Here is a 72,089-nt window from a genome sequence, read left to right as displayed (position 1 = left end):
GTGGCCATCATCATTATTTCTTACATCATTAAACTAAATCTTAACATTAACCATCAATTCTTGGGTTGTATAGCTTCTTACAATTCATATTTGAGCATACATTTCATTAGGCCTTCCTCCCAGGATGTTAGGCAGAAACTATTTAGGTACTGTCGAAAAAAATTGTGATTAATATTACTCACTTAAGATTTTAATTTACCATTGATCAATAAAATTGTAATAAAACTCTGATATACTTTACTCACCTAAGATTATTTACCATTGACCTTTCTAAAACAAGTAAGTGGAATAAAGTATAATATTGTATATGTAAACAATAGCTGTTAGTCATAGTACGGTGATCGCGCTTAAAACGAATCTTCGGCGAGTTAAATTCAATGTCTGAGATATGCCACCTGGCGGTTAGGGTTGGCACTTAGCACTTTTAGTCGAATATATGTTAAAAAGACATGAATATACATTTGAGTGAATAGGTAGAGAGAATATAATACTCTGTACTTACAGAGTCACATAAAGTATTAGTAAAGTGGTTAATTTTTGTTATAGGCACCATGCTACTGAACCAGATTCCAATGTGACTGGTTTTTATGAATTGTTAGAGTTACTTTGTCTATAGAGGCATAAAAATATACCTATATACAAAAAGGACGAGTTCCTTTTTCGAGTTGCAGATTTTCATGAAAACACCGTGGGAGAAAGCGAGCATGTAAGCATTTTAATCTCTAACACGTATTGCATGTTATTCAGTATCTACAATAAATTTATCACATTATTCCTAAGTGTCAGCCCTACATAATCCTATTTGAGGCAATGCGTCTCTACTGCTTCGGAAGCCCGTGTATAATGGAACTGTTCTGCCATTACGACTGACAGATAATTTACCGCCACACCAGTCCACTGCCGGACATGTATCTTAAAAAAATAGATTTACCATAAGCATTATGGCTCGCTCGGCAGTAATTTTTTTTGTTTGTTAATAGGATAATAAAGTATATGCGCATTTGTCCATCTCACCTGATGGAAAGTGGCGATAAGGTCGATGATGGAGCATGCATACCTAAATAATACCTATTCACTCTCGCCTTGAAAAGGCCCATGTTATACCGTATATGAAACATTTTGTTAATCAAGATTTCTACGTCAATTGATAGTTGACCTCCTAGATTATTCCTTCCTAGGGCATAATCAATTTTAGATCATATTTGAAATTACATCGCAAACAGTTAGTAAAAGTAACACAACTACTAATTAACAGAGAACATCATGTAATTTTACCTAATGAAAGAAATATATACAGATATGTTCTAAGAAAGATGTTTTTACTTAAGTATAGTCGGCAAAATTCGCAAACCTCGTACCTACCTCCATTAACATGAAGTTTTGAGTAAGCACAAGAAACAGAATTTCTAGAAATAATTATTTATTTATTTATTGGCAAACCAACATTATTACAGATATATGATTATTCTGAATATTATATGCAGTATAATTGTTCTTATGTGTATTCCAGTTATAGGTAAGCTCGTATTTGGTTCAAAATGCTGACTATTATTATGACAATCTATGATTCTAGAAATGGTATTTATTTTGAGCTTTATTCGCCCGATATTGCGCTTGAAGAGTATTTTTTTATTAAGAGTTTTGGCTTGGATACAAGTCCTTTGAGCCATGTCTTCGTTTAATAATCGGGATCCTCAATAAATATTTTCCATTGTAGTTCTAGTACATTATGTTTTCACTTTCTCCTAAATAACTTAGTTCTCTTGTTAGGATTTTCTAAATAGTCTTTTAACCGTCGGGAGTCAATATTTATGTTTTCACTTAACTGCCTCCGTGGCCGAACGGTTACCATACCGGACTGCCACGCAGAGGTCCCCGGGTTCGATTCCCGGACTGGGAGAAATATTTGTATGGCCTACATTTATTTCTCTCGTGAGTTTGGGTGTAATTCGTGGTTGTCTATGTGTGTGTGTCCATGGCACCTGCGACACAGGGTTTCCCTAGTGCGGGGGGCTATGTTGAGTGTGTGCGTTATTATTAATTCACTAATTCACTTTAGACTTTCACTTAAATGACAATAATGTTACTTTGAACAAAAACTTTGAATTCGTAATTAGTAGAATTTTCAGGATAAAATCTTTTGTAGTTTTATTTAAAATAAGGACTATAGTTCTAACTTTCTTCATCACTATTTCTTTCTTCGTATTTTCTTCATAATATACTTAAAATAAAAATATTTTTTGTGAAAACATAGTGAAAAATGTACTTATCAAAAGAAACTTGAAGAGTAAAAAGGGATTTCGTTCAAAAACGTGAGTTACGAGGTTTTGAACTTTAGACGACGGTATGTAATATTGGAAATTATCTTTTGAAGAATTTATGTAACAAAATACTCAACAAACGAGTACTACTCTCAACGAGTATGTACGTACCTGCTTCAGCAGTAATATAGTAACGATTTTAATGTGATTATATTACAGCTTATGTTTTATGGTTATTACCAATTACCAAAAAAGTTTCATTTCCTGTTTCCTATACTAAATATAGTTTATTATGTCAATGATATGAAATGAAATTTATTTGGATGTAAATCGCGTATTTATTATTCCCTTTACGGGTGCCATGGTCCCAGCTGACTAAGATGGTAAAATAATTAATAAGTTATGTCAAATATTAATGCAAATTACCAAATTTTTCACTATAGTTACACAAGTTATTAATATAGATACATTGACTTACAAATAAATGAACGAGGGGTCTAATACAAAAACCACGAAAAAAATGTCCCAAGTCAACCTATTTAAACGTAGTGACATGTAAAGGAATATGAAAAAGCTAAAACGTAGTATTTAAATTGTAATGTCATTGCAGTACTGTCTAATTTTGCTTGCTTCGCTGTCAGTCAAACAAACGAAGACTAAAGCGTGAATGACGGTCTGTGTACGATTTTAACGCCCTATAAGTTCGGACACTTTTTAGCGCGGACCCGACGTCCATATAATTGTAAGTCAATGTATAGATACATTATTTTTAATTATCTAAAAGACCTTCCAATTTATGGTACACACGTTTTGCAAAATATTTTATATTAACATATGAATATTATTTTCATTAAATATATGAATTTTTACTAAATACTTTACTAAATTAAATTTATTAATTTAAATGACTGACTTGCTTTATTTTTTTTATACATTTTAACGTACTTTTTATTCCCAGCTGTTGTTTTTTTTTTAATTTACTAAGGCTTTGGTAAAGCCATCAGCCTAAACATGAGGTTTAATTATGTTTCTGTGAATATGGCCGCCACAAAGAGGATGGGCAATTTGAGGCGGCGCGCGGCGTGCTTGGATTGACTCGGGATTCCTTAAAACGGGCCGATACGGGTATTTTAGTTCGAGATTCGTATAATTTCGCGTTTTAATCTTCGATTAAGGTACAATAGCACTATCCTATTCCACTTTAAACTAGATTTCACAAAATAATTGAAAATCAAAATAAAAACGACACTTTTCCCTCCAAAAGGTCCAGAGCGAATCCCCATAATAATACCATAGACTCCGAATCCGAAGAGAGTTATAAGCCGAAGTCCAATGACCCAGCTATGGGCGAAGAATTGATAACCTGTTGAAGAATTTGCAATATCTGATTTTCCAATTGTCTGGTAGAACAAATATTTCTTCGTAAGAAACGTTCTAGCTCTTAAATCTTGAAGTTCAAAGGTTACCGCTGCCGTGAGACGGGGCGCATCAGAAGGATCGCACGTGTTAATGGTAGTAAAGTATTAGATGTCACGGAAGCGTGGCCCCGAGACTCTACGTCAATCTTTTTGTGCCACTTTTGACAGCGCTAATTGCTTTACACTTCCAACAACAATTCCAAGATTTAAATAAAAAATAGAGCGAGGTAATTGTTAAATTTCATTTCAAATTATTTGTTTTACTTTATTATTTATTTTCGTCTTTTTAAATATAGTACTCAATCGGCTCACACCCATTTAAAACCTTTTCTCTGAGTAAAATTTTTGGAAAAACTTAACTTAATCAGCTGAGTGCTTATTTTTACAGTGACAACTTAATTCATGGAAAATTTTGTGTTAGGAAATGGTTAGGAAGGACTGTGACCTCGACCTTCTTAAATGCTATTTGAGTGAAATGGTCCCGAGGGTGTACGAGAGTGAGATCATTTGGGTCTGTAATTAATTAGTATTTGGTAGAGTTCCTCAATATTTTGTTGTAGGTATATTTCTGTTTTTAATTCATATTAATGGCTCATGAGGAGAGTATAAACATGACATAGAATTATCTAATCAAATCAAGTATCTTTATTCCGTAGGTAATAAATTACACTTGAAATCGCCACATTAAACAAAAAAACCACTGGTTCTTAGCATGTCCTATTTCTGCCGCCAAGCAGTAATGTCAGCATTACGGTGTTCCGGTTGTGAAGGGTAAGGGTGCAATTGACAGTGCCTCTGAGTGGCACTGCAACTGTTACGGGCAGGCGTGTAGCTTACCATCAGGAGCACGACAGAATGATTTTTTTATATCATCACAAAACATTCAATAGTTGGAAGTAGGTACACCATACGTTCGTATATCATCTATGTACTGAATCATTGATTTTATAATAAGCTTTTCTAATTAGTACACTGTTAATGGTAAGAGGATGATACTTACTTATTATTTAACGTCAAAAGTATTTATAAAGACATGCTTGCCAAAGAGCAAAACTTACCTAATATTAAACCATAATCATCCTCATGATCATTTCTGTCAGGTAACTTCGTTCCGTACTTTGTCCTTCAAAGAAACTCCGAACATAGCTCGTTCCATAGCTCGCTTAGCGACCTTGAATTAGTGAAAAAACCGTATCGTGAATGTCCACCGTCCACAATCCGTCCGAACGTCCACCGTCCAATGTCCACCGTATGTCATAAGGTGGGCGTTTAAACGAAAATCACTTTAAAAAGTTTTTTTTTTAAATAAGCACTTCAGCACGCTTTTTATTTTAAGCGTAAGAGTCGATCAGTTCTATACTCAACGATTTATTTTTGTACAAAAGTGTCAAGTCCCATTTATGTTTCCTAAACAAATTAATTTGTCAATCTGAATAATAATTTTGTAAATAAAAATAAAACTCATCATCTGCTTACATCCACTGCTGGAAATAAACCTCCCCTTGAGCACGCCAACTCTCCCGGTCTTGTGCCGCACGCATCCAGCCACTGCCTGGCTACCTTGCTCAGGTCGTCTGTTCATCTTGCCGCAAGGCGTGGTGTGGGACACTGGACACTACGTTTTCCTTGACGTGGTCGCCATTCCAGAACAAGTTTGCTCCATCAGCGATCAACCCTACTGCAGACATACCCGGGCCACTGCCACTTAAACTTAGTGATTTTGCGAGCTATGTCGGTCACTTTAGTTCTCTGACGTAATCAGTAATCAGTAATCAGTAATTTCAGTAATCAGTAATTTATTGCATTCCACAATGTAAAAATACGTATGACCTCGTTAGGTATTCAAACTCGTGAAAATTAAAAACCCTTGTTTTACAAAGAAACTTAAAACCTTTAGTAGTCTACTCTAGCCTTTGGCTATCAACACAACATTTCAAGCTTTTTTTAACAAAAATGTCTATGCGCTTAATCGTTTTTCTAAACGATTTTTTAAGCTTCAAGCTAAAAAGCGTAGTGAAAAGCGTATTATAAGACACGCTTTTTTTAAAAAGCTACAACGTTTCAAAGTTTAAAAAAATAAGCAGTTTTTCCCATCTCTAGTCATAACAGGTAAAACGCACTGATCGAAAACTATTGTTTTCTAACTTTGCGGTGTGGGTGATGAGAAGAATCGACGTAGTTTTGCAAACGCTGTCCAACCAAGCTGGATCTTCCTGTTCTCCTTCTCGCTGGGCGCTGAAGAGGTCTAAGGTGTAGGTGGGATATGGGCCTCGAAAGCAATTGGGGGCGGGCAATTGATCCAGGGGACGCTATCGTATTTGAAAAAAAATCTGTTAGATTAATCTGTATATTTTTGTGTTAAATTAATGTAAAAAATTATTATTTTTGTGGTGGTGGGCGTTGTTTCTTATCTAGTATAATAATTTTCTTTTCTTGCTTAAGTGGGTACATGAAAAAGTTTGGGAACCTGTGTGTCCACCAACATTATAGTTAGAAATGAACAATTTACCCTTGTAGATGCCATCCTTTTTGAAATTGCTTCCGTGGCCGAACGGTTAACATCCTGGTCTGCCATGTCTCTACATGCCTCCATGTCCCGGCCCGACGGGAGAAATATTTGCATAGCCTATATTTAGTTCTCTCGTGAGTTTGGGTGTAATTTGTGGTTGTCTACGTATGTGTCCATGGCACCCGCCTCACAGGGTTTCCCTAGTGCGGGCTTACACAAAAAAAATATTATAGTGCCCTCCCTACCCAACAAGGTAACTATTACCTGTACAAGCAAGCCTGCACAGGGACCTTATCAGTCAGGTTCTGTTCCCAGATCAGCTCGTTAACACCTTGTATATATACAGTTGTATTTTTAAGTAAACTTTAGGTACTTTATATGCCAAATTTCATTAGTGCCCACGAATAACTAATAACTTGGCGAAATGGCTCTGTTTTGCTGTCCGCGCAATTAAAATTCTACGCAGACAAAGTCGCGGGCACCAGCTAGTAGAATACATATCTTGTATTAACAAGGAACTAAAATAAATCGGTTGTTCTTGACAGTCGTGTACAAAGTAACACATTCATCGGAAGGGCAAGGAAGCGAATGATTCTGAAATATATTAATAATTATAATATAATAATAACGCACACACTCAACATAGCCCCGCACTAGGGAAACCCTGTGTTGCGGGTCACATAAGATCCTTATATCGGAAATTTCTATTCGAGGTTCAAAATTTTATATGAAATGTAAATTTATTATACAGAACAGTATAATAAGTAGTATTTGCTTATTTGGATGATACAATTTCATGGAGTTCTTAATTTTTTTAAATAAGTTAATTCCTAAGACTGTTTCTACCTATATTTCAAAATAAATATTGTAAATATTTTGTGAATAAATATCTTAATTACAAAGAGCAACCCCCAACAATTTCGTATTGGTTTCGTCAGGAAGATGGCCTTACGAATCAATAGTAATATTTAATTATCGAGTTCTTAGGTTTTCGTGATTGTTACACATAGGAAATGAAACTAAATTTCCGGATTTAAATCGCGTATATTTGTTTTTTCAAACAAACCGTCGTTTCGGGCCCTTTACAGGTCTCATGGTCACGGTTGACTGAGGTGGTACAGTCTTCAACCAGTTATGTCTAATATTGATGCAACCGCCCTATTTTTTCACTATAGTTATGAATTAAATACCTTATTTTTAATTTTACAAAGAAAACATTCCAATTTACGCTACATTAAGTTTTACAAATTATTTTATTGAATGAATTTTTGTTAAGTTCAATTTATTATTAATTATTAATAGAAATTAGAATAAACTAAAACATATTAATTAGTACTGCAGTCTTATGTCTGTTTGGGATTTTTCATTAGAGGAAATACTGGATCCCAAACTGGTGGTACGGAGAAACTATCTTCCCTGTTGAAATTTGGATGTTTTTTAATTTCAATGGCCTCTCGCAGCATCCTAGGTAGATAACCGACTTCTTTTGCAAGGACCTGGGGTTTGTCAAACTTCATTGAATGTTTTAATGTTTATCCATGACACGCTCGCAGACTGCAGACTTGTTTACGCGACGGTGTTTGACATCAGCTATATGTTCTTTGACGCGGGTACAAATACTTCGCTTTGTTTAGCCAATATAAGAGAGACCGCACTCACAATCGAACTTGTAAACTCCTGCATCCTGTAAGGTGATGTTACATTTCACGGGTCTCAGGAACTGAGAAATCTTCCGATCTTGTCTGTAACACCTCTCACGTAAGGTAAGATGGCAGGTCTTTGCTCGACTATAATATTTAATTAATTTTGTGATTTCATGTAAAATTTGCTTACACATCTAATGAAGATACTCTGCACTTGATTGGAACCTTTAATTTGAAAATGTAAGGCTGCGTGATTTTGTCTGAAAAATGAAAATGAAAACTAATAACTCATAAATTCCAAATTTTGTGGTTTGTGTAGCCACCTTTCGCCATACGAAATGCATTATCTAAAATGTTGTATTTCATATAGTAATGCAATTAAGTTAAAAATATTAGCAAAATAAAATTCACTGAAGAAGAACAATGTTGAAATTATCTTCCTTCCTGTTCCATAGTGTTAAGTTGTTTTTATTGCTGTATGTTTTTAGGTTAAATTTTCTAAGGATATTCATTCTCACTTACTTAAAAATTAACATTCAATATTTCTCTATAACGTGAACAAATGTTAAAACATAACTCAAATTCTGCATCACGAGAAAATATTAATACTTAGTCTCCTTATTTACACTCTCAACAAACGATCACTTGCTGTCTGCAAATTTTCCTCTGTACCACGGTATCTCGCAACTGTATTTTCTGAACCGAAATGGTATTATATCTCTTAACAAACCCAAGAAACCAAGAAAGCGCTACGTAAATTAATGTTATGGTTTGAGAGTTAAGGATATCATAGTACGGGACTGAAATTTTCGGGTGGGGCTTTTACAAGCGCCGCCCAAATGCGCTTTCGGCCGCCCGCCTTGCGCAGACGCACTCAAATCATAAGCGTCCCGCATGATAGAGAATACACACCCCTGGAGTTGGCTTTCAGATAATAATTATTTTCAAAAATGTATCTATCATAGTGAAGTGTAAATTGTAACCTTTTATAAATGTGTTTGGTGCAATATTTTTTATAATAAAATGCCTAGAAAAAAAGTGAGATTGTCGTCCGTAGATAAACGGATGGAAGAAGTGGACGATGACGACTTTATGTTCGATGATAGTCAATCGAGTTCAGGTAAGGTAATATATATAATAATAAAATTTCAAATAATACTTATTTATATTTCATTGTTTTAGTCATAAAAATATGACACTATTTTTTTCGGAGCGAATCTGTTCTATTTTTTTTCGAACAAAACAAAGTTTCGGATTTTCACAAATATTATGGTCAGGGTTGACTCTATCCGAAAAGCCCGAAACGTTGGTTTGCATGACAAAACAAATATACGCAAATAATCAGTACAGAGTACCTACTAAAAAACTGACCTCAAAATTTCGTGAAATTACATCTATTTGCCTAGTTTTATTGAAATCGGTTACCGGAAGGTGCGTGAAGCCGGATTCATCCCTTAGTTTGCCACCCTTAGAGGACGAATATTTTCTTTAAGTTTAAATGGGACCACTTCCGAGGTATCCTATTTTCAACAAAAAAGAATTCGATCTTTGTATTAATATTTATAACAAACTAGTGGACTAATTTCACAAAAATAATTGAATATCAATTCAATAAAAATTTAAAAAAGAATTATCAGAATCGGTCCACAAATAACCAAATATGAGTTATCTCGTAACATACATACAAAAAATACAGTCGTATTTAGAACCTCCTCCTTTTTAACAATCGCGAGAACCTACGAATTCTACTTTGTTTTTGCTTACAAATTACTTAGTCTTCATTTTGTCTATTTCTTTGTGATCCTAACCCGACTGATAACCGGCAGCTCATGTTTTTATACTGTGTCGTATCGATGTAGGTATAAAGTGTGTATCTGTCGATCAAACATTTATTTTATGGGTTCCACTTACAAATCTGCTTAGAATGTGCAATTGGTTGCGTAAAGGATTAAAAATGTATTTTTTACGGTTGTAAAAGTCGTCTCAACCAAAAGTTGTTACTTTTAATATCATAAATGTCTTCTCCTCTCGGATGAATTAAAATTAACCTTGTATATTGTTTTGACCAGGTCGTAGCGGCCATGAGCCGCAGCATAGAAATGCGGCAAATGCTCGGGAGCGGGCCAGAATGAGGGTGCTTTCTAAAGCTTTTTGCAGGTAAGTTTTTAACAATCTCTATTCGTTTTTCAGTTTAGCGTACTGAGCGATCTGAATAGATCGCTAATCGGTATATCTTCGCTTAGAAAACCTGTCCATAGCAGCTGCAGAGCTTCAAATCGCAAAGATTTGAGTGGCACTACCACTGCGCTCGGTATCCTGAGAAATAACTTGACAAGTTCATATTTTTTTCAGACAAATTGGTAATTTCACCAACACCCTTACTTACCCTTCAAAACCGACATGCAGTAATGCTCACATTACCGCTTGGTGGCAGAAATACGTAATTTGGCAATATTTCCCTGTACGAACTCTTTGACAAGGAGCTCTACTGCTACTCAAGTCGAAAATAGACGGTTTTTTCCTTTAAACGTTACTTAAATCAAAATAAAACAGGAATATAAAAAAAAATTACCAACACAATGTAATTATTTGTAAATAAATAAATATTATAAATAAAATACCTGTTCCAACACCTCTAAGACCAAACTACTAATAATAAAATCGCCTTACATTAAATCCACAGAGATAAAAAGCATCGTGGCACGTAATCATAATTGTCTTCACTACCCAAAAACTGGTAGCTGCGAGTGCCCTTGTATAGATGTTGTAAATGGCCAGACTTATCTCGGTTTACAAATAGGTCATAACTTTAATTGGAGTAGCCATATAGAATATATTTGTAATAAACTGAGGCAATTTTTGGCTAATATGATAATATTAAAGAAAAGAATCCCCTTTAAAGTCAAACTAATGCTTTACAACTCGTTAGCAGAATCGTATATTCAGTATGGTTTATGTAGCTACGGTCGTACCTTTAACTCATACTTAAATAAAATATATAACCTACAAGTTAATATTCTAAGACACATTGTATCAAATAAAATCCGACTTCAAATGAAGGATAATGATATTGGTCTTTTCAAACATTGTAGAATCTTACCTGTTTATACCCAATTAAAGTATGTTTTTAAAATCTATGTTTTTTAACAACGATCTTAAACAAGTAATACATCACCCCGTGTGTACGCGAGCGATGGCTGGGGACCAGTTGCTAACGAGTCGCGCGAATAATGTGTACGGCGAAAGAACATCTACCTACCTTCTTCCCCGACTTATTAATAAGTTACCACTGGAACTACGAAATACCTTAACAACCATTAATATAAAACATAAACTTAAAGATTACTTTGTACAAAACTTAAAAAAATGTGATGAACATTTAATATAATAGGATGAATGTATTTACCCAATCTTATTAATTTTAATAACATATATATTATAGATTATTTATACAAATTACTTAAATATTTACACTTAAATATAAGCTTCTGCTAGCATGTTCAAATTTGTATTGTGTAGATACAGGTCGCATTATGACAAACCTTAGTGGTTTAAAATGCGATTAGAAACATATTTGTGTATTTTGTCCTTTGTACAATAAATAAATAAAAAAAAATAAAAAAATAATAGCTTGAAAAACCTTGTGTAATACCTAAACGATGTTTTTTACTCTCATTCAAAATTATTCTAAATGACTTGAACTGTGTTGTTTGCTAAGCGACCGTAGACGCATGGTTCATTTTCTAGTTTTAACAGAAATTTAATCAACCATTGTACACTTAAAACAATGTGATTGATATAAACAAGATGTTATTTAATGTAATCGTATATAACTTGTTTCCTAGAAACATGTTTTGAGCGTACCAAGTGCATGACCGCAGCCACAATTTCAATGATTGCGGCAACCATTTTAAGGAATGAAGTGAACCATGTTGTGATTTAGTCCAGCAAGTATTTTGATAGGCTATGATTAAAGTCAATATAATTTGAGTGTAAAAATAAAATTGAAAATGTGTACAACCTTTTCGTACTTTTTCAGTCAATACGATATCTATATATAAATAGCTTCTATTTATATTTATAATACCTTATTGAAAGAAATTAATATTAATAGTACATTATGATACAAGTGTGCTAAGTTGGTCATTACACACGAGGCGTTATTACTCGCGCGGGCCGCAGGCGAGCGCGATAAGAAAGCCGAGAGTGTAATGATCAAAGCACACGTGTTTCATACGACGTTTTTCAACACATTTGCGAGGAAAATGAAACAAACTTGAGTAAAATGGAAATGAAAAATAGCTTTATTTGGCATTAATTATACAGATACACTGAATACTATATTAAGCTCACGTTAATGTAAATAATATTATTCTATTCTATACTATATCTATCAATAGCAATTAATTAAGAGTCTCCAAAGCCTATCAAAGTCATTGTATCTTGATTTTATCAAAAATGTAGTTATTTAAATTTAATTATTAAAACAATTGTTAAATGTACAATTTTCAAAATGGTAACGTGCAGTTTTGTTAGGCATTTGAACCGTCTGTGTGATATTATTTGTTACTATTTCATTATTGTCTTCTTGCGTAAAAGTCGGTGATACGGGTTCATTGTGTACAAATATGGATGAAAGTGGTGGTGGTTCATTTAAAGACTCAGAAATAGACAACCTAGGTAACAAATAACTTGTATCACGGGAGGTGGATGGCTGCGGTTCAGGACACATCTTCTTAACCTGGGGCTCCAGATTTATAGCGTGGGTTATTTGAGTACATATGTTGGACTTATTTCGAACTGAATCTTCAACATAAGACTCAGCAACTGTGCTAGATCGCCAGCCACCATGACGCTTTAAAGTAAGCAAATCAGCTCCCGAGTCAGCTAGCAATGTAGCTGATGTTCTTCGGAAACTATGCCCAGTGTATAAATCCGGGTCGGGTAGATTTAAAAACTTGGCAATTTCTTTAGGCATTGCACCAAATTTATTAATGCCTATTGGCTGAGCCACGCATCTACCCTATCGGATTTTGCCTTATCTGTCCTAAGCGCTTCGTACTTTTTTACTATGTCGTAAAATGGACCGTGAATGGCAAACGATCTCGGTACCTTATTTTTAGTGTTGTTAATTTTAATCAAAAGCATTTGGCCATGAGTTTCTACGTCTTTTGCCGTTACTTCGCTTAGTTCTTGGCGTCTACACGCGCCAGTGACACCAAATATCATTGCAACCTGTAAAGAAATTAAAAATATAGGTATTTTCGCAAATATAATACAAGAAAAATGAAAACATAAAAAAATTAAGGTTTAATACGATCAACTGACCTTTGTTGCTAAATACTGATAATCGGGGGCTTCTTTTAAAAACTTTTCGACGTCAGTTGGCGAAAGTACCTTCGATTTTCTTGCAACATACCCATCAGAGCGTCTCTTTAAAAATGCCGTCAGATTTGAATAGCTTTTTATGTCTATGTTATTCTTGTTCTTTACTGTGGTCTTTAACATAGAATAAATGCACCAGAGCGAGCTGGGCTTAAACCTATTCGCCAGTTCATTAAAATAGGCAAGAAAAACATTTTCTGAAAACGAAGACGCTTTTTTGTTGGTTTTCCATTGTATAAAAGTTTCATATGCAGCCATGTATTTTTCTCTGGATTTCGAAGGTAATAAACTGTCACTTGCGTTTTGTGCCTCTGTGAGGATTTCGGGCGGTGTTAAATCCATCAAAATGTTTTCTTCCGTGCTTGAGCAGGACATTTTAAACACCTAGGTAATTATCTAACACACAGCGTATATAAATGTTTCGAACGTATCAATGGAAATTGGCGCGCAGAGTTATTTTTTCTGCGCCTGGCGCCGCGGCGCGGATATGCGCGCGCAGGTGCTTCGGCAATAATGAGACTTAGGTGAAATTCCTAAACAGCCAATGCGAAATAATATAAATATGTCCTTATTTCACTCAAATTCGTGTAAAATATTATCCAAAATAAGTAATTTTATTCAATTAAAGTTTTATAGGTGTATATTGTGTATGTTTTTCTATATTTATCACATCAAATAAGAAATATAAATTTATTAATAAAAATATTATTTGTAAGGTAAGACTACACAACCGTATTAAACAGAAATAAAAAAAAAACTGTGACCCTGTTTGTTTGGGATTACTGTCATTGTAATTTGAATCTTATAATATGTAGGTTAGAGCTGTTTTTTTAATAGACCAAGTTAATTTCAAAGACATAACCCGGATAATTTAAGAATGCATAGTTTTAAAACATAGGCCTTGTTGTGAGATACATCTTAATCCGGTTAAGCCTATACTTATTACACACACGTTTTGTAATATAATTACAAACGCGTGTTCAATAGCTAGGTTTATGAGCCTAAAAGCGATACAATAAGAAGCCCGTTACGAGCAAATGTGTTGAAAAAGTTATTATAATACAAACTACATTTAAGTACAATTTGCTATACCCTATGATACTATTATTTACATGTAACATCTGTACTTATAGCATGGTTACAATAAATTATATTATATCTGTCTTAATACTATTGCTATTTCTTTAGAAGTCGCTATTTAGATGAATTTAAATTGGCGTTTTAATTTTGATGAAATAAACACTGTCTCACTATATAAGAATACTCGAAGAATATAAAACAAATAAAAATCAATCGTTAAAGATTTTAATGTCAACTATCTAAGAGTAACGAGAAGTCTATTTGACAAGATACCTAAGTATAAGTATGAGCGGTTACACACAGCGACTTTACACTTGGGATTTATAGACGATTGCATCGATGCAATCGTGAGTTTGCATCGATGCAATCGTCTATAAATCGCAAGTTTTCAAGTTTGCGTTTCAAGGACGCGCGTTTGCATCGCTACCAAAAGTCGTCGTGTGTAACCACTGTTAATATGAATTATAAGATTTTTTCACCGATGTCTTTTTTAAGGTTAGAAAGATTTGCTTTATTTTTTTTTTTTTTTAACTTTTGACATGCTGAGATATATTCGATGGTCTTAAATCTTACCTTTATGTAAAAACTTGCACTTTTCTATGTCACAGGCTAAAAACAACCTTACCGTGGGTACCGGCGGATACTAAGCTATCAAAGCTGGATACATTACGACTCGCTGCTTCCTACATAGCGCATTTACGAGCTCTACTACACGAGCCTAGGTCAGCGCACACGCCGCCGCATCCTTTAAGCCTCGTAAGTCTTTTTCTTAGAGTACCTATTTGACGGCATGATTGACCACGTTTTGTTGTTTTAAGTGTGTATTCTACTTACCTTTTACCTCCTTCTGTTATTTCTTGTTTATTATTATTTTTTTATTTTATAATAATATAATTGTTCAATATAAACTTTATAAGATAAATAAATAAATAAAAAGCCACATGTGATCTTCAAAAGTGCATTTATGACGTGAAAATCATAAAAATAATAGGAAACAAATACCTGAAATACGTGAAACAAATCATGAAATTGTGCAATACATAATGAAAGTGAAATTGTATGATTTCTGTGTTTAAGCATATAGTATTATGCAATTGTTGCATAATGAGGGTTGGTTAAAGTCGAGTATCGTGTTTTTGTTGGTTACTCGGCAAAGCCTCGTGGCCTAAGTAATGGGTACGAGATTTTAAGTCCTAATTATGTAATCATTGCATACAATACTTTTTCTCTTAGTTAATAAAATAATGAATCACAACCAGTATTGAATGTAGGTATATTTTGTTAACAAACCATGATAACGAAAACCAAGTAAACCCTACAAAACAAATAAACAAAAGAGGTAGAATAGAAGTGGCCAAATACCACTTATATTTTAATCTTAATTTTTTTTTAATGAAGGTTTAAGGCATGGTTGCAAAGTCTTTACGCCAATTTAATAAATCAGGAGGCAGTAGAGCGTTTGTGTAGCGCCATATTTGATATTTTAATTAGCAAAAGTACCACGTTTTTTAAAACTTTTGTGTACAGAACTACAATACTCATTATAGCATTGTGTATATTGGTTATATAATGAAATTTTTCAGGTCAGTAGCCAGTACGATGGACAATCGAATTCTGATTCAGAACTAAAAAGAGGGTCTTTGTGATATGGTTTATAAAATTATGAGTGACAGATTAAAGTGCAGTAATCGACTAATTATTAGTACATTCTTTAAACCTCTTTTTGGAAAAGTTGTCATTATGCCGATGTGGCCTTATTACACCAAGGGTGCTGCTATATCTTACGCAACACCTAAACTTTATTATGAAGAAGTAAGGATATTTCTCAAAGTTAATAACGTGAATAACATAATCCATGACAATGGAATAATATATTAGCATCAAATAAAAACGGTTTAGTATACCTGAATCCAATAAAAAATAGCAATAACAAGCAAGTCGTGACTATAAGAAATTGTGTCCCATTTGTCACAAAATTGTAAAGTCAATCACGCGATTGTTCACAATCTTTCTCCGTCACATTTGTCTCTTAGTTAGATAATTTATCAGGAAGCACGTAGAGAAGTCTGCCTTCATGAATCAATGACAAAATTACCGAAAACACGTGCATTTTCGAAATGGCACCCTTGTTGTTAATAAGGCCACATCAGCAAAACTACAACTTATCAGGAGAGAGTTTTAAGATTATACGGACGAAATTAATCGTTAACTTTTTTATGCTTAAACAGGACAAAGAGAGAAAATTTCACATATATATAGTTTATTTCATGTAGGTAGTTTTAATTGTCACAACTTTCATGTGATAAAAGCACTTTTGTCGTATGAACGCCTATGAGTTTGTTATATGCCAAGGTTACGAAGTATCTGTATTAATAATAATAAGTTCTTCCGTTACTCTAAGAATTTGAAAACAGTACCTACTAATTGAAACATGGATTTTGACAAGCACTTTGAAAATCAGGCTTACTTTCAACAACTTCAAGTCATCGGGGTGGGTTACTGACATTTTATCCTTTCCTTCTTCTTCTTATCATATCGATGGCAATATTATATTAATATGACACAGAAGTGACTGCCGCTACTCGCGTCACTAGTAGTAGCTACCATGCTGAAGTGTGGGACATGTTTCCCATCGTGATGAAACGATTTGTCAATTGGCGTAATGTACCGATTGCTGGCCAAGGTGTCCCAGACGTAGAGCGGACACGAACAGTACGCTATTGCGAGGAGGCTCTTTTCATGCACCCCATTATTATCCTTTCCTGAAACGAGACTGGTGGGTATAGAAATATAATAAAAAGAAGATAAATACGTTACTTTAATTCACCGTCAAACGAAAGTGCCAAAATTTCACAAACAATTTACGGCTAAAAAAGCTGTAACACATTAATAGCCGCGGCTGAAATGATCACACATTTACTGATAATTTATTCCCTGTCACACTTGTCATCTCGGTAATTCGTCGGAACCGCCACGGGACATGCCTATTGATGCCGCTATGAATCAGGGCCCGGATTTGGAGCTGTTGACGGGTATTGTATTCGTGATCAATTGGAGTTAAACTTTTCTTATTTATTTATTTCATTAGGGAGAATAACAGCTTATTATTGCTAGGTTACATCTAAATGTATAAAACAGAACAAAGCTAAGTAAGTTATCCTCAAATCACACTAACGAGTGAGATGTGTACATCAACTACATTATATCGTACACCATATATAATATATAAATAATATAATGATACCTACACTAATATTAAAATCTTAATTTATTTAAAGGTGATTTGGCTTAAAATGTTAGTTTATGAATTTGATCTAGGTACGTGCAATACGCATTGAATTTTCGTATGTGTTAAAGGACAAAAAGAAATACGTACAATATTATGTTTATCTATTTGATTAACCAAAGTAGTTATGTCTATGAATATGATAGAGCCAGTCCATCAATCACTGATAATAGGCCTTCAATGAAATCATCATTAATAATGACAAGTACAATAAAAAGAAAGAAAAACTCAGTGATTTTTTTTTTAATAGACAGATGATATTCGCACCCTTCTTGGTATTATAATAAGGCCACACGTGCAAAATGACAACTTTTCAGGAGAGATGTTTCAAGATTCTACGAATGAAATAAATCGATAACTTTCTGATGTTGAAATAGTAGAGTTATAAAATATCGATTTCAAGATCGAGATTGGAAATGAAACTATATTTTTGGACCTAAACCAAGTACCTATATTTATTTTCTGCATCTGTCATTTTTACGTCAGTCAACCGTGACCATGAGACCAGTAAAGAGTCCAAAATATTTCTTTCTCAGAAAAAGCAAATATAAAATAAGCAATTTAGATCCGAAAAAAATAATTTTAATTTGTAAAGAGTTATTAAATTTCACATTTTCATAATTTGTTTCGTGTAGTTCGTATTATTATTATGACTTGCACGTGATAATAGCATTTTTGACGTATGATCGCATGTGGCTTTACTTGAGCAACATAGCTTACCTACCTACCTATCATAAAACAAATCTTCTATCTACTAAATCCAACCCTGAAAGTACGGTACGCGTGGCAAGCATTTGCTAAACGCCACTGCGTCGTCGCGGATTAGCGGACACGTTCCGCGAAGGCCCTATGCCTGATTGATGGCGGTATTAAGTCAGATTGCTTGCAACTGCATGAACAATGGCGAATACAAAAAGTTAACTGATGGTACTAGAATACAAGATTTTATTTTTATAGCAAATGTAGGAACGAACAAGTCGTGCACCTCGTGGTAAGTGACACGCCTATCCATAACAGTTGCAGTGCTATTCAGAGCTTTAAATCGCAAAGATGTGAGGTGCAAGGGAATGCAGTGTGCATTGCGCCCATCCTATATCTATGATTGCGCCATTGCGCCCGTCACCCTGAGAAATAAGTTGACAAGTTCACATGCCTGTACCTTTCACCATCACTCTTACCCTTAAAAATCGGAATGCGGTAATGCTCACGTTACAGCTTGGCGGTTAGGTGGCAGTATTTCTCTGGACGAACTCATTAACAACAAACTCTACTGCTACTACAGGTCCCTTGGTCAAGGCTTTTATGTTCTCTCTGCCTTTTATCTGGTCTTAATTAGTTCATTAATAATAATAATAAAATTTCTTTATGAGGGTCACTACCGCTGCGTCCGTCCTAAGACAAAAGTGACAAGTCCCATGTGCCTGTAATTTCATTAGTACCCTTATTCTTCAGAACCGATACGACTTAAAAGTCGCGTATAAGCTTGACTTTTACTAATGTAAAATAGACACAAGTTTGACCAGGACCTCTTATTTATCAGGAATCGACCTCAGGAATTTTATTTATTATTCATTACCACGTATAAATAATAAAAAAGATTCCTAATTATAACTTTATTTATTGTTAAAAAAGACCGACATGAAAAGCTCGTGGAATTACATCTATTTGCCAAGTTTTATTGAAATCTGTTACCGGAAATTTGTGAAACCGGATTCATCCCCTAGTTTGCCACCCTTATAATTGGAATAATTTCTTCAAGTTTAAATGGGACCTGTACTGAGGTACCCTTTTTCCAACAAAAAAAGAGTCATCAAATCGGTTAACAAATTCCTGTGCAATCGAGTAACATACAAAAACAATACAGTCGAATTGAGAACCTCCTCCTTTTTTGACATCAGTTAACAAATTAATATTTATTTGTCTAATGACAACATCACATACATTGCTCTGATCCGAAAGTAAGTGGCTAAACTTGTGTTATGAAAATCGGAAACAACGATGACGGTACCACAAACACCCAAACAAGACAATATGGAAAAGTTTTTTCTTCATAGACCAGGTCGGAGCCGAACCCGGGACCCGGGATACTTTGAAAACCGGGGCGCAAGCCACTCGACCACTGAGGTCGTCCATGTAATGTTAAGCATTTATTTAGCAAATGTCAATTCACTCTCGATTTTTCCTTTCTTTTTAAAGTCAGGAAAATCTCGTGATACCTTCCATCCAAAACGAATGTAGAACTAAAACTTGACGGTGTTCCGTCTCTAAAAATAAATATATTTGTTTAAATACATCGTATTTATTTAAGATTAATTTGTTCAAAATGCTTATTATAGATATAAAGTAATCATTAACGCTCAGCAAATATGGTCAGATATTTTTTAAGGTAACAGAGTTTGAGCATAGACACTACCTACTACCACTATCCAGGACAAGTTTTGGTCTTTGTCATAAAAGACTGAAGAAGAAGAATGAAAATCATAACAAGTGGTCAACCTACATATAAAAGTCCTTTCAACTTAAACTCAAATATTTACAGGAAGAGTTTAAAACAAAAAAGGTTACAAAAACAAACGAAAAGCGTTTAACGGGTTGTGCGCGCGCTGACCAAAAGTTTGCAGCTGTTGAGCGTATAAATAAAATTTATCTCCGGACGTTAAGAGCTAACGTTTATTGTTTTCTTCTTTGTCTTGTTTACTTGACTGTGTTTCAAATAAGGGTTGGTTAGTCCGTAATGTGAACTCTTCAAAGTTTAGTAAGCTTTAATATAACATTAAATAGGTACCAAAGTGTGTACATAATACGACTTAAGTTACTTGTTACTGTACTGTACTTATTACGACTCTACATTATTATAAATTATATCAATGAACTTGCCTTAAGTGGACGTATATTATATCAGTTTTACACGTGAATAATAGAATTGAATTTAGATTTCGACTTGAGATATTTTTTTATAAGATTGCCCAACAATATTCCTCAGAAGTAAGCGTGCTGGCTTCCGTAGACACCGTTTTACAACCTGCCGCATGCCATCGCGAACTTAAAAGTTTTGGAGGCACATTTCTCTGTCACACAATCGACAATAGGACCTCCCTTTCCCTTATATGATTTAGGGTCCTTCAAACGAGCGTGAAGAGGCATCTTATACACATGCAGGATGGAGGTGACTAGAGCGATAATTGTATCAACACGGCACTAGGCTCCTTCATGGTCAGGCGTAGTAGAGTCATCTGTCTCTCACATATAAAAGATAAAAACCAACATTCACTGGCGTTTACCGCGTATACAGCCAAAGAGTGGAAGTAGCAGTAGAGCTCCTTGTGAAAGAGTTTGTCCAGAGAAGTACTGCCACCTTACCTATTTCTGCCACCAAGTAATGTGAACAAACAGTGTTTCGATTTTAAGGAAAGGGTGCAGGTAAAATTACACTCGCATGAGACTTGTCAACTTGTCTTAGGATGACGGGCGCAGTGGCAGTGCCTCTCAGATCTTTGTGATTTAAAGCTCTGATTGACACAGGAACTGTTACCAATAGACGTGTCGCTTACCACCAGACGCACGACTTGTACTTTCCTCACTTTGTGTCATAAAAAGAAATTGCTGATATCCGTATTTTCTGAACGATACAAAACTCAATTAGTTTACGGTCAAAGTCAAACAGACATTACATCATTAGACGATTTGTGTGAGTGCGGCGAAGTTGGCAATTTGAATCACATCTTTATAAATTGCTCTAGAAATCTTTTCCAATCCTTCTATCTTTTGTTATTGTCCAATAACTCGTCTGCAACTTATCCCTCTAGATTTATTTTAGAAAGAAATATAAACATTTATCTGTTGTAATGGTACTATATATAAAGTAATTGTAATATTAAGTTAATAATTACAATAATAACGCGCACACACACATAGTGGGTATCATGAACACACACATAGACAACCATAAATTACACTCAAACTCACGAGAGAAATAAATATAGGCCATACTAATATTTCTCTCGGAACGAGAATCTAACCTGAGACCTCTGCGTGGCAGTCCGGCATGATAACCGTTCGGTCACAGAGGCAGTTACAGTTTATTGAATATCACGATGTTGCACTATCATGATATGCAATTATTTTACTACTTCATTGTAATTACTAATATAAAAATAATAATGAACGAACGAAAAATAATAATAAAAAAAATATTACGAACACTGTGAAACATTCCATTAATCCGGCTAGATTCACACCAGCGCCTTCAGCATACCGTGTCTGGCGCTCTCCCAACTGAGCTACGGAACCACGGATATGTAATGTTCTGTGTACGAAACAAACCCAGCACTTTACGAATTTTTGTATGTGCTTGTTGCAGATCTTTGTTTTTGGTTTTTTTAACGAGTTTTTGCCATAGCGCCGTCTATGAGAAATCTATGAAATTATAGTTGATTTGTATATTTGTTCTTCGCCTGATCCCTTTTTTTTCACTCTTTCTCCTTCCAAATCCTTAATTATTAACTTAATTATTATTAATCTATTTTAGACTCTCGCCTCTCCCAAGGCCTAAAAGATTAATTTTGAATTTTTAAATGGGAGACGCGGTTTTTCCCGGCACTGGCATAGTCGGTCGGGGTCAGTGACTCAGGTTCAAGAACCGGCGAACAATATGTGCCGTATCGAGCAGGACCAACCGCCTCAAGCTGTTAGAAAGGCTGACTGGAATTAACCCATTTGCGGACAAAACAAATTATTATTATTATAAGTTTGCCCGTTATAAAAACAAGTCATAAAGCTTATAAGAGGCTGACACTCTAATAGGGAAAAGCCAAGAAAAAAGACTGTCTTTAATAAAAATTTCAAAAAACATGCTAAAAATCTCCACTGTTTAAAATTTTAATTTAACCCAAATATTCATTTTCTCCGCATCGACCTTTTGGATTTCTCCGAACCGGAACACGTGTTCGCCAGAGCTAGATACAACCGAAAGTGTTTGTTTGTTTGCATAAAAAGTGCGGTCAAGTGTGTGTCGCAATAAAATCCGCTTCGTCCTCAATACGATGTTTATGTTACTGGGGGGTCTCCCAAGGGAGGTATATGGGTCCGAAATATTTTATAATACATATAATAATTTAAAAAACAACACACTAAGGCATTAATATGATTACAGCATATTTGCACAGATTTTGATGAAATGGCCTCTCTGAATAAAATTGGTCCTACATTTCTATGTAGCATGGCAGTGGGAACTGCCCTTGTATAAATAAATGTATGTAATTAATAACTCACAGTTGTAATATCGTTCCGTACCACTTGTACCATCGTTCAATACCACCAACGTTTATAAGTATTTCGCGAAGGAAAAATATTCAGATTTCAGACTTCGTTTTACGTCTTTACCCGTAGTAAAAAAAACGAATTACCTTTGTAACGAACGCAATTCCTAGATTTTGCCGTCGCGGTTTCGTATTTAGGTTTCAAGATTTTATTTCTTACTAAGAATCTTCTTTCTTACAAAGAAATCCATTCACTTAACAACTTAACACGAGAAAAAAATAACAAAATACGAGCACAATTGAAATAAAAAGCGACACAGATTAAGCATAAAAATTATTCTACAATTTAAATAGTTACTTATTTAAAGTTTTTTTTACAATACCAAGTGACGGGACGAACAAGTTGTCCGCCTGGCATGTTGTCTTACAGGCACTGCCACTGCGCCCGCCACCCTGAGACATAAGTTGAACTCCCTTAATCATTTTAAACCGGAACGCAGTAATGCTCATATTATTGCTTGACGGCAGAAATAGGTAAGGTGGCACTTCCCTGTTCTTCGTATTTACCTGGACGAACTCTTTCACAAGGAACTCTACTGGTTTTAAAAAAGTTGAGTTGGTTCCTATTTGAAGGTAGTTCTCTCTGACTTTCATTATTATGAATGAATACACCAGATAAAAGCGAAAGAGAACAGAACCGTGTCCAAGGGACCTGTAAGGAGACCCAAAAAATTGGCTGCTTTGAAAAAATATATATATACGATTTAGATCCGAAAAAAAAGGTTTCATTTAAAATGTGTAAAAATCGGGTAAACCTAATAACTCAATATTAAAACATTTTGGTTAATTTGCAAATTGAACTACGGAGCAGGTGCATAACTACTGAATCAACGAGACCATCACCTATCTGCTCTTATCAGGTATTGTGTAAGTTATTAATTAGCAATTTTTTGTTTCCAGGCGTGGCCGTTCGCCTTTCAGCACGGTGGATCGTTAGGTTGCACGATTTCTCAAAGGTGGAACGTAAATTCGCAATCTATAGATTCCTCAAACAGAAATACCCAAAACAGAGAACCTATTCAAAACAGAATGAGCTGTGAATATGGACAAGAATATGAAAACGACTACGAGGATAGAGCGTACGAAGAAACGAATGAATCGTGCGCACAATATTGCAATTACGGTTACAAAGAGAATTATTACGAAATGAGATCTTATTCTTCTGAGAATTTGGTGAATAATGTTTAATGTGAGTGATTTTGAATATATGAATTTCTTATCAGAAATATACGTACATTGTCTTTGTTTCATTTCACGATAAAAAAAATTCAGAAATAGTTTCGCGAAGATACGCTATCTCACTGTCTATAGGTATCGCAAAATTACAAGTTTTCAGGAGAGAAGTTTACAGATTTCACGAATTTAAATAGAAGATATATTTATTAATACAAATCCTAAATATTTCTTTTATGACATCAAATGACAGGACGAACAAGTCGTGCGCCTGATGGAAAGCTAACAGTTACAGTGCCACTCAGAGCTTTAAATTGCAAAGATCTGAAGGGCACTACCACTGGGCCCGTCACCCTGAGACATAAGTTGACAAGTCCCATGTGCCTGTAATTTCACCAGCCTCCTTACCCTTCAAAACCGGAACACAGCAATGCTGACATTACTGCTTGGCGGCAGAAATGGGTAACGTGGCAGTACTACCCTGGGCGAACTCTTTCACAAGGAGCTCTACTGCTACGAAATAGGAGATATAGTTATTATTATAAATCCCTTCAGGCATACTAGGCACCTTTCATCATCTTCTATTATGCGCACAGCCCAGGAATGGAATACTCTGCCTGGGACTGTATTTCCGAGCTCATACACCCCGAGTATGTATATGGTGCGACTAAATAGGCAACGTCTGGACGCGCTCGTTCCATCGTAGATCCTTACTCCAGAGCTAGGTAGTGATCAAGAGCAAATATCTTTAATTAAAAAGACAAAAAATACAAAGATCCAGTACAAGTACCATTCTTTCAATCTGATAGAACTCGAACATCGGTATGCCAATCTAGAGCTACTAACACAAATTTCTCACGGTGGCGCTACGGTAAAAAAGCCGTAAAAAAAAAACTGTAACAAACGCATTGAGAAATTCGTCAGGTCTGTCGAATCGATACGTAGCTCAGTTGGTAGAGCGGTTTCCCTTTTTTAGTCCTGTCATGTCGAAGGAATTTTTCTTTAAGTTCGATCTTTGTATTAATAATTATACCAAATTAGTGTAGTAATTTCACAGAAATAATTGAAAATCTTAGTAACAAACCAAAAGTAATATTCTATAATAATTTATTAATTTGTTTAATATTTTAAACAGGAGTCATAAAATTGGACATATTATGTATATACATAAGTTCGTATAATTTTTATAACTTTCGTATGATAAAAGCAACATTGACGTGTGTTCATGTGTGACTTTATTATACCGAGGGCACGATATATATATGTAATACAGAGTCGCGGGCAGGCGTTAGTATTTCTATTAAACATTTCTATTAAAAGTTCAAAGCGAATTCAATACGGTAATGGTACCACAAGCATATTGGTTTACAAATCAAGGGGACGTATTTTGAGAGCCGGCCTTTGTCAGTTTGTAAGTGGGTGGGGATAAAACTTTGAAGTGTAGGGATATCTAGCGTAAGCTTGAAAACTTTGAAATAATTAAAATATTTACTTATTATATTTTGTTTCGTTTGAATTAAGGTTAGTAACTTTATTAAATTTGATTTCTTTATGTGTGATGATATTTTTTCGTATTTCGTATTTTATTAAACAAATTATAATAATAATAACTAAATCAGTTTGCGGACCTCGGTGACCCAATGGTTTGCACATGAGAGTTGGATGTGGAGAACCCGGGTTCGACTCCCAGGAGGACCAATTTGAGAAATGAACTTTTCTAAATTAATTCTGGTCTGGGAGTTCTGGGAAGTGCCTCGTAGTGAATTCCTTTGCTCCGGTGCTCAAAGTATAGGGAATATCCTAGTTTGAGAAAAGGTAGTTGGTGTGGATGTTTGTCACATTATTATTATTATTTTGAATATCTATTGTAGACTCTCGCCTCTCCCATGACTCAAAAGAAAATTTAGAATTTTTAAATGGGAGGGACGGTATTGCCCGACAACGATACAGTCGTCCGCGTTCAGGGACTCAGGTTCAAAAACTGGCGAACAATACGTATCGTATCGCGCAGTATGACATATATGTATAACGTATGCATTTGTGCTGGAAGCGAATAATAATAATTGTAATTATTAAAGTGACGTAGCATCTAAAAGAGGTACACTTTATTTAAATGCTACGCTTAAAAGAACATATTACGCTTACTATATTTTACAGCACACTTTTTGTTCTTCCCATAAAAATACTTAGGTACAAATCACATATGATAGGTGTTCACTCTGAAGAGGACGATATGTCAGCGGGTAGTAACAAAACCAGCAGTGACGACTGTAATAGTCCTTATGTACTCTGTCACTATATTTGTTTACAATTTGTCACGGTGTTACAAAAATTGGACTACAATTTTGCCCTTTTATTAATAGTAATACCTAATCTTGTTATAGAACGTGTTAAAATGAAGAAGACTAAAAATTTTACTTGTATTTCAAAAATCTAAATTACATATTTGCTTTAACGTATAGAAGCCTCTTTAAAAATAGGCACGATGGGCCGCACCTGAAGATCTTCAAAATCTCTTTTTCTTTTTTTAATACATTGTATACCTAATAATTTAAAAACATATGTTGTTGACAAATTTATCGATGGTATACCTTTTCCAAATGAAATACATACATATAGTTCGTAATACATGTATGAGCAATAAAAACGGACCGCTAACGGAAAAAGGTCGTCGGCTGAAATTTGAAATAACTTTTGTCGTAATGAAGGTAGTAAATATTATTTAGTATTTATTTCTGGCTACAGGACATTACGTCACTGATGACAAGATTGTGGTCAAATGCTTACCTAAAATAAAAGAGAAAAATATGTAAAAGTATCATTGAAAAAATTTGACTTTAATTACCTGTAAGGCTGAAAAGAGCGTATTGGCAGAATCATAATATGATTGTCTCCTTAACACTGTCAAATAGACGAATTGCGTTTTTTGTTTTGTTTGAAAATTCATAATATGAATTGTCAATTAATCATATTATCATTAATTATGATTAATTGTGTTTTTTGTTTGACAATCCATATTATGTGTCTGTCAACGCGGCCTTTTTAGGCCCCCTGGTCTGTGCTTTAATAAAATCACAATATGATTAAATTGATTAGTTAAAATTGTTGCAACAATCAATGTACTTGCCAGACTCAGATGGAAACACGTTAGGTACTATTTCACCTTAAACAACATCTTGTTTATTTTTCCTTGTTTTTTGCTTTTTCCTGCCAAGACGTATGGCGGCAAAGGAATGGAATACACAGCCGGTATTTGCATTTCCTCGACTATCTACCTACAATTTAGGTCTGTTAATTGGCATTTTTTATACATATGCGTGCTACCATCGATCACATTGTCATATAACATCAGTGCCTCTACCATGAGATTACAGTATCAATTATCGCTAGTAATTTACGCGGTCGCTAGCGACAACTCGTGGTAGAGGCATTGGTGAAATGTGGTCTAGCGTTTGTATATTTGACATTTAAAAAATTCAATCACATTTTTTTCAGTATCTATAGAGTGGGGATTAGACTTACTGAAGCATCCATGGACACAAAACTTAATGGTTATATTTCAAAATAATATATCCGAGTTACACAACATACACAAATACATAACAGAAGATACATTTATTTACACACAAAACAGTAAAGTGAACAAAAAGAATGAAGTCTCAGCATTGCTGGTTTTCATTCTTCACCTATTATAGCTTTCGCTTGCTGCACCATACCGGCAAGAGGAGTGTATACTAAACATCAAATAATTATAAAAAGGCTGTCTGTATTGCATTTTATGTAATAAGTAAAAAATTCTAAATTATGTGTCAACCAACAAGATCATAGTTTTGCGAAAATGGTACTCATAGATATTTTCGTTAATTTTGATAGTTTGTTGTAAAATTTATGTAAAATGAAAACTTTTGCTGTGTCATCTCAGAAATGATGAATTGTTGTGATTTTTTACTATAATTCTCCAACAACAACAAGGACAACAGCAATTTTCATTTTATAAGTAAATTTTAGAACAAAGTATCAGAAACAACGAAAAGTCTTTAGGCGCCATTTTCGTGAAACTATGATCATGTTGGTTGACACGTTTTGCTTAAGATCATCCTAACAGACGTAGATGCGGGTGCTGTAGAGACTTGACACTGTGACTGGCAAGTCATTCCAAAAAATTTCGGGCCAGATATTCTAGGGTAGAAGAGACTGTCAAGTGTCAATATACATCTATTTTACATGTTTAGTAAATTCTGTGACTATTTGAAAAGTAATTTCGAGACACAGGCTTTTGCGAAATAGCTCGTGTTTGTATATCTGCCCTGTATATTTGAGTATGTTTGGTATTGTACAATTAAGATTATTTATTACTCAAATTGGTTTTTTTTTATTTAATTGTTGTGTATATTTTTCTTTTTATTTAAACAGAAAATAACAACGAGGGCTATGTAATTAGCACAACCATCAGATGCCGAGTCATTTAGAACCTTTTGACAAGCTTTTTTATTATAACTTGAATCTTTTTTCTTTATTTAATGATTGTAAGTTGCGTATTTTGCATGTCAAATAAAGCCGATTTAATTTTATTATATTTTTAAATTATATGCATTTAAATATCCTTTCCCTTTCGTACCTTCATGTGAAAGCAAAATAAGTGGCGGCTCAGCTATTGCCACTGTAACTGAATAGTTTATCAAAGTGGTTGTCACCCGTGACGCTCTCGCTAACCTGACAAAACAGACAAAAATAGATTGGTGCAAAGTAAAAAAAGTTCCTTTTAGAATGGTAGACTTTTAATTAAACTTAAGTTTAAGTAACAATACTGTACGAATATACGTTTCTGTTTTATAATTTGTTGTACCTATATGAATTTCAGAAGAAAATATTTAGATGTAGAACTTATTTGAATGTAGTGTGTCTAGAGCTCTAGCTAATTGGTTTAATACACAAAAAGGTAATAACGAATAAACGCGGCTAAAATGACGCCTGCGCAATTAGGCTAAAAAGTCACGAAGTAAAATGTTTTACGCGTTTAATATTATTGCGCGGGCCTAAATTTGTCGTGTATCTTCCGCATGATGGTAAATCAGTAAAGTGTTTCACTCCAATTTAATTATTCTTATATTTGAAATTGATTAGGGGAAAGAGCATCGATAATTGTGTTGAGCAACAATCGAGACGGCTGTCGATCTTAAATTATCTACAAGAACTCTTGTTCAATGAGATCGTTCGTATATTTAATTTATGTAAAGAGGCTTGTTAACTAAATACATACATATACGTTAATTATAAAAACGTGATAAAAACAAACCATTTAAAGATAGTACTATGCATGCATTTAAATTAAAGGTATGCACAGCATTATACATTATTTTGGAAGCACGAGAGTATGACGAGTCTGTCTATACAGCGGTATATCTAGACTTTCTTTCCAAAAAAGTCCATGAAATTTGCATTCATCAATTTGATACCTACAAATAGCATGAACAGAGAAAATCAGGCAAAACAAAACACTGAGCTGAAGACAATTAACTTCATTAATAAAATATTTCTGGACGACATACCTGAAGCTGTGATATTTATCACTAAATTTGACTTGCATTGATTTTAAAAAATTTTATTGTAATTCTCATAATGGAGCAAAGCTCTACCATGAGTTTAGTATGGCGGTAGAGCTCCTTGTGAAAGAGTTCGTCAAGTAAAGTACTGCCTTACTTTACCTTTTACTTACCTTACATATTTTTACCGCCAAACAGTTATGTAAGCATTACAGTGCTCCGGTTTTGAAGGGTAAGAGTTAGAGTGACGGGCGCAGTGACAGTGCCCCTCAGATCTTGTAATTTATAGCTATGAGTGACACTGTAACTGTTATGGACAGACGTATAGCTTACCATCAGGCAAACGACTTGGTCGATATAATCCATCACTTGATATAATAAAGAAAAGACTTCACTCCACATGATTTTATATGTAAAGTGGAATTCTAACGTGATGGAGCCTAGAGCAGTGTTGATACGTGAGGCGCACTATAAGTTTCCGGAATGAACAAGAAAAAAATACTATAAATGGTCAGAATTGAATTGGTTGTTTCTCAAAATATTTCCCGTTAGCGTTAATGCACTTTTTCATACGAATGAACCAATTTTGAAAACATTTATGCCATTCCTCCGTGACAATCTCTGAAACACATTTTTCATACTCTTCGACAGGCTTCAGGTGATGAAAATCGTTGACCTTCGGTTCGTAATTTTTGGAAATAAATAAAAGTCACAAGGTGCCAGGTCGTGACTGTATGTGGGATGGCTCATAAGGTCAACTTTGTTCACCTTCAAACATTCATTTGTCTGTCTGGCCGTGTGAGAACTGGTATTATCGTGGTGCAAGATGATAAGGCGTTTACGGTTATTTTTACGGAGTTGTCAATAACTTCCGGCAAGCAAATGGTCGTGTACCAATCACTATTCACGGTACAACGATTCTCCAAAGCAACAGTAGCGTGTCCAGTTTTATTAAAAAAAGAAGCAATCATCCGCTTAGAGGCACTTTGCACGCGCCCCACTTTGAATGGTTTGGGCTCATCTCGAAAGAGATGATACCCATACGCTCGATTGCTGCTTTGTTTTGGAATCATAACTATAAATCCATGTTTCGTCACCTGTTACTATGTCCCACATCAAATTTGACGCCCTTTCGTTGAATCTGGTAAGCATGGCATAGCCCAAGCGACGCGATCCGTCGATCCGATGGTATGTCACATGCCTGTCTGTTTTGATCATACGGCGCACAGCATCGATCTTTTTGTTGTTCACAGCACGGGCGAACATCACGAAATTCGTCACTGAGATTCATACGACCGCTTTTTGAATTCTGTAAACCAGCTATAAATAGTCGTCTTGCATGGTGCTTCATCGCCAAAAGCAGTTTGAAGCTGAGCTGAGCTGTTAAATTACACTTAAGGCGCGTTCAAATTAGCCGCTGTTAGCCGCGCAGCAGCAGCGCTTCTAGACATTGTATGAAAAGTCACAGTCGCGCGGCCAACACGACGCCGCCACGAGACTGCAGCGCAGCTAACAGCGGCTAATTTGAACGCGCCCTTAAAGTCGTAAAAAATCATACTACGAAAATTTTTACGAGTTAAATCCATGGTGATGTAGACAACCAGTTTCTAAAATGACACCACAATGTAAAAACAAGTGACAGTCAGATGAAACAACCTGTATTCTACAGCCAGAGAGTTCCATTTTCAAATCAATTTTCTAATTACTTTTTAAATATTGTTACATAAACAAGTGGCCAGTTCTGGAAACTATGTATATATATAGTGCGCCCTATGTACAATCACCGCCCTTGCCATCTCCACCCTGTATGCCTACAAATTGGCTCTTCACGCCTCGTTTGAAGGACCCTCCATCCTAAGAGGGAGAGAATATGTGCGATGTAAGGAAGTCCCATTTGTAGAATATGTAACAGAGAAAGGTGCCAGCAAACCTTTTAGTCCATGATGGAATACGGCAAGTCGTAAAACGGTAACGGGGAGTGTTTAGAGAGTTTGCACGGAAGAAAAAACAATGGAAGTGTTTTTACTATCAGAACCATTGTCTACAAAACTCACATGTTCATAATTTTAAACACTATGAAAGTTATGAATATAATGTAAACTTTACCTTGTTGGCATAACGTTGAAAGTTCAATACCTATTATTGCAAGTTACGACGTTTTGATTTTATGAAATTTCAATCTCCTGCCACCTTACGTCAATAGCTGGATTTCGGCGAATGTGGAAAATTCGAGACGTTTACTTAGTTCTCTAAAAAAAAGCGAGCATTTTGCAGCCGTTTAAGATTTACATTCGTTTCTTGTAACAAAAAAATACTATAAAATTTATTAAAATTAAACAAAATAAAATTAACGATAATTTGAAATACCATGGATAATATTACAGGTGCGACTATCATATTTGCACCCCAACATAGCAAAATAAGGTATTATTCGACTTTCGGGGTTTTACGCCAGATGGTTGACACAACCATAACGTACACAAAGCGAAACTGGCGGACTGAGCACAAGTATGTGGAACTCCGCGTACAGTAGGCACGGTTGCCACGCCCACTCAGCACTTCTACTTTATTTAATGTTCTGTGAGAGTTGTACCTTATATAATTCACATAAAGTTAATTATGCTATCGTAACAAAAATTCGCTTCCATTCCGTTCCGCAACAATGTAAATTGAGCCTAACTGACCTAAAATTTTCTGTACAAAAATTTAACGCGGTCCGGCGACCATGGACACTAATTGTATTTTAAACAATTAAACTAACAGCTAAACTCATGGTATACAATTAACTGTCAGTCTCCTCGTTTGCCTTGGTTTACAGTGCGACTATGGTAGGAAATTCGTAGTAGCAGAGTCGTAGCAGTAGAGCTCCTTGTGAAACAGTATGTCCAGGGTAGCACTGCCATCTTACCCATTTCTGCCGCCAAGCAGTAATGCGAGCATTACTGCGTTCCGGATTTAAATGGTAAGGCTCAATTTATATTTTAGCGGAACGGAACGGAAGCTAATTTTTGTAACTATGTTGTAGATACGTGCCAAAATCTTCCGCGGAAAAAAGAATGTTCGCACATTAAAAATGTACGTTATACACAATTGACCATAAAATTCATTATGCTATGCACAGTATCGTTACAAAAATTCGCTTCCATTCCGTTCCGCGCCGCAATATAAATTGAGTCTAAGGGTGCTGGTGACATTACAGGCACATGAGACTTTTCAAGTTATATCTCAGGGTACCGGGCACACTGGCAGTGCCCTTTGAGCGGCATCGCAACTGTTATGGACAGGCGTGACACTTACTACCAGCACGACTTGTTCGTCCTATTACCAAGTGCCATAAAATTCACAACAAAACTCGCTTCTCTCGTTAAAATAACTAAAGGGTCTTTCAACAAGAACTTTGTTTTCTAAAACAAAATAAAACAAAAAATTTAGATGAAGATGATTCAAATTTTTATTGTATTACAAAGAGAAAAGTTCGGCAATTATGAATGAAAAATGATATAATGCAAATGTCCACCACGACCACGCTGACAGAAGTCGATTCTTTCATCAAAATTTTTAATCACTTTTTGGCAAAATGTCGGGTCTATTTCGGCTATCACATCACGGATTTTGAGTTTTAAGGCTGTAGTCGATTCGATTGGCTCCGTATAGACTCTGTCCTTAAGATAGCCCCACAAAAAATAATCCAGTGGTGTTAAATCACACGATCTGGCTGGCCATTTAACAGCTGAATTTCGGGAAATTACGCGATCAGCAAATTTGATTTGCAATAAATTGATCGTCTCATTGGCTGTGTGACATGTGGCACCGTCTTGTTGAAACCACATGTCAGTGATATCCATGTCATCAATGCTAGGCCAAAATTGAGTTGTTAACATCTCGCGATAGCGTGAGAGACAATATTAAAACTGGTAGTCTTGCTGAGGAAGAAGAACAGAACAATATACCAAGAAGGAGAAAATTTTGGCTGAATAATCTTCCGAAGCCTGCCGAAGCATCCCGAAGGCTGTCGACGATGCATTCTCACCATAGCTTTGTTTTTGTAGAAATGACCATAATAATTCAAATTAAAGTTATAACTTTAAGGTATATTACTATTCATCATCTAAAAATTCCCTGCCATGTCGACCCGTCAGGTCTACCCCGCTGACACGACTGCGGTCTGTTCTAAACGATTTTCCGCTATTTGGAACTCGCGCAGGCCCTTCGCCACCAGGTTTTTCCTGTTGTAATTAGGGCGTTAAATTGATCGACTCCCCTTTGGTTGCCCAAAATACACCACCGACTAAACAAATTATACACTGCCAAGAATATTGAAATATTGAGAGACAAGGTAGTAGAGTTTCATTCTAGTAAATAATATAACAATATTTAGCCAGTGAAAAGTTTATTCCTTTATAAGTAATATTATATAGTAAAGTATGTATTATGCCAGAGCATACTACAAAGTATTGTTTCAAATTATTTACAAATTAAAAATTTTAAACTTAAGCGAGGCAATGTTTTGGTAAAATTTGTTTAAATAAATTACACTATTTAATAACTAAAGCAAGATAAATCAGTACACTTACATATAGAGCGTTTCTTTGTAGACGGAACTTTAGAAGTGTGAATGTTAACTTATTCATGACAACAAACTACTTTGGCAAAAAAAGGAAATCAAAATTTGACTCATAATAAATGTTTTATTGATCGCATTTTGTCTATGGCACCAACATTATCTAACATTATACTTTTTTTGCTAAAGTGGTTTGTTGCGATTCAATTACCGGTTTCAAGTTGTCCCATCCAAAGATAAATGCTATACATGTTAATTTCTTGCTATATGTTTATAGAAACTATAAAATATCGTTCTACAAATGTGGTTATAATGAGTAGCATTATGATTTTTTTAAACCTACATAAAATAAACAAAAATTGTACATTATTTTAGGAAACATACATTACTTTTGTGGCATAAATCTTTTAACTAAAATTGGTCTGTGATTTTTAAATCGCTCAATAATACCGGCAAAGAAATATTAAGAAACATCAATTACAAAATAATTAACAGATATTTTCTTTGTCAGATTGGAATTCTTTACTTCGTATTTTGTATTAAAAAACTATTTCATTTTCTAACGGAAACAGAGCACACAACTCAAATACTGTCTTTTTGCAACGGTTTAAAAACCACACGTTATAACTTTATTGCTTTTCGTTCCTCTATAATTCCTTAAATTAATTCTATAGTTTTTTGGTTACACTATGGTTACACTACATATTAAAACAGATAATATTGTTGTGATTCAACAAATAAAGTATGTCAATTGATTTTAGAAACCGAATTAAGTACACACTGTTTTTAATTCACAAATAAAACCGATAGCGATTAAAATTACCAAAGTTTGTAATAATAAGTTTAAATTAATAAAGTGCTGTAATTTTTTATGTTGAAAATCAATTAAAGCCATATAAATATAAAAAAACGACGACTAATTTTTAACTAAGAATTTTGACATCTTCTATACAGTCAGTAGCAGTGAAACCAGACCTTCCACTATCTATCACATTACGTGTAGTCGAATTACTTTCTTGCTGGCTGTACGTGTATAAATTGTGGCCTATAATATACCTACAATGATTATAATATTTATGTTTTAGAGAAAGTCTATAAAAATATCCTAATTAGAAATTGAATTACAAACACTCGAATTTTAGAGTGAATTTGAGTTAGCTGACAAGAAAGGAAAATGATGACAATGTAAAATGATTCAAATTTAGAAGTGTTCTATATAGTTGAAATTGTAATCGTTTTAAGTCGTAGTCATACTCCTAATAACAAACAATAGAAAAAAAAAACTAAAAACATTAAAAAAATAGTAAGTAATTAAACATTAAAATTTGGTAAGTGGAACATTTAATTTATACATGAAAACCATTTTAAAACAAAAAAAATAGTATGTAGACAAGTACGACCACAGGCAGAAATTAAGACCACTCGATTATGGACTTAAACGAGATTATAAAAGAAAACGATTTTTTAAATATTGAACGTGAACATATTGTTCCTTCGTACGTTGAATTCAATTTAGTTATACAATAGCTGGGAACATATGGGTGAATATTATGTTTGTGTCAAAGTTTTGAGCTCCTAATGCGTATTCAAAAAGTGAAGCCAATTCGAAAACTTTTCCCTACGAGGTGTATCATTCAAGGAACTCACTCTAGATTGGTTTTGACGCAGCGTCATAACAATTTACCAATTGAAGATGATAATATACTATACGTCACGTGCAAGACGTCACATTCATTATTTTCATTAGTAAAACCAATATAAAGAAATCCTCCTGAATACCTTAAAACTACGTTAGATGAATTATATTCATATTATCGCTACCCTTACTGAAGCTTTGTCCTGTATCATAGTATTTGATATAGTATACGTTATAGTTACTTATTAAATATCTCTACCGTCATTATTTTTGGTAGTCTCCTAACTTTCGAATTCAATACATTCGCCACCTTATAGCTTTGGACTAAGATGCTAAGTTTACATGGATTCATGTAAAAAATTCCACACATAGATACTACTTAATTGTTTATGAAAATAAAACTGAAACGTCTGTTGTACGACTGTAAGTTTTTGTTATAAATAAATTTTATAATAAAAATTCATTAAAAAAAGAAAGTTCCTAGTCCTCACACAGTAAACTAGGTTCCTTTCTCGATTAAATTTGCTATTCACTTCCTACAGTGAAGTTAATAAACACTCGTAACTACTTACTTATGTTTGGCATGTACAATAAACTAAATGCAACGATACTATATATTTTCTACAATAGAGCATTATCAGCAGCTATGTATTGGCATGTTTAACCATTTAAAAAGTCCTCAGACTTTACCTCGCAGCCACTTCTGTTCGTCCCTATTTCCGGCGGGTCAAGGTTCATCTTAATTTAATTATTGCATTATGAACACGATACTAGAGTGCGCATTGTTCTTAAAGTTTATTTTCTGCAATGTTACTAGTTTGCTCATTGTAAGCGTATGTGTACGGTGACCGATTTTCTATTAATTATAGTATTTATATTTTACAACAAAAAAAAAACAGTATTATATCATCAACAAACTCAAAGATGTAACTTAAATCTGTAAGGAGTGACCAATAACATTTAGTTATTTTGGCTAATCGTCGGTATTTTTGGGGAGTTTCAAAATGGCCACTCTAAAGATATAACGATTTCCCGCAAAAAAACGTCAGAAAATTAAAGTATTAAAGAAAAATCAATACAATCTGTATACTATGGCCAATTAAGGCCTTAGCCCGAAGGATGAAAAAAAATACTACGGTTAATCGTCGTTAAGACGTCAAAATAACGTAATACTATTGGTTATATTAAACAGCTACACTACATTTTGGTACATTAATCAGAAAATATCCGTTTTTGGTCACATTTCTTACATAAATTCGAAAAATGTGATTCGCATGTTATATAATAAACCTTGTATTAGCTTAAAAGTAGTGGTATGATCGTAGTATAATAAGACAAGTATTGCATTACATTGTATTGTATTACACGTCACTCGGAGCGTAGGGTTGTCACATTATTATTTTAGTTGCAGTTCACACAGGTTGTTAACATAATTAAAAAAAAGGTATTCATCATAGTATTCTCGAGCTACATTGAAATAACCTTGTGGCCAAGGGGCGGAGTAAAAGTGATAGAAAGTACGCTCGGTCCACATGAATTTATTGTAGAAGTATAACGGAAAAGGTGAAGGAAAGAAGAAAGGAAGGACCGGAAAAATAAAGACCCAAAGGCCCAAATTCGTATTATTGCTGCTTATATTGCTGCTGTTTACATGATAGGAGGATACGATCTTTCCTCTCCGAGAATTTTGATAGGAGTGGCGACGAAACGAAGCAAAGTAAGAATCACGCGGCAAAATAATTAGAGAACGATTCAAAATTTCAAAAGTGGCCAGCATCCAGAGAAAAGGGTGATAAAAAGGTGGGATGATGCTGAAAGAGGTCGTATCGTCACAACCTTTGTCAAATTCAGTACTTACATATTGATATTTTAGGAGAATGATTATGAAATAGAAATGAAATGCTGAACAATTCGAACTTCAGCATTCTTGTTCAAACAACCATGAACACAACAATAAACATGTCTATTATTTGATGTAATTTTTCAAATACCGAGAGTACGTTTTAATTCTATAATGCAATGCCTGCGCTATGCAACTCGAGTATACCGCGAAATTGTGAATGTATGCATCCGTACACGGAGCGCGGCGGGCGCGTAAACATATGTATAAGCCGCGCTTACACTAATTGTCTTATTATACTATAATATACCGCTGCGAACGAAATGGCGTGGAAATTGACACAACTGTCTAAAGACAAATCTATAGAAATACCGCGACTAAAATTACGCTCGATTGTACCAAGTTAAAAACCCTTGTAGGCGTCATATCACGGTACAAAAACTATATAATCTGCACGCTTAATTTCATTATTCGTACTTGATTTGTCCCTGGCTTTTAGTGTTTTTAGAAGCAGTAAGAAATAGATTTGCGGAAAAAAGACAACTTCGAAACGACGCATTACCAAATTTTTGGCTAAAATACTAACCAATCAACAACCATTGAAAATAATCTACACTAAAGCTAATCTTACATGACCTTATTTATTATATCCTAGAATCACTGCGACAGTGTATTTTATACTATAAATAGTTAACCTATAATAATTTTATTTATATTAGTAATATGTGTCAAAGGCTGCAAATTATGATTATTTTGCAAGATTTTATTGCTATAAGTAGTATGTCAACATGACAAATTGTAAACTAGGAAAAAAATTGTGATCACTACTACAGTGTAACGCGCTCCACACATAGAGTGCGGCGCAGTACACTTCCTATAATAAATTCGACTACAGTTTTCAAGACCACCGTACCTATACATTCACTGAAATATGTATTGTAGCATTAGTACGCCTTGACGTAATGGGAATAAACGGGGATCATAAATGATAGATTCTACGAGGCGAGAATATAAACGAGCTTTTCACGATATACGGTAGAAAAAATTGTAAATTTTATATGAAAACCGCATCTGTAGGTCTGGAACTAAAGCGTAGGCGCGACTAAAGCGAGAGCGACATAATGCGAGAGATACTATTCTCGCATAGATATCTCGCGCTTTCTCGCTTTCGCGCTAGTCACGCCCTATCGTGTTAGCCCTACTGAAGCGCGAAAGGTTAGGAATAAAATCTAGTAGACAATATCCTGTAATTATAGCATTACGTATACTTGTGGCATTAGGTCTTTATTAATTGTAATCTTAATAATCACTGCAATTTTCGATCATGATGATGCAGAAGTTTGCAAATATATCCACCCTATTTTCTTAAGAAAATCTATAGCAAAAACAATGTATGTAAAGTTCCATAACTAAGTAATGTAGTGCTTCTGTCATATCCAATTAAATTGTACAAGTCACATGTGTTATGATAGTTAATAATACGTATAGTTACATCAAATTATTATACTTTTACTAGGTATTTATTTCTTTATTGTGCATTCTAATAACGGCGACAATGTTATTTTTGCATCGCGTTGCGACATTTAAAACGTGAAGCCGACAGGATCAACGAACAGGGAATAAAAGCAAAAGACAAGGTCAAGGGGACATGATGGAACTTGACGTTGAAAGTTTTTTTTTATAAAGGACACTCATCAAGGAGAGATAACAATTTATATACACTTATGTTATCCCTGTACAATTTGTCTTTTATCAATGTATGAAATAGAGCTTAACATATTTCGTATAAATTACGTGAATATTTACTACATAGTTCCTAATAATATGTGAAAATATGTATAATAGGTAGTGTTTAAGAATTTACCACACTCTTTTATATTGCGAAATTGAAGATACATAGCATAGTTATTGTGGATAATATAATATACCTAAATATATTGGCATAATAATGGAGCTTAAAATGTATACAAATAATACATACCTAAGCATGTATTTGTGATATTAATTGTGCGTACAACCCTACTAATAGATTATTATAACTTAATTGCATGATATAATATCAAAATGATGCGTGCAAGTATATCATAAATTAACATGATAAACTAAATAGGACCCTAAAAAGTTTAGAATATAAATTATTTTACATATGAACTTTAAAAACACTGATTTAAAATTGCACTAAGAATAAATACGATTACAGCAATCACATAAAATATAACTTAAACAATCAATTATTTCAAACCAAAACGGAGTTTTTATATAAAAAAAAAAAGAAATTAACGGAAATAATTTGTTATTGATGTGAATCAATTTTATTGTAAGTTATCTACAACAAGAAATTTAAAGCAGGTAACCTACCGTTTAATTATGGTGCTTCACTAAAAGAATTATAAACGAATCAGAATCAAACAATGCAACTAAACCTCAGTCGGAAAGACTCATTATGTTCAGTTTGAATAAATAAAACGTATGAGAAGTAAACGTACAATCGATGCCTAATCACTATCTTGGTAAAAATACGTTTATGTGTGAAATACTTACAAGTACAACTAAGATAGATTATTAACCAACTACCTTCCTGAAAATATACTGATGGAGTTGGATGTTGTTCGTTTTCGTACAAGTGTAGCCTCAACTGAAAAGAAAAAACATTATGTGTTACATAAATACCACACTATGTGATGTTTGCGTTGCACTAAGCTTAATTATACCTAATATTGCGAGATGGAAATCTTTTAGGTCGCGTCTCCACGTTGGAGTCTCATAAGGTAACTTATGGTACGGTACTGGTACAGTGAAATTACAAGCACATGGGACTTTTCAATATCTTTGGGTCACGGGCGTGCTGCCAGTGCCTGTCAGATTTTTGCGATTTAGAGCTCTGAGTGACGCTGCAACTGTTCGCGCCCAGTTACACGACCCGAAAGTTTTCGTGCGGCCGCGCGGCAACCGCCCAGCTTTCACGTACGTACGTTAATATTAATGTTAATGAAGAATCTGAATTCTATTTACTAGGCAACAACATTTAAATTCCACGGAGTAGATCAAAGACAAGCCAGACTCGCCCGCGCGCCCGAGACGTAAATGCTAAATAATTAGAGCCATATTTTGCCATGACAGTTAGATGCACGCGGTCGCTGCGCGGCGGCCACGCGGTCTCCACGTGGCGACCGCCCGGCGTAAGCGCGATGAAATTCGTGTCGAATAAACGCGCCCTCATGGACAGGCGTGTCGCTAACCACCACGCACACGACTTGTTCTTTCCATCACTTGGTACCATAAAAAAACTTGCATAAGCCACTATGGCCTGTGCAAGCTCAAGTCGAATGGCTTATACAAGTTAATTTGCGGTTCGAACCCAGTCGGATTCGGGGAATTTTTCTGCGTGTTTTTCCAATACAATAAAAATTATGAATATTATCACGATATTCAACAAAACTAAAATGTGGTAGTGACTCGTTTTATGGGACATTTCCATTTGCTTGTCAACTTATGTCTCAGGGTGACGGGCGTAGTATGTAGGTTCTAAATTCTAAAAAATCTCGCAGTAAAGCGCCAATGTGGAAGCGATAATTAAATGGATTTCTTGGACAACAATTAATAAAATTAATAGTACTACCACAGTTTTACAAACCATAAAGTTGTGCAACGAATGTTCTTGCGCAGAGCAACGAAGGGGGGGGGGAAGAGAAACTCGAGAGGGGTTGGGCGGCTTCGGTCGATGCGAGCGAACGCGCTGAGTTTGCGTGCCGAGCGCTAAGGGTTGACGTACGTGAATGGTTTGAAATATTTTTGAATACGTTGAGTGACGAAAATCGTTTTATGCGTATATAAATAATGGTGCACAACTGTTCTGTGTACGGTTGTAATTCGACAACGAAATACAACAGGGTATTTGAAATTTCATACATTTCCCCGTGACACGAGGTTACTTTTTCCTATAATTTTGTAATACGTGCCTATCTATTTATAAAAGTAAATTCTAATTCCCATGCCGTACAAATCTATAAATACATATGCATATTTATAAAAAGCACCGCTATTCACGTTTTAAAACTGTTCATCTCAATGCAAATACATTTCATTTCATATTAAATTTTATATAAGAAAAATGAAAACATCAAAAAATTAAGTGTCACGTAAATATTTGGCAGTGCAACACTTGTAAATCTTAATAACTAGATAAATAATATTTACTAATTGTTTTAACAATAATTTCATTATTGTGTATTAAAAAAATAATAATTATTGTTATTAATGATTACGTTATAATAAGCTTTGTGTGATAAACTGACAACCCTAGCACATCTGCGCATCAGCGAGAGAGCGGTATCGCACGAACTTCAAAGTCGTTACGCTAATGTAGGAAAGGTATTGTAATACTATGGTACTACGATCTTTCTGCAATTCATAATTGGAATAGATACATATATAATACGCAATAACACTACCCACTTGCAGAGTCTTGAGGCGTAAGAGGTCTTTTAATGGTTTGCTGTATGACTGCCAACCACCCAGCCCGATCTTCGTGGGTCGTTGCAGCTAAACAATACGTCCTATCCGGCGTCACTAAGTGGAAGGGAAATCTTGCTTCTTTGCAGCCATTCCCGGTGTTCGAAACTTTGATGCAGTAACCGTTTGATTCGTGACCTGAAACACGAGGAATTTTAACATTATTATAGAAGCGAAGAAGACTACAATAGATAGATGGATGAGCTTCGGGTAGTTCATTGGGACAATATGCGGACTAAGTAAGTCTAACTCTTCTACTCTTAACTAGGTGACGTTTAACTTTAGGTCAATGTCTTTCAGATGTTTCTTGCAGTCTAAACTTCAATGTCTGTCGATTTTAGTCATAATCAAAAATCAGACAAAAAAGTGTTGTGCATAACGATTATGAGATAAACTATAACATTCGCCATCAAACACAAACGTTAACTACCTACTTAGCGAATCCTCAACTAAAGTAATCGAAATTTTTCGCGAAATTACATTATTAACGTCAATGTTATTAACAATATGAAATCAAAACAGTTCTACAACCCCAAAAACAACAAGTGTTTTTTTTATATCTTATTTAGTTTCAGTTTTATTGTTAATCAAAACCAGCGTAATTGACAATTTTCAAAGAAAAGAAACTTAAGGTGCCAATATCTCGAAAGTTAAATGCAAATGTTAGTCATAACAAGAAAGGCAGATGTTATGAAAATACCTACCTCGTCACTATTGACGTATGAACGAATACTACTTGACAACAGTATATTGACACAGCTGCGTTTTTCTACTTCGTCCTGACGTATTAATTTTGGGAATAGTAAAATTTCTTTGTATGCATTTGATAATATAATACTACTAACTGTTACCATGTGTAATAAAATAAAGAAACTGGTTTGTGATCATTTCCTCGCAACTTGGAAATGTTTGTATTCTCTTGTTTGTTGTATAATAATTGGGTAATATGACATAAAATTATATAGACAAGTAATTGTATTCAGTAAACATTTATAACGGAGTATTATTTTAATTACTTTAGGCACAGGCTTCAGGACATGAGGGAATGCAATAATCCAAAGCCGATCTTGGAACAACAATTTAGAATAACACAATTCTTACAGCCAGTAGCTATAGTTCTTGTAGTTTTACGATAAATTTATCACTAATTTTCCATTGTGTACACTAGTGTCAAGTATGGAGAATGTTTAAAATAGCCGTTTTATTTGGTATTGATGTAAATCAAAACTTACCTATAAAAATTTCTCCTTTAGGATACGCATCAAGAGGTTCGTCATGATACATAAGCTTCCTGTTGTCTAACGTGAACCATCGCCTTCTGTGAGCATCTGTGGGCCGTGGCCCTGTTTTCCACAACCAACCTTCCCGCGCGAAATCTTTAGGAAGGCGGTGTAGGAGGTCTGATTGGGGGGCTGAAGGAAATGCTACTTGAAGGAGGTGTAGTTTTGCGCAACGAATTGCTGTGTACCTGAACATTAAAAATCGCAATTCAATTTTGTTACTTACCAATGGTCACGATGGTTAGCTGACTTTAGGCATTGAAATCGAAGTTATCTTAGTTTCTGACTCAGGCAAGGAAAATCTGATACGTCATAGATCGTTTATCATATCTATCATAGGAACTTCATCTAAGGCAACGTCACAAGGCCTCATTTACATAAAGCTTTGACATAAACAAGAAAAATCTTTATAAACTTTACCAGTTATTAATCTTCTCTGCGTTCTCGTGGTAAACGTAGATGTGGCGTGTTGTTCCATCTTTCATGAAGGTCAATTGCATTGAGTTCATATGACCGATTTTGGCTGGGGCAAAGGCCACGTTTAGCTCTGATAGCCTCAGTACACCCTTTGGTTCTCTATTCTCATTTACGTGATATCTGAAGAAAAGTAGCAAACGAATTTTTAGATAACGCTGGAAATAATACAATAAACAATAGCCAACTTTATGAAACTTTGCGCTGCGACGTTTCTGTGGTCGTGATATGATGAAATGAAAATCATGATGAAATCGCGTGATTGCCATAACCACAATATGTTGACTGCGGCGTTATGAAATGGCAACATAATGTACTCGTAATAAACATGTCGGTTAAACATTTAATGATTTTTGTAATACGCATATGTGATTGGGGAATTAGACAATGTAATGCGAAGGCTAGAGAAAGAGGAAGCAAGGAACTGGCTTACATCAAACCTATTCCCTAACCATCGTGTATACCACAACCATCCCAGCACCGGAGTTATTCAACAAATAGATACATCATCAAATACACTCTCATTCTTACCTCCAACGACCAAAGCTTTTGACTCGGAGACGATCGATAAAGCGACCGAGACAACTCTTGGCACGGCCACAGCCGTCTGAAGCATGATGATACCTAAGGGACCAGTCCGTACACGATTGAGCGAATTGGAACAGAGTGTAAGGTCTTAAATTTTTAATGCATGCTTGTTGCACGGACAGATAAGGACGCAGTCTCGCGTTACAGGCTTGAGTAACAAGCTAAAATAGCCTGTGGTTCGCGGAATTATGACTAACCGTTGAAACTGGGTTCTTCTGCTATTTTCCCTGACGAACTTTTTCCTGTTTGCATTCTAAATATCCTATATTTATATTTTTAATTAACGTTCATATTGTCCACGTTTACTGTATTTAATATGGGAACGTTTCTCTTAGCAATAATTATCGGAATCAAAATATTATTTGTCGTTTTATCAATTAAGGGTACTATTGATTTCAATTTGACCGTTCCCATTAATTTACTATTGGTCGTTATCGCAAAGTCACGAATGAAACGTAAGAATTTCACAATATTTCGCTAACATTGAGATATGCGAGTTATTTGCAGAAGAAATTAAGATAGGAGTACCAAAACACGGTGAGATAGTAAGCGCGGCAAACAGTGATGAGTTGAAAAAGTACGTAGTAGGTCAATATTTAAACAGGTTGCGTTGACGTAGTGTTCTAGAGGCGTGGAACTTTTCGTATTCTATACGTCACAAGTGTACATACCATTGTTGTCCTACGAAACCGAATTTTATCTTTTAATCTCTCGTATCGTTATGTCGAGTCTTGAGTAAACATCATGTATGCTATTTTATGTGTCAATGTGGGTCGCATTTTGTTAACATAATTTCGTCATTCTATTATATTTTTATACCTAATACTACACGTCACAAAGGCGAAGGCTATTTTAAGTTACTTTGAATAATAGGATTAAAATTTTATAATAGTGTCAATGACGTTGTCAATTAAGTGAAATAGGATCTTGTATTAAAAATTATCAATTACTATTATCCAATCAGGGAAATCGATAGTTAATAGATAAATCAATATTATTGAAATCTGCACAGATTTGGGATAAAGTTATTAAGTATAACATAGATAATAGCAATATAGGCAAACATAATATCAATGTTTTTAAATATATTGGAATTTGCGAAAACAAGCTGAATGAAGGAATGAATAAGCAAATTAATGGTAATTATTAATAAACCATGCGACTTTCACCGACCGCAGGGTGTGTCGGATTGACTTACTTCAATGTATCCTCGCTCTCACTGAGTACGAACTTCCTGGGCTGGTACCGGCTGTCTTCCTTTCCTCTTTTCATGAGAAATCCTTCCATAGCGCCAGAAAGATACGTTTGTCGCTCTGGGTGGCAGAATTCCTCTCGTTCGTATTTTGCACGAATCCATTGTTCAATAAGAACTCTGAAATTTTCATATGGATATTAAATATATAATATTATTATAATAAATATATTCCAAGTTTCAGATAGAAACTATTTGATTGGACAGGATTGTTGACACCTATTGAGAATACATATTCTGAAACAAAAAAAACTATTTGAACTCAATACTAAAGATTTTTAACACAAGTCAACACAGAGAAATTCGTAAGATCTGCTGACTCGAATCGTAGCTCAGTTGACAGAGCGGTAGCCACGTTGAGGCGACAGCCGCTGGTTCGAGTACAGTAGGATCGAAGGAATTTTTCTTTGTATTTGTTCGATCTTTCTATCAATAATAATAATAAAGTAGTAATGAATATCATGGTAGTAAAAACATCATGATCTTCAATAAAAATAAAGATAAAATCAAATCTAAATGAAATTGATCAGGTGGCTAATGTTAAAGAACAGTACTTAAATTCTACGTTAAAAAACTGTTTCAATGTTCCCTGTCCATAAACTAGACAGGTCCACTATAATATATTCCCTTTCTAATCGTTGCTCATCGCTAGGTATGAGTCACGTCAAACTCTATGCGGGTGAGTGAGTCAGGTAGGGAGAGTAATGTGGGAAAATCCCCGAAAATAAATGTATGACAAAAATTCTTGATTGTACAATCAGGAAATAAAAAACTAGGTAATGTAAAAGTGTTCATTTTTAACCTTATTTCTCCATATCTTACAATTTCTGTCGTAGTCTACAAAGCACAGAAATCACAATGTAGACATTTTTGCAATAAGCGGAAAGTTGAAAACTGATAAAACTAATTGGTAAACTTTGGTATTTGCGGTTATAAATATAAACAAAACACAAATTGTACGGGAAAATTTATATATAATCTTTTTTTTACTTTACATGATTTACGTCAACAAAAACCTATATATGTATGTAATAATTATTAATACAAAGATCAAACCAATCGGACTCGAACCTTTGTCTGTATGCCAAACTTTAGTTATGTTATGTCTGTTTAACAAACTAGGGTCGTTTAGCATACAGACCTGATAGATTAAAGAATTTTTTCTTTGTGTTCCACCTGTGTATTAATAATTAGAACAAACCAGAGGAGTGATTTTACAAAACATCTTGTATTTCATTTTAGTAAAACATTATGATATTCAACAAAATCAATGTATGTATGTATGTATTTTTTGCCGACTATTTTAACCGACTTCAAAAAAAGGAGGAGGTTCTCAATTCGACTGTATTTTTTTTGTGTATGTTACGCGATAACTTGGGAATTGATTTTGATGTTACTTTTTTTGTTGGAAAGAGGGTAACTCCACCTCTAAGAGTGGGATACCAGAAACTCGCGCACTTTCCGGTTACCGATTTCAATAAAACTTGGCAATAGGCGTAACTCCACGAACTTTTGAGGTCGGTTTTTTATGATTTTTTTTTAAATCACTATCAATTCCTGTAGTATACTTACTGTGGATCATTTTTAGTAGGTCGTCGATAACAAGGTGGGACTCGTTCCTCATATTTGTTTTTGGCTGCAGTGTTGCCCACTTCCTTCATTCGTTGTACCTGGGAGTCCTCCCATCGGTCCAGCTTCAAATGCTTCACCTTACTGATATGTGCACCCATTCCTCGGTGTATACTGGCGCATCGCATACAGATGAAAATACCAATATTGTATGATGCCCAATCTGGGTCTAGAAATTCGAAAATTTTCTTTATTATTATTTTAGTTCTCGGGTCATATATTTACATAATGGAGGTGGTATATCCATGGTCGCCAATATTGGAAGATAATAGACGGAGCATTCATGAAAGTGCGTACGTTTAATTTCTTTTACAAGTAAGACAGTACCTTGTATGTAAGAGTGGTAACACACGGCGACTGGATCGTTACAAGCGCGCGATTACATCGATACAAACGCACCATTGCATCGATCCTATCTAATAGTGTGTGCGTTTTATATGCCAAGTGTAGTGATGGAATCGCGCGTTTGTGTCGATGCAGTCGCGCGCTTGCGTCGTTGTTTAAAGTCGCGCGCGCGTGTAAAAGTAGATGTTTAGCGACTGCATCCTTGCTAAAGTCGCCGTGTGTAACGGCTCTTATATAAGAAAGCTATGAGCGCAGTGTACACATAAAAAAATCTTAAATTATGACTTAATTTGTTTATTTTATAATATTATTTTTCTGTTATCGTATTGATGGCATGCGTACTATAATGCTTGCCACCGTGCTTAAAGGATTACAGGAAAGAACATACCACCTAGTCTGTGCAGTAAAGGAATGGTTCGTCGTCGTGCAGGGTCCTTGTGCACCCTCTTTACAATACATACAAAGAGAGTTACATGTTTAATATTATTTACAATACAATATTAATAAACATATGATTAGGAAATGAAACTATTTTTCCGGATTTAAATCGCGTATATTTGTTTTTTCAAACAAACCGACGTTTCGGGCCCTTTACAGGTCCCATGGTCACGGTCAACCGTGAAAAAACAAATATACGCGATTTAAATCCGGAAAAATAGTTTCATTTCCTATGTGTAACAATCGCGAAAACCTAAGAACTCCAAATATATGATTATCTTCGCATGTTATGTAATTAATTACGATCATATTGTTGATGTAAGCTAATTTTGATTTTCAATTGAATCTACCAATGCAGCGAACGAAATAATGGAGATCACTTTTGCAATGATTTTTTTACTTAATAGGTATGTGTGCCAAAATACCTTTGAATGGACGGGCAATCTTCGTGTGTTTGAAATAAATATGCCTAAGTACTTGGTATCTTTAAAAATGGTAACTTCGCGATGGTCCATTCGAAATAAATGTTCCCCACGAAGTTTCTGTTTAAAGACTTTGAAGAGCGGTTTGATGTTGTATAAAATGTCAGATGTTTGCATCAATAGGTGTACTCTTGCATCACGGCGGCGGTTCATAGTACATCCGTGTTTACAAGCAATCGCACCAGGCTCACCGACACGACGTCACACGTAGCGCCCGCACACATAGAAACGTGGCCTCTGCGCCAATCGTAAATAACACGGCACACCACCAGCACACTATGTTTTGGTCAAACTTGTGGGTGAATCGCTTCTCGCATATGATGTTTTAAATATACGTTAATATTTACCGTACTCTAAAGAAGTTTTGTAATAAAAAATATTAGTAAGCAACTACATACAATTCAGATCCGAAAAAAATAGTTTCAGTAAGTAGTGGCAAGCGGGGCAGATTCGTACATTTTACTTCAATTTTAGGCTACTAAATGAACATAATAATGGATATTTTCTTTGCCTAATTGATGACAGAACTCTTTTTTTTCATAAATGACATTGATTAATTGAGAAATTTTGATCTTAACAAGAAATGGGTATAGTCCAATTGTGCCTCACCTATGGGGTACTTGGATACATTGCTTTGGGCACTTTGATGTGTGAATCAAAGGGTGCCATTCCTGGTTACCACCACTAGATAATCAACAGTTCATAAAGTATGACGGTATATATGCCTCAGCATTACTTGAACTTGAACTTACTAGAACTCTTGGTCTTGCTAGACCAAGAGGTCTATCTAGAGCACCATTTGAAAAGTGTTCTTTGTAATGTATAATACGTCTTGGAAGTGGAAATACAGGAGGAATAGCTGACTATAGCACAAAATGTTACTAGTTCACCTCTTTCTACAGATACTATAATGCGAGTTGATATGAATTTGTGTGTCGTCAATACCCTTTCATAATTGTCAAAGAAGAACTCTGTAATGGCAGTTTTATTAAATATAAACTTCTTATCGAGTTCTTAGGTTTTCTCGATTATTACACATAGGAAATGAAGCTATTTTTCCGGATTTAAATCGCGTATATTTGTTTTTTTAAACAAACCGACGTTTCGGGCCCTTTGCAGGTCCCATGGTCACGGTCTGCGAGCATGTCATGGATAAACCTACACATTCAATGAAGTTTGACAAACCCCAGGTCCTTGCAAAAGAAGTCCGTTATCTACCCAGGATGCTGCGAGAGGCCATTGAAATTAAAAAACATCCTAATTTCAACATGGAACATGGTTTCTCCGTACCACCAGTTTGGGATAGAGTATTTCCTCTAATGAGAAATCCCAAACAGACATAAGACTGCAGTACTAATTAATATGTTTTAGTTTATTCTAATTTCTATTAATAATTAATAATAAATTGAACTTAATAAAAATTCATTCAATAAAATAATTTGTAAAACTTAATGTAGCGTAAATTGGAATGTTTTCTTTGTAAAATTAAAAATACGGTATTTAATTAATAACTATTGTAACTATAGTGAAAAAATAGGGTGGTTTGCATCAATATTAGACATAACTGGTTGAAGACTGTACCACCTCAGTCAACCGCGACCATGGGACCTGTAAAGGGCCCGAAACGTCGGTTTGTTTGAAAAAACAAATATACGCGATTTAAATCCGGAAAAATAGTTTCATTTCCTATGTATAAACTTCTTGCTGCACAAATATTTGTAAGTCAATATGCACAAAGGTCTTCTGCTGCTCAGCAATGAATACTTACACAACTACGTACTTTGAAGTGTGCAATTGTCTTTAATTTTTAATTGTAGATTTAATAAATCTTTCAATGCGGTACTGTAAATTAGAAACAATGTATGTGTATTTACTTTCGTATTTAATTGCTGCTTGTCGTAAAGACAGAGTGTTCGTAGCAACTTCAGACATTGACGACTTGATTTCATTAATGACATCAAGCATCAAGCAGATCATCATCACATATTTCTTATCAAGGTAATTTTCTCGATATAAAGGGTATGTTTTGCATCCACTGCTATATTGTGCTCAGATTCGTAGCACGACAATAATAACGAAATAGGCATGCTCCATTTACTCCATGACTCTATGAACGTCATTATTACGGATTAGGGGGTAGGTTTATCTACTCAGCCTGCATACTGCGTTTTTTATTCCGTTTCACCAGAAGCACATCAATTTATACTTAATTTAAGTTCTAATTATTTATTCTCTTAGTAGGCAAATTAATAGTCTGTCTACTAGACTTTTATTTGAGACATTATTTTTAATGCTTTAGGCAATGTAATTAAGCTTTTGTGTAAAGTAATAATAAATAAATGTTTATACCAGCTTTATACACACAGGTAGGTAAGTAATTTGTCATAACTTTCGAAGAACGATGACTGGGTCGACTTAAGATAAGTAGGTAGGTAAGTTTTAAGTTCATTAAAAAGTTGAGCGTAGAAATAATTTAAGAATGTCCCAAAGGTGACACACAGACACAAGCCTAGCGACCTACTTACACACGAGTATTTAAACGTATAAACATCTTAAAAATACAACTAAAAGTTAAATTGTTCTAAAAATATTTATAAAGAGGCAAGAAAAGAAGATTTGAATGACCCTTAGCTAAATATTACAACCCGCAACGCTTAGCTAAATTGTAAACAAGGCATTCATATAAAATGTTATGTATAGCAATTATCAAGGTAAAGATAGTAAATAGAATAACCTACAGTGTTTCTGATAATCAATTTTAATCACTAGAAACGGTGTGCGTTGTGGTTTACAAAACAAACACGAGTACGCCGTTAACTGCTTTTGGTCACACAAAATCAATTTTCAATTAGCGTATGCCTAAGACCATAACCGGAACAATCTTCACTTGTGTATCCCTTTCTTCGTGTCTACAACTTAGAATATTATCTTACTCAAATTACGATGTTCTATATCGATGATTTGTTTTCATTGAATGCATTTTACGTTGAGGTCACTGAACTCCACAGCATGGACGCACTTACGCCCCCCGCCTATTCACCCCATGGAAATACCACGCTACACAGGAAAAACATTATCACTAGTTAAAAACACTTGTTATCACGTACCGTCGGCGCCACAATCAGCACACACATTATTACCACTTTTCTTTTGTAACTCCTGTAATAATTTCTCGTTATGATCAACCATCGTGGAAGTTTTGCATCAATAATGGACATACACGCTAGCGTACGTCGCGGACCGAAAGTACGCCTTGACGCGTTCTTTGCCACTGCGCGAGGGAGCGAGCCAGACTTCGACCGACGCGCGGCGAATCGGTTCAACAAACGCCATGTCGTGGGCATGGAATTTGCTATTTCACTCACACGGGCTTACTCTTCGCTAGCGTGAAAGTGATAGAAACAAAGATCTAGTTTCGGTACATGAATGAAACCAGTAAGTGTGTAGTAGTCTCGTAAAATATTGTTAGTGTGCGTATGGCGTAATACGTGATACGATGTGAATACGATTCACTACAAACACCCCGACCCCGGCCCCGTCTCGCGTAAAATACTGACTGGGTAGCCTAGGCAGAAGCAATAGTCATAGTAACGGTTGTACACTTCTCGAATGTGTTTAATGAATTTTAGTAGCTATGTATGATTAGATTACCATGACTTGCTATTAAAGAATTTGAAAACTAGATTCAATGAATCAAATATACGTGATCCTTAAAATTAATTTTCTAATGGAGGACATTGACCTGTATCTCCGAGACAGGTGGTTTTTTCTTTTATTGTCACATGGAGTATCAATATACGAGCGACAATAAGGTTTAGGTTTTTTTTAAGTAAACATGTAGGCAATTAGAAAAATGTAGATATTGTAACAATGCAGATACTTATGTAAATTAGATATGTGCCAACATCCCTTAAAATGTAACATATTTAAATATTTAATATGGCGTACCTATTTACAATAATAGCTTATTTAAAATAATAATATGAAAAATATACAATACGGGATGTTTTTTGTTTCACTTCAGTAGTCTTTCAAGACGATTGAATATGTAAAAAAGCTTAGAAGTTGGTAAAAAATTATCAGTATTTTACTATACTCAGTACCTAATCATTTCTTAGAGACTTTTCCATAATGTCCTCACAATGCCCGTCTACGACTCCTACGTATACTTATATCTCTATCAAGTCCAGTTGCAATGGTTGCAATTTGCAATCCAGTGCTTACTTGACGACAATAACAAACAAAATTTGCAGTCGTGTCTTTTCACCACCTTCAACATTGATTTTACCTTTTTTATCTTGCTAATAAAATGCAAATTATAAAGAACGAAATAAAAATATCCGCGATATACGTGACTCGGTTTTTTTATATTCATACGGCCTAGAATTTAATTAAATTTTAAGTGGTTTTTAGTAGCTAATAACGCTAAATAACCAAGAAAAAATAAAACTGTCAATAATAAATTTGCAATGACTTTTCGATTGTCTTAATTTAACTCACGGTTGCATATTTGTTAGAAAAAAGTGTCAAAGCTACAACAGTGTTTTAAATCCTGTTAAAATGTTTATAAATATAGGTATCACTAGCATTAGTATTTTTAACATGACATTTTTAATTTAAGTATGTAATAATTTATGTTAAAGAACATAAAATATTAGCGGCAGAGTGCGTGGATATCGTTGGTAGAACGAAAGAATTCCGAAAGATTTTGGGATCAATCAAAGGCGAATGTGGGAACTGGAGGGCCAAGTTCAATAGAAAGATCAGGAAAGATCGAAGAGCTAGTGTCTCAGCAAAACATAATCGGGGAAGTAAAATCTACCCGACTTCGCAGACTGGGACATGTAGAAAGAATGGGAGAAGATTGAGCTGCCAAAAGAGCGTATCTTATAGGGCATCGTTTTCGTTCGGGTTTTCCTGGCACATTCTTTATATGCTCAAAAGGAGACTTCTGCCACTAGAACCTAGGCTAAACTGTGTTAAGAAAATAAAGGATTATTATTATTGCGTCCAGTGGAGCGTCCGAGATATCCCTGGAAGGGTGGAGTCGCCAAAGACCTGAGTCGCAGAGCCAGTGAAGTATTTTTTGAGTACTTATTACGTGTTTTTTGCGATATTAAAACGCATCACTCCTGTTGTCTCGACATCGAGTCTGAAAGGATTTTTTAAATGTTTCTGTGCAAGGTTAAGATCATTGGTGCAGTAAAATTGCAAATACTTTGACCTCAGTCAACTTATCGCCACGGAATCGCGTTAATCCTGTGAGAAAAAGCTTCACGTTATGACTATGTAATAATAGGAAAATAATCTTAGTACTGAGTACTAAAAACCGACCTCAAAAGTACGTGGAATTACATCTATTTGCTAAGTTTTATTGAAATATCCCTATAGATAGTTCGCCACTATACAGGACTTGACACAGGAGATAATAAAAATCGGTTCTCACTACTCAAAGTATATTGAGAGAAAAACTCCTTGAATTGGAGAATAGCAAAACCAACCATTAAAATAATTGCTCCTTGAGTAAAATTTAGGCGCTATTTATAAAAATTAATGTTCATGCGTGGTCAGCCACCCTTAGAGGTGGATGATTTTCTTTAAAATGAAATGAGACCACTACGGAGGTACCCTCTTTCTAACAAAAAAGAATCATGAAAATCAGATCACAAATCGGTATTTATAACTCCGGTAAGTTATCACGTAACACACATACAAAAAAAACGTACAGTCGATTTGAGGACGTCCTCCTTTTTTTGAAGTCGGTTGAAAAGTCGTGCGTTTTTTCCCTATTATTGCATAGTAGTTCAACACGGTTAACTTTGCTTCTAACGAGTTTTTGATCGCATCCTTAAATTTTTTTATCGCATTCATTATCCTGCATTGCAATCCGCCATGCATGCGTTGCGGACTGCCACGACGTCGCTTAGCGTCGCCGCGCAGCGTCGACACTGGAACTGTCGTATCGAGGTTCAAACGGTAGCGTAAATGACCGAGTGGCCGCGTCGACGGCCGAAAGGCAGCATCAACGGCCAAATGACTTCAAAATCGCGAAGGTCAGGTTTCATATAGTCCGAAAAAACACGTCGACGGCCGAACGACTGCGTCGACAGCCCAACAGCCGCGTCGACGACGACGCCCGTACGGTGGCGTCGACGGCGAATCGTCAAAATGTGATAAGTATGATAAAACATGATCGCCTCAAGCCTATAGATAATTTGTGATGAAGATGACTTTTTTACATCGAGTATATAACCAGAAATAGAGACGAAATGTCATTTAATTTGTTTGAAAACTATTCTACCGTATCATTACTGTGACGATTGCGCTCCGATTCGCTAGCCCGAGTTCGAAACAATTGACGGGTGTCGTCAACAGTTTCACTTTAAATCGACCAGTTAACTTGAGCTTTGCTATAATGGACGAAAATTGCAAAATTACATATTTAATATTTAATTACCGATGAAATGTGATTCCGTTTGTTTTGTAATTAGATGTTTTGCTGTTTTTTCCACACCACCGAATAGAAAAGCACGGCATTGTTAGAGATATTATCTTTACAACTTAGAATAATAACGCATAGAATGATAGTTTCATATCAAACGAACTGTCACAAGTGAGGCAAAAATTAAATTCATGTAGGCTAGTTTTAGTAGTAGGTTAATTTTTGGTTTTAGTGAATATTTATATAAAAATACAAGTTGAAACGCGTTACTTCCTCGTGGAATGTTATGTTAGTATCTATTTTATGTTTGTCTGACTTATTTTTACATTCATTTACCGCACATTTCGTCATTTTAGCTAAAATAATTGAGCTGTTCGCGGTGCAAGTTGACCTTAAGCACTGACGGCCCGCCCGCTCGTGTAGGCCCATTGGGAGCGCTTCTCCTTCTTAATTTGCCTCACTTAGCGTGTGCGAACTAGGTTTCTATGCGTTATTATTCTAAGCTTTACAATTAATACAGAATATTTTTTGGAATATGCGGAGACGTACGTTGGCCTGTCTATATTTCAGTGCAAACGAGAGTTGATATTTATTTATAAGAGCTATGTCGCTAATGTGTTACCAGGAATATATGGGCCTTATTTCGTCTCTATTTCTGGTTATATCCTCGATGCTTTTTTATGACCAAAGATTGTAAAAAACATTTACTGATATTGTGTGAGCATTAGGAAATATTCTTTAATTTTAAGATATTTAAGTGGCAACTTGATTATTGCTGTCACTGTCACTGAATTATCGCTGTCATTAAATAGTGTCAAATTTTTTGCTGTTATTTGAGTCCGACGCGTTGCTTTTCTTTAAGCATAAAAATCTGTAATTTTGTTTAAATTGCAAGTTTGATTGAATGAACAAGTGACTTTATTTTCTTTGCAGATATATTAAATTATTAAAAATGGGGCGCCGATCGATAAATACCACTAAAAGTGGTAAATACATGAACCCGACTGATCAAGCTCGTAAGATCATTATTTTCTCATTTTATTCGCTTTCCTTATTTCTTTTATTTACTATTACATTTTTTAATGTTCTATTTTAATCATGGTGGGTATCAGTAATGTCATTTTGGTCCATAATCTTAAATTTTATAATGAAATTAATATTGTGGTGCCCATTCTGTTAATCTCTGAAAAAAAATTGAAATTTAAAGAAAGTGTTGCTTTAACCGTCTTCTATTAACCAGGTTCTCATCGGGATCTTCAATACTTAAAGTTCAGTTGCATAGGATAAAATCGAAATATCTTACAATGTGTGAAGTCCTCCCGGTTAACCTATACTGGGCATAGTTATGTATATTCATGTGTTTAGCTAGACTATTGTGGTACACAAATCTCTTTCATAGTTGAAGTCTGTTTGTCAGTGCCAAATCAATATTTCTAAAGAACACTTTATTTTTTGGTCAGTTTCTGCTATTTTTGTAAACAGCCATATTTATTTACTTAAAGTACTGGCACGCTATGATATCCGTTTTGACATTTGTCTGCTCATCAAGTTTCGTATTAATTCATAACTACATTGAAGGAGCTAATTGCTGTACATTGTTGTCAATAGCGATGTGCAGTAAATTTTATGGAATGCATAATTTTTATGACATAAATAACACAACTTTTGTTTTTCAAAATTCTAATTATTAAAAATGAAATCTAATACAATCATCATTTATAGGATCGCTGTCCACATTTTTATTTTCATGTTATTAAAACTTTTTAATCAGCTACCCGTTGCAAGTATAAATCTAAAATTTATATATATATATATATATACATAACTTATAAATACATAACTTATAAGTAAGTAGTTATAAATTTAAATTTAGACTTAATTTAAAAAGTTATGCACTTGCATTTGATTATATTTTTTTCAATAATCAATTGAGAGTTCACCTCACTATAGTCAGTGAAAACGGCCATCATAATGTGCTGTTACTTCAATATTATGCTCCCCGAATAAAAAAAAAAGAAACTACAAACAAAATTCGAAAAAAAAATCTAAATAAAAACAGGACGATCAAAAAATTTTGTGAAATAATGTATTAAATATTGTATCTTAAATTTTAAAAGTAAGATTAAATCAATATTTCCCTTTCGTGTATCAACTATTAACCTCGGCTTTAATTGGCACTACACATGTTACATTACTGTGTCTGCTTTGATGACCCCTACAATTCTGTCTTCTATTTTAGTAAACAGATTTAGAGGTCATAATGGGCACTACTGTCTAATGAGTTTTAATATTATTATCAAATTGGCCTAATGCATGTGTCTTAGATGAAATTAGATAGGGTGGAGTGGGAGATCCAGCTCAACTACAAAATTAGAAAAGTAAAGATCTGTATTGCATTATAGAGGATACTTCTTTGGTATTGGAAATGTGTGTAGGTAGTACTAACCAGTTGCCATTAGCTGATTTGTAAAGAGGTCCATATGGATCCCTGGGGTTTATAGGATGATTCAAGGGGTCTGTGGTAAGTAGAAAAAACAAATATTTTGAAGCTTTGTGAAGTAAAAAAATACTTTGAAGAAGTGCCTGGGGTTCTTGAAAAAGATTGAACATCTTCTTTAAACAAAACTATAAGGAAAAGTGTCGCACAAGGCTTATGTGGTGTGGACAGTTCAGTATTTTTAGTAGTTCTTAAGTTAATTTACTTGGGGTTCAAGATTAAGTTTTAGCTACGGTAAGGGGCCCATGACCGAAATAAGTCTGGGAACCATTGATCTAAGGCTGTATACAGATCTGGCGAATGCGCCGCGAACGTGCTGCATGAGCGCAGCGCGCGCGATCTGCACGCGTGCTGCATGCATGCAGTCAAATACACGTTAGTACCTATATGTGGCACGCGAACAGATCGCACTACGTAACACAAGTGCGCAGCTCGCGAGCTTTTCCAAACAGGCGCATTTGCGGCGCATTCGCCAGATTTGTATGCACCCTAACAGATCTCTATCATTGAAAGTTATTAAGTGTACATGTTTCTTTACTATTTTTGTTCAAGGTTAAAGCAAGATTACATTTATAGTTCCATGTTTTTTTTTGTAACTGTTAATATTAAATCACACATTGATCTTATTTGAAATCATAATACAGGCAAAGAAGCAAGGAAAAAAGAATTAAAGAAAAACAAGAGACAAAGGCAGATGGTGAGAGCAGCTGTACTCAAAATGAAAGATCCACAACAGATTCTTGAAGAACTCCAGAAGATTGATGAAATGGGTTGGTTGATGAATTAAGAAACAAATTGGTTCAGGTTCTTAAAGTACCTCCCTAACCTAAGTCCTCGTGCAACATATGGATATGGCTAAGCAGCACTATCTAAAGCACTACTATCAGTGTAATGTTCCCAACTTAGGGGTTTTTCCACTAAATATGGAGTAATTGGGCAGCTTTTTTAAATACCTGGACAATAAATTCTTAACTATAATTAACTTTGGCAGTATTCTATTTATCATGTGGAAATTAATTGTTGCAGCTAATAAAATAAAGATATTCTGTTTATATAATAATCTTTATTTTCTCTGCAAAGTTTACACTGCACAGTGCACACATACATTAATTGATGTGTGTTATGGAGCACAATATTTGCAGAGACTGGTGCCTGAACTAGGTTGATCCTGTATTTCAAGTCGCCAGGTCTCTACCTCCGTAAAAATCAATAACATTGTACATTTAAGTATATACATATAGAATTTGATGATTTGAGTTTTTGAGTAAAGTAACTCTATGATGAATATTAACATCGTGCTGCATAGTGTAACAAGGCTGTATGTATTTTCTTTATTGTGTAAATTTTGATTTACATTCATTTTGCCACACCACATTAATCAATAATTACTCTTTTACACGTGGACTATACACAATACAGAATAAATTGCTTGTACTTTTTTGTATGGCCTTAAATAAAATAATATTTTTCAGAATACAATGTATTGCAACCATCACCTCTGAATGAGAAAGTGCTAAAAGAGAAGAGAAAAAAATTGAGAGAGACTTTTGACAGAGTCCTTAAGATGTATGTAAGTATATTGTAAAAGAGCATATGTGATTCTTCCTCGAACCTGCAAGGCGTGGCATGATCTTTCTCCTGAAGTATTTCCTTTGCGGTGTGACATGGGGTTCTTGAAAAAAGTGTTTACAGGGCTCTCAAAGGCTGGCAACGGATAGGCAGCTCATCTGATGTTACAAATGTCCATGGGCGACGTTGACCACCTCCTATCAAGTGGCTCGTCTGCTATTTTGCCTCCTTCTTTTCATAAAAAAAAAAACATTGCCTAATCGATGTTCTCATTCTGCTGAAGGGTAATTGATCCCCTCGGTTGAACGAGCATTTCTTAACAGTTTTTATGAATGACCCTTGGTTCAAATCGTGCAGTTAAATGATCAATTCTAAAAAGCTAAGTTGGTAGCACTTCAATAATTTAAGTTCACTAATTGTGACTGCAATGATTGTATGAAAAAGAAAGTAGTGGCGCGGCTGCAGCGCCACAGTGGCGTCACGTTGAAGTCGACTTCATGCATCTTCTAGCGACTTCAAGCGACTTCAGGCGTCGACTTTATAGAGAATCTTTTCAGTCTTCAGGTATATCTAACTTTCTATAGTATAAATTTACCCTCAATATGAATATGTTTTTCAGGACAAAGATGAGCCAGAAAAATGGGTAGAGCTGAAGAGACAGGAGATGGAATACGAAAAGAGACGAGCCCTTTTGATCTCATACTACGAATCAGTGAAACATGCACAGTCTGTACAAGTTGATGATATTCCATTGCCTACTCTACAAGTAAGTGTTTAAGTAATCCTCCATTTGGTTTCAAATCTGATCAGCCTTTGGATTAGTTCATCCTATAATGCTCTACATGATATGTCAATATCATTCACCTTTCTGTTGGGCATCTATAACCTGAAATGACTCGCCCGCCTCGCTCGAAAAAATGTGAAATTTGGAAAAAAGTTAACAATGTGGTGGAATGAAAAATGTAATATCGGGAACAGAATTTTGAGATAAAATTCTGTAAAAATATTTTTTCAGTTTTTTGTATGAGATTAATAGTATAAAAGATACATTTAACTTACTTTGTACATTAGATATTAAACATTTCTATCCAGGCGTTACAAGTTTGCATTGCAACATAAGCTATTTTTATTGAAAAAAGAATATATTTCTATTGCCTTGATAACAGTTGTTTGATAGATTCTTTTTGGAAAGATATTGCAAAACCCTGTACTGGGACTTGCAGTGTTTTGGTTTGACACGATAGTACTGGTCCCATCATTTTTGTAAGAAAATTGTTAGTAACTTTTACTCCAAATCGTCAGGTTATAGAGTTCCCTAGTAATAAGTGTGATATAAGAAAATTATATTCCAGGTATTTTTTTATTGTACCAAGTGACGGGACGAACAAGTCGTAGGTTAAGCCTGGTGGTTAGCGACACGCCAGTTCATTACAGATGCAGTGCCACTCAGAGTTTTAAACTGTAAAGATCGGAGGGGCACTGCCAACAACTGTGCCTGTTACCCTGAGATATAAGTAGATAAGTCTCATGTGCCTGTATTTTCACTGGCACCCTTACCCTTAAAAACCGAAACGCAGTAACGAACACATTACTGCTTAGCTGCATATATAGGTGAGGTGGCAGTACTTCCCTGGACGAACTCTTTCACAGGTATCGCTACTGCTAAAAAGTACCACCTCAAAACCATTATTGTCAGTGGATTAGCTAAGTGCGTTATATACTTTTTCAACACCTCCCTCTCTATGTTTTGTGTTTCCCTTGCTTTCAGGTGCCTGATAACTTAATTTACGGCAATGTGCCTTCACAAATACCTCTACCAATGGACACAGGTCATCCTATAATGCCTGTGAAACCTATATTGAAGAAAGATTCTGCATATAAAGTAAGACTTTATTTTCACTAATACATTAATGTACTGAACATCAACTTCAACGTCGTAATAGACACACAGTAAAAATTTATGTTAATGTACAAATAAAGATTATACATTATAAAAAATCAGTGGTAGCTCAATCGGTTGACTTATCGCATCTCAAGAAGAGGACGCGGGTTCGAATCTGGGCTCGCTCTTCTGAGTTTCTCGGAATTTATGTGGAAAATTTAGTTTGCCTCTCATCAGTCATTGTTTTCCTTTTGAAGAAGGTTCTCAACCCTCGGAAAACGCGTGAAACCAACCTGCATTGGACAAGCGTGGCGGACTATGGCGTAAACCATAGTTTCCCAAAGTGGTCCCTACCGCCCCCAGTGGGCGCTGAAGAGTCGACATATAGTGTATATTTTTTATATATGTTAATATAAAAAATACGTGTTTTAATTATTTTTTGTGGTGGTAGGCGTTGAAATTTTTTTATCTTGCCGCCCGGTGAGAAAAAACTTTGGGAACCTATTGCCTAAATCTTGGCCTGAGACGATGATCATTGATGACACAATATGTACTTCTGTTAGCATATGTAACATCACGAGAAATAATTTACCATCGACTTTAATAAATTGTAAAATATAAGCCCAGTACTAATTTTGCTTTGTTCTGTATATTTATAAGGCTTCAATAATTTGTCATTGTGGATTACTAATTTGGCCTCAGAGATTCAAGATAAATATTATTTTTCTTTATGCGATGTATTAAGTTGTGTTTTGTTATTCCTTAATAATAAAAAATGAATAAATGAATGTGCCACACCAAGTCCCTGATCTCAAAATAGAAACACCATGGTACACATGCGAATGAGTAACGATTTCTCCAAAGATTTCAACGGTCAGACCAGTTTAAAAAGTATTGATTCGCTCGAGGGTTGAACCTGTGATCTCGTTATGTAGTCGCCTGGTGTGGAACTGACGTCTTCATATGCCTATATAAAACAGTCGTTTGCAAAATTAACTATTCTGTTCTATTAATTATTCAAGTGGAGTCATTATCTTCTCCAGGAACGACCAATAGGAGCGGAGCCACCCGGTGTACCACCAGGTCCACCTCCGGACCTCGAGATCCTACTTTTGGAGGCTATCAAATTAGACCGCAAGGATAAAGAAAAGAAGAGTTTACGGTTTTCCGACATGCCAGATGGACCTCCGGGAGAAGTAAGCGTTTTGAAAACTATATTTAAAAATGTATTTCCTATTTATTTTATATTGTTGACAGAGTTTAGGCATAAAATTCTCCATGGTACCATCTTCAAGGGGCCCCGGTAGTCTGTTTTTAACCGACTTCAAAAAAAGGAGGAGGTTCCCAATTCGACTGTCTTTTTATTTGTATGTATGTTACGCGATAACTCAATCAAATGTGTAGACCGATTTTGATGATTCTTTTTTTTGTTGGAAAGAGGGTACCTCACTAGTGGTCCCATTTAAATTTGAAGAAAATATTCCACCTCTAACTTGCTACCCGCAAACTAGGGGATTAATGACTTTTGAGGTCGGGTTTTTAGTACTGTATACTGTGAGTTATCGCGTAACATACATACAAAAAAAAACATACAGACGAATAAGAACCTCCTCCTTTTTTGAAGAAGACAGTTAAAAATTGGTTTTTGGGACATTATACAATTGTATTTTACTTGTAAATTAAAAAAATGTCGCGCTTTTGGTGCACAGAGTTATCACAGTTTACAGCGTTTTAAATAATTTTATTTTAGTACGAAAGTAAAATCTGATGAGACATCAAAAGCCATGGAACAAAAGCTGTTATTTATGATGTTAGTAATATAGGCCTAAAAAAGTCTAGAAAAGTCGCCGGGTCCATGCAAGAATTCGTCTCGTTTCTACACACGAACTGTGTACACTGCCTCTGTGCCGGACAAGAAAAATCTTCTTGTCTATCCCCGATACGACGCACTGTGCCGCTATTGTATGGGGCGTGGTGTGGTGCATTGTCAGTAAACGAACGTTTTTGCGCATGGACGGGTGTTGCCTAAGCAATTACACATTACTAAAAACTGCTAATAGTCAACATATACAACAACATATTTCTTCCCATAGTCGCTAGTGAAACGACAGCTACCTGGAAGACTCGTTATGCACACATTTCGCCCTACAAACGTCTATCTAAAGCCATTCGTATCGTGTACATATTCATCATAATTTATCGTCTGCAACAGACACGACATGTTTTCGTGGCTACATCCGACAAAGTTTTTGTCGTGTACAAGAACATTCTCATCTTTTCTGTAGCAGACACGTCGAATTCTTAGTACAAGCGCCCTTAGTATTTGACAATTAACCCTGTATATATCTTGCTTTGTTAGAATATCTAATTAAATAAGTCCAATTTACTGCCATTAATTTTATATAATTGAAGTATCGTTAAGGTACTTGGTAGGTACATAATCAAAATTAACAAGTTATAGTTGTACCGTGTTAAAAAAGTACTAAGAAAAAAAAGTGTATGGCAAGATCGATGCGAGTGGTCGAAGCGAAAGAGTTAAGTCGTGAAAGTAGCACATGAAGGTCCGTAACTCCTACCTACCCCATTGGGAGACAGACATTATTATACTAAACGTGTTAATAATATATGTCCAGGCGCCTCCCCCACCCCAAGTGTGTACACAAGCGCCGCCCCTCGAGAACTTCGATGGCGAAGCAATCGAAGATGACCGCCCCGGCTCGCCTCCTTCGGCCCCCGCCGCACCGAAGCCGACGTCGCTGCAGCAAAGGATGCTGGCCTTATCGGGACAGAACATTGACGACTTTATGAAGGAAATGGAAGAGGTCCACAGGAAACGAGAAAGAGATCGGGCTGCTGATTTGAATGCGAGGTGTGTATCTAGTATAAATAAAACTCACAAATTGTAGAAAAATAAGCATTTCTATTATGCGAAAATATTTTTTTTGAATTATTTTTATATCAGTTTAATAAAGGTCTTATGAATCGCCTCCCTGCAATATGGCTGCTTCTTTTTAACTTTTTGTTACAACCGTTTATTCTGATATGTTTATATTATTGGAACCATACTTAAAAATGCATATTATTTTTAAGGTTAAGCGCCCTAAAACGCAGTACGCCAGGAGGTCGCGACACGGACTCAGACAGCGACAACGAAGGGCCTCCGCCGGCACCGGCGCCGCCCGTACTGCCACCACCGCAGCTGCCACCACCGCAGCTGCCGCAACCGCAGATGCCGCAAATGCCGCAGGAGTTCGGTCTCGAGCCACCCGGGGCAGAAATGAGGCAGATGCCTCCACCTCTTCTACCGCCTGGTAAATCTTAAACATGGTAACTCTCGGTGTATTTTAAGCGAACTCGTCACATGAAACAGATTCTTAAAAAGCCAAGTTAAAAGTACTCATGGAAGAACGGCATAAGTGGAGTTAGGTCAAAAACCTTTGTTGCTCCATTAGATACAGAAAAATATAACCTACATCCTCTCCAATTCTCGTAAATCTAGCGACTAATATTGTAGATAAAGTTACAAGAATTGGAGATGATGTGGGTTATATTTTTCTGTTTGTAATGGAGCAATAAACATGTTTGACGTAACTCCACTTATACCATTCTTCCATGAGGGGTGTGATGTGTAGGTATTGCGTGTCTTGATGGCTACCATCGAATTCTGTACATTCTTTGCTTGCATTCATTTGTTTTTTCCTACCATCAGGTCTCCGACCACCGCCACTTCGAGCGCCTCTAGGCCCACCACCACTACGCATGCCCCCGGGTCCCCCAGCAGGACGTCCGGGGGCGCCACCTGGACCTCCACCAGGCCTCCCACCTGTAGCTATGCTGCGTCCTCCGGGTCCTCCTCCAGGAGCCCCACCGCGGTTATTGCGCCCCTTGGTGCCGCCACCGCCGCCTAAGTCTTTGCCACCACAAGTTTCTGTATTGTCTGCCGCACCGCAACTTATTTCTAAGAAGGATGGTTCTCAAGGTATGTCGTTTTACTATTTAGTAGTATTTACCACAGCAGTCTAATATGTAGCAAAGGTTTTAGAAATGAAGCCAGTCCACTATTGCAATCTTGTTGAGTCTGATCAAATTTCCGGTGGCCACAGGAATTTGTGCATAATTGCCTAAGGTCCAGTGGCAAGAAACCGAAGGAAAAATAATAGCAAAGTCGGGACTAGAAGAAAAAAGTGCAATTAATCATACGTCCTCCTCCTCGTGGCCCGCGCTGTAAGAAGTGCACCTTACAACCCAGAAAAAGAAGGTTACCACTGTAACAGGAAGTCAGACATATGAATTATAGGAAGTTAGGAAGTGTGTTCAGGAAAGAAACCTGTATAACCAAAATAGTTTTATTCAGGAATCTAAGGATTTGACATGTCACGTTGAATTTGACTTTCAAATTAGACGGTTAGGAGGCTTCACTTGAGGCCTTTTTAAAAAAGATGATTTGACTAGAGTTAATCCGACCCAATTTTGCAAATGATTACCATGCCTTTCGATATTTTATAGAATGCACTCCGTCAACCAGACAGGGCGAGATTTTAGAAATTTTAGGAAACGTTTTGCTTTTACTTTCATTATGGGTACAACCTGGATATTGTAAAGGTTCGAGTGAACACGTATCTTCTAGGTAGTGTATGCAAAAACTGCTGACCGATTTTTGTCGGTCTTCAATTTTTGGTTATTCGGTCATTCGGTTTTTTCAAATATTTTTCTATGGTCACCCAAATAATTATTTAACAGTGTCACAAAACTAAAAAAACATCAAATAAGGGTTTTACAGATTACATTTATTATTTATAGAATTCACAGCTAATGAGATCAATCAATAATACAGTACAGGTATTTAGTTAGCTTTTGTTTATCATTATTAGTCATGAATGCATGATACATATTATGTGTTACGAATTTAGGTACATTTTAATACTTTAAACACAAAATAGAAAATCCAAAAACCCGGGTTTTATTTAGGTTTTTTCGGTTAACCGAATAACCGGTTTGCATGCCCTACTTCTAGGTGAAGATATACCTTCTGCAGCTACATTTTGTTTAACCATCATGGACGTAAATGTATGCCTGCCCGACATTCACGAAATATGGTATACAGTGATTCTATTTACATTTGGAAGCCATATGACAAAAACGGTATGGCATAGTACCAAGTGTAAAATATTTCATTCATATTTTAAGTTTACACGAGTCTTGTTCGATTCTAATTTTATCGACAACATTGTAGTCGCACAAATTGGTCTGTTTAATAGTCGCCAGAGATGCTTATCCGTCGATTGAAAATGTCACTTTGGCTTTTAGCCAGTGGCTGTGAAATACTTTCTAGGTATTTTGATTGTTGATCACGAGTTTCCTATAAAGGTCAGTCGCAGATCTTCTGCTAAGTTTTGTTTATAGTGCCCTCCCTATCAACTTTTTTTTTATATGGTTATATGGGAAGGGCACTATTACTAGTAAAGCCTGCTCAGGGACCTTAATTGGATCCTGACCCCAGATCAGCCCCTTTGACCACAGCCTTTATCCAGTTCTCAAAAGGCTAGTGCATAGTTTTCAAAAGTGGTCCCTGGCCCACAGTGGGCGCTGAAGAAACGGTAGAGGCCTCGGAAGCAATTGGGAGTGGCGTTGATGCTGTTGTGCACCGCATTTGAAAAAAATCAATTATACCTGCCCCCGTAGCATGGCTACGCATGATAGTCGCGACACACGTGATAAAATTGAAATAAGCGCGCGCTATTGGCTATCTAAATTAGATCTGATTGAGGCTGGCACCCGATAGTAAAGTACTCCATATCAAAAAGTATCGATACTAATGTATTTAATATTTTAATATACCTACATTAGATCGATCGTTACATGCGTGTGTTTCACCACACTTTTGTTCACAGGAGCTACAATAAGCGCCAAGCCGCAAATAAGAAACCTGTCGGCTGACGTCACACGCTTCGTGCCCTCGGCTTTACGCGTGAAAAGAGAGGACAAAAAGGCCAAACCGATCAAGACTATCTTACAACGTACGGCCGATTTACCCAAACAAGCTCCTAGCAAAGACGATGCGTACATGCAATTTATGAAAGAAATGGAAGGATTATTATAAGAGTTATTTTATGATGTGAGTCAATAGGAAATAAAGGTATATTTTAAGTAGCATTTTGTTATTTCTTCCCTTCCTTTTCTGTAGAAGTACCTATCTGCAGAATTGACTGTGATTAAAACGTAAAATCTTTATTTGTAGTAATAGTTGTCTGCAATTAAATGTATATAAACTTAGCGAAATTATAATCTATTCGTAGACTAGCATCTGTGAAATTAATTTGTGATTATATAATATATATGTAATATATGTAATAATATATACGTATATAGTACATGCCAATTACATACATTTAATAAATTTTATGGATAAAGGAACAACAAGGCGCGTGTCTTATTCCAAGGTCACCATAATCAAGTTATTAAAATTTTAATGCATTCGGGAATGATGCTCCCAAAATTAACTTATGCTGAACGCAAAGGAAGCGAATTTTTGTAACGAAATTGTACATGGTAGTGTTGGGTAGGACATGAAATTAAAATGAGTTTGAGGGTATAGCTCATTTGAAAAAATGAGGCTACTACCTAACTACTTCAAATGAGGTGAGGTAATGGTAAGCATGTATGCACCTACGACAATGACTCAACAGACAGGGAGTATTTAGCACATTTTCATAACTTGATGGCATCAGTCAATTGGATAACTTAAGTGCTATTTATTTAGTACTATGGTGTATGATCATATGATTTATAATCATCTAAAAGCGGGCAGTGCAGGACCAATCATTGTTGCATTTGTTGAATTCGAAACAGTGTGACATGGTTGAGGCTGTGACATGAGGCTATGACATGAAGTGAGACATTTTTATGACGTGAGGTGTTGTGACAAACTAACCAAGCGAGTGATACAAACGAGTTGCCTCGTGTATGAGTAACTCAACACTTGTACATAGTATAATGAACTTTATTATTTTGTAAAGTACGAACTAGATTCAATATAGTAACTGCGAGAATTCCTCAGAATACGCGACCTGTTTTTATCTCGTATCTAACTTGTACACAATTGTTACAAAATTCATTATGGTTATGAAAATTCGTCCCCTCGTTCGGTATAGAATAAATTCTGGATTCGATAGATTCGTAATTCGGCACATTCGCTATTCGACAGACTTGGGTAGGGGCAAGTTCTTGGATTCGATAAAACGCCAATTACTTAAAATCAAAAAGAATTCCCTCACCCGTTCAGTATAATATAACAAATACTGGATTCCACAGATTCATGATTTGGCACATTCGCTATTCGACAGACTCGTGGAATTTGCCGTGGATTCCTGGATTCGAGAGATTAGCTATACGGCAGAAACACAATTGTAAATAAAAGAGAAGGAGGAATTAAAATAGTTTTATATATTTCACTGAAAAAAACTACAAATTGAGAAGACACTTAATTGAACAGGAATATAATCTTATTTACATTCCACTGCAATGTAAACTCAGCCCAAAACACCCTTGTAACTTTAAAATTACTGGCCGACTAAATCTGCTTTATTGGCGACTAGAGCCGACTAAATCATGATAACACAGAGGACTATTAAACAATTATGTTCCATATTATCACATTTATTTGTTAAGACCCCTAAAAGTAAGAAAAACTATAATTAAAAAATATAATTCATGAATGCTGTCCCACGATAAAACTAAACTATGTATTTACATGGAAATCATAATACATCATAAATATAAATAAAACTATACTGATTGAGAAAAAAACGCCCATTACTTAACATCAACTTGATTCATTCTCTTGTTGCAATGTTTATAGGTAACTTTATAGATTGTGCAGCGTACGTAAAGTGCTTTATTGCGCGTATGGCCGCTGTCTCTTAGCGTTTAGTGATTAAGTGGTTCAAGTATGTATCAATAAATAATTACGTGGTCAGTTTTTAAAACATCGGGGCAATAAATATATCATGGGCAATATTTGATTTTTATTATTGATAAAAAGAAGAACAAACACAGAAAAAATCACTTCGATCCGACTTGACTCGAAACAGCGTCTGTTTGCTAAACCGTGGCTACCGCTCTTACCAACTGAGCTACAGGTCGAGTAGCTAAAGATCGAGATATCTCAGGAATTTTTCTTATAATAAGTAATAATAAGGAACTAGTGGATGTTTTCACAAAATATATACGACACTGGAAAGATAAAACGTCTAACGTGCATTTGGAAAATTTTACAGGAGATCAATTTAAAGTAATTTTTTTAAGAAAAAAATCATAACTCTAATTTTATTTGTTATATGGAAAACTAGAAAGTTTCAGCTTTTCCATATAACAAATAAAATTAGAGATGATTGTTTTTTCTTAAAAAATTACTTTTTAATCGCGTTTGTGTAATATTTTCCATATGAACGTTAAACGTTTTACCTTTCCAGGGTCGTGAATATCATGGTACTAATAGGTACCATGATATTTCACGACGATGGAAAGGTAAAACACCTACCCCTCAAGGAAGTTGTAACTCTATCGACTAATATTGTCGACAGAGTTACAAGAATTGGGGAGGACGTGGTTTATATTTTTCTGTATCCAATAGAGCAATAATCATTTTTGGCGTAACTTCGCTTATGTAATTCTTCCATGAGGGTTGAGAAGTATTGATAAATATTGCAATATTTTATTTTTCAATAATTATTCGTTATTCCACGTAAAATAAATCAATTATTGATTATAATTGAATTGCTCTGGTAGGAGTTTTAGGTATTTGATTATAATGTAGTACCAACTTTGATGTTGCGCTCTGCCGCGCTATATAGCATTTATTTATACCGCTATGTAGCTCTTACACTGCACAAGACTAGCACTGTAATATTTCCTCAACTTAACAATACGACACCAGCTCGCTTATCGAGCAGGCCCTTGTGCAGCAATCCCAGGGTATTTCACGAGGAAACAGGGCGTCGTTTAGTTGCTCTGAAAAAAAAAAATGCATATGAAAATAAGTACAGTACACGCGGGACTTTAGATTGCCCGCGGGTAAGTGGCATTGAGTTGAGTTTTAATTTTAAATATACAAGGAGTCCGGTAATTAATGGATAAGTCTGAAATGCCTTATGACTGTAAAAAAATATACTTCGTAAATATATTCCACAGGAATTTCATTTGTGGTCGTGCATGATGTGTAATGATGTAAAAACAATTCATTTTAAAGAAAAAAACATATTTATCTTAGTTATTACTTTGGACATTTTTATTTAAAGCATATTTTTTCGAATTGTCAAGCTATACTGTACGGCAGGTTCAGGTTTTTTCATTATTTACTGAACATGCGGACATCCTGTATAAGTACCCACATGTCCGGTAATGAACGGACGTACTGTTGCGATGGATTGGTGAATTTGTATTAGATAACTTCATTTAATTTACTATAGCTTTTTTAGCATGATCACTTGCAAAAGAAATTTATATGAGAAACTGTGTTGTATGGACGGCAGCATATTAAGCGTAACAATCTATATGATCAACAGAAAACAGAAAATATATTAAAATTAAATAAAAAACAGGACATAACGATGATATGAAATACACCATGGATGGGACTATCCTTTTTGCAGTCCACAGTAGCAAAATAAGGCATTATTTCACGATTTTCGACGTTTTGCGTGAGATAATTGACACGACTATAACGACGTACAAAACGAGAATGGCGGATTGAGCTCAAGTATGTGAAATTTCGCGTACACGTTGTACGCGTACGTGTTGGCACACGTGACACGTCCACTAAGCACTTCTACTATATTTATTGTGTATACAAACGTGTACAGCTTGGTGTGCTGTTGTCTGTACATAATTTCGAGCTCGATTCAGAATGGTTTCCAACATTATTAAAGATTCAGGAAAGTAATGCGTCTTTCAACAATGCAAGCAATAAACTTAATTAGTGATAAAAATAACATCATTCATCGAATTACTTGGACAATTTCACATTAATCCAATGTCATTATTTACCCTTTACCGGTCATGAAATTTATACTAATTATACCTTATTCGGAAAGATTCACTGTAAAATTGGTGTATATAAACATGGTATTTCATATTTCCTTATTGATGTTGAGTTGGTTATGCACTCCTGGACGAGACCTATAGCCTCAGTGAGAACTTTGGCTCAACAAAGACAATGACAATACAGTATCTTAATGTTGATTACTATACGAGCACACTCTACATTTTTGTGTTTAAGCTATTTACTTGTACCTATAACATCTAACATGCGTTAGTTATATAAATTGGTACGAAATAGACTCTCAATACAAAATAAAAAAAGAAAATAAACGTATGTTATTGTTATTGTTAGCGTCATCGTCATCATCATTATTATTATTATTATAAATACACGTATTTAAATCAACGACACACATTTCATTTGTACAAACTAACAATTGAATGAATGAATTATTCTTTCTTGCACATTAAAATTACAACCACAACAGAACATTAATGTAAGCATCTCAGAGTAGGCCAATGAACAACAGGCGGCCTTGTTGCTAAGTAGGAATTTCTTCCAGGTAACCTTAGGATTGAAATTTAAAAGTTGGAAAGGGGGGTGCAACCAAAGAATATATTGTAATGAAAGCGTTTTAAATAAATACACTACTCATCAATAAAGTAAATATGTAAATAATAATTATAATAAACACATGTATTATTAGAACATATACATAATTAATATGTAATGATAAGGTTACTTATACACTTTTGTAAGACAATAAAATAAGTAATAAATAGTAATAACAATAAATAAATTAACATAGGAAGATTGTAGCACTAAGCAAAAAGGAAATAAAATTAAGGGAATGGAGGGTAAAAACCAGAATTAATTGTTAAGGAAATGTTCCTTAACACGTCGTTTGAAGGAATCAAGAGAAGGGGATCCCCTTCGAATTGATTCAGGGAGAGAATTCCGAATGGCAGATACAGTAAACGAGTTGAAGTAAAAATCGGACTCATGAG

At 35.2% G+C, this 72,089-nt stretch overlaps 3 protein-coding genes across 4 annotated transcripts; 2 read left to right on the top strand and 1 right to left on the bottom strand.

The window, feature by feature from the left end:
- The first annotated feature begins 8,724 nt into the window (after positions 1 to 8,724).
- LOC113234135 (basic helix-loop-helix transcription factor scleraxis) lies at positions 8,725 to 24,088 on the top strand. The gene is made up of 4 exons (XM_026469400.1): positions 8,725 to 8,951; positions 9,901 to 9,988; positions 14,905 to 15,052; positions 23,801 to 24,088. Exons 1-4 carry the CDS (start codon positions 8,855 to 8,857, stop codon positions 24,086 to 24,088), a joined length of 621 nt encoding a protein of 206 aa, XP_026325185.1. The 5' UTR covers positions 8,725 to 8,854.
- A 15,826-nt stretch (positions 24,089 to 39,914) lies between these two features.
- On the bottom strand, positions 39,915 to 51,896 carry LOC113234140 (arf-GAP with dual PH domain-containing protein 1-like). Of its 2 annotated transcripts, XM_026469406.1 has the most exons (8): positions 51,761 to 51,896; positions 47,332 to 47,557; positions 45,706 to 45,879; positions 44,451 to 44,543; positions 43,866 to 44,042; positions 43,398 to 43,633; positions 42,109 to 42,303; positions 39,915 to 40,288 (listed from the first exon to the last, which is right to left on the bottom strand). In XM_026469406.1, exons 1-8 carry the CDS (start codon positions 51,840 to 51,842, stop codon positions 40,224 to 40,226), a joined length of 1,248 nt encoding a protein of 415 aa, XP_026325191.1. In that variant the 5' UTR covers positions 51,843 to 51,896; the 3' UTR covers positions 39,915 to 40,223. The 2 variants fall into 2 exon arrangements, with proteins under 2 accessions (XP_026325191.1, XP_026325192.1); XM_026469407.1 differs by lacking the exon at positions 44,451 to 44,543 and having other exon boundaries at positions 39,916 to 40,288.
- Positions 51,897 to 55,993: 4,097 nt separating this feature from the next.
- On the top strand, positions 55,994 to 67,203 carry LOC113234125 (WW domain-binding protein 11). Its single transcript, XM_026469386.1, has 10 exons — positions 55,994 to 56,111; positions 58,237 to 58,362; positions 59,065 to 59,162; positions 59,781 to 59,927; positions 60,930 to 61,043; positions 62,087 to 62,239; positions 63,677 to 63,912; positions 64,134 to 64,354; positions 64,753 to 65,022; positions 66,935 to 67,203. The coding sequence occupies exons 1-10, from the start codon at positions 56,048 to 56,050 to the stop codon at positions 67,141 to 67,143; spliced, it is 1,638 nt and encodes a 545-aa protein (XP_026325171.1). The 5' UTR covers positions 55,994 to 56,047; the 3' UTR covers positions 67,144 to 67,203.
- The last annotated feature ends 4,886 nt before the right edge of the window (positions 67,204 to 72,089 follow it).

This window comes from Hyposmocoma kahamanoa, unplaced genomic scaffold (genome assembly GCF_003589595.1).
Source record: "Hyposmocoma kahamanoa isolate Upper Pololo Valley unplaced genomic scaffold, ASM358959v1 81, whole genome shotgun sequence".
NCBI classification, from domain to species: Eukaryota; Metazoa; Arthropoda; class Insecta; order Lepidoptera; family Cosmopterigidae; genus Hyposmocoma; species Hyposmocoma kahamanoa.
Note: the sequence above shows the minus strand (reverse complement) of the source record. Positions and strands in the feature narration are given on the sequence as shown.

What these genes read in the sequence shown, in the direction of transcription:
- LOC113234140 (XM_026469406.1), bottom strand. Translation starts at nt 51,842, where the DNA reads ATGGTTGATCATAACGAGAAATTATTACAGGAGTTACAAAAGAAAAGT. An exon ending in CCTACTAAAAATGATCCACA is followed by an intron (nt 45,880 to 47,331) that starts GTAAGTATACTA and finishes TGAAAATTTCAG; the next exon opens with AGTTCTTATTGAACAATGGA. An exon ending in TACGCCTCAAGACTCTGCAA is followed by an intron (nt 40,289 to 42,108) that starts GTGGGTAGTGTT and finishes TTTTCTTTTCAG; the next exon opens with TTGAGGCTACACTTGTACGA.
- LOC113234125 (XM_026469386.1), top strand. Translation starts at nt 56,048, where the DNA reads ATGGGGCGCCGATCGATAAATACCACTAAAAGTGGTAAATACATGAAC. An exon ending in TTCCATTGCCTACTCTACAA is followed by an intron (nt 59,928 to 60,929) that starts GTAAGTGTTTAA and finishes CCTTGCTTTCAG; the next exon opens with GTGCCTGATAACTTAATTTA. An exon ending in CAGATGGACCTCCGGGAGAA is followed by an intron (nt 62,240 to 63,676) that starts GTAAGCGTTTTG and finishes ATATATGTCCAG; the next exon opens with GCGCCTCCCCCACCCCAAGT.
- LOC113234135 (XM_026469400.1), top strand. Translation starts at nt 8,855, where the DNA reads ATGCCTAGAAAAAAAGTGAGATTGTCGTCCGTAGATAAACGGATGGAA. An exon ending in CTTTCTAAAGCTTTTTGCAG is followed by an intron (nt 9,989 to 14,904) that starts GTAAGTTTTTAA and finishes TCTATGTCACAG; the next exon opens with GCTAAAAACAACCTTACCGT. An exon ending in CGCCGCATCCTTTAAGCCTC is followed by an intron (nt 15,053 to 23,800) that starts GTAAGTCTTTTT and finishes TTTTGTTTCCAG; the next exon opens with GCGTGGCCGTTCGCCTTTCA.